This window comes from Maniola hyperantus, chromosome 10, assembly GCF_902806685.2.
Source record: "Maniola hyperantus chromosome 10, iAphHyp1.2, whole genome shotgun sequence".
Taxonomy (NCBI): Eukaryota; Metazoa; Arthropoda; class Insecta; order Lepidoptera; family Nymphalidae; genus Maniola; species Maniola hyperantus.
In genome coordinates, this window is record NC_048545.1 from 8,502,518 (window position 1) to 8,574,606 (window position 72,089).

Consider the following 72,089-nt stretch of genomic DNA (forward strand, 5'->3'; position numbering starts at 1 on the left):
GTCTGTCTGTCTGCTAGCTTTTCACGGCCCAACGGTTTAACCGATTTTGATGAAATTTGTTACAGAGGTAGCTCCCGGGGAAGGACATAGGCTACTTTTTATCCCGGAAAGTCAAAGAGTTCCCATGGGATTTTTAATTCCACGCAGACGAAGTCGCGGGCATCAGCTAGTTTTAAATAATTAAGCATCATGAGTTAATCGGCTTACCTGAGAGTTTTTCATAGAGTTCTAAAACATATGTAGTCTGCCAAATCGCACTTGGCCGGCGTGGTGGACATATTCTTAAAGGAAACTCGTACTCAATAGTGGGTCGGCACGGACTATGGGTTGAGATGAGGTGATACGTAACACACCCACACTATATTAATTATTAAGATCTATAACCCTTTGTTCGCCTATCCGGGAACCGTCTTAATGATTCACATGCAATGAGAGTCGGTGTGTAGATAAGTGTAATAAATTTCAACCTAATTACTGCCAAGTGTCGGAAACCATATCGCGTGAACAACTTTGAGTCATAAGTCAAGTTACGTTCTAGATATTCTAATTACATCCCGCTGAATATTAGAGAGTATTACCACAGTTAACTATAAAAGTATTAAATATAGTTTGATGAACTATATTATAATTATTATTATTAGCATGCGGTTTATTTTTTTACTCTAATGGTTTTTATTTATATTATTTATTTGGTGAAAATATAAAGGTGAAATTTGAGCGTACCTACACCATAAGTAGGTACCTACCTATTTTAAGACTATTATGTAACCCGCAATAAAATTATTGTTTGAGAGTACCTATGTCTATCACCATGATTTTTTATATATTAAATGAACCGAATATTTTTTTCAAAGTTTTGCTGTGAAGTAATAGCCATACCTAACCATTTTGATTTATTTGAACGAACATTTTCATAATAATATTATGGTCGAAATAAAAGATTTTTATTTAGGTATTTATAACCGAAATTATTGAACAAGTCTGGATTTCTTCTACTGATTACGATCCTGTGTTGTTATTAGTAGATGGTACCACGTGAGGCACAATAGTGGGAGATCTATGCTGCTGCGCAATTGGTTCTTCTATCAATCTTTCGTTTCCCGCGCCAGTATAGAAGAGAACTGACTATCATATCATCCAGAGTTCTTTTAACCTACACTAACTGTACTTACATGTAGAGAACACAACAGCTGCAATATAGTTTAGTATAAAGAATTATCATAATAAAATTATAGATGTATAAATACCTGTGATAGCCTGGTGGTTAGGACGTCCGCCTTCTAATCGGAGGTCGGGGGTTCGATCCCGGGCACGCACCTCTAACTTTTCGGAGTTATGTGCGTTTTAATTAATTAAATATCATTTGCTTTAACGGTGAAGGAAAACATCGTGAGGAAACCTGCATGCCTGAGAGTTCTCCATAATGTTCTCAAAGGTATGTGATGTCTACCAATTCGCACATGGCCAGCGTGGTAGACTATGGCCAAAAACCCTTCTCACTCTGAGAGGAGACCCGCGCTCTGTAGTGAGCCGGTGATGGGTTGATCATGATGATGATAAATACCTTAGACAATAGTTTGTAACCTTTTGGCAACGGATCTGAATAGTAAAGCAATCTAACCGCAAATTTTCAGTTGGATTTCAGTTCAATTGAGGAGTAAAACAACAATTTTGTAAGTTGAGTTGCAAACTGTTATTTTAGAAACGCATAGTTTTCCCACAAGTAGTTAGTTAACAAACTGATCGAACAGTTTGATGTTGCATTGTCTGTTACATTTGATAGACAATTTCTAGCCATGAATTCGCCGGTATTTACAGTGGACTGAATAAATTCAAATAAGTAATTAATTTATCTTAATTTTCAACTAGCTAACGCCCCGAATTTTTCTGCGTGGATGTAGGCCTGTTTGATTTTGACGTTTGAGGAACATCCAAAGAAACGTTCCTCTTGCATCAGAGCCTATGTCAGGCAGAATATTCTGCTACACGCTTTGTGACGCTTTGTCTTGCCATACGTGGTGATGTATCGATGCTGTCATTGTGTGCTATGTATAGTTTTATCACTGCATGCAAGGCAGCTAGCACAACGGTAAGACTGTAATTTCCCATCCCGCGAAAACGCCACGGGGCGGGAAATTGTTCATGCTAGGGGTGCTGTGTCATGAAGTCAGAGGCGGATTATCCCTAAGGTAAACTAGGCACATGCCTTGGGGCGCGAGGTTACGATGGGGCGCGATCATGTAGAGTTCCATTCCACCCTGGCCTACCTAATTATCCCTACTAAGTACTATTATCTTGGAGTGACCAAAACTGCCTCTTCTTTTGCCTACCAGCTTAGCAATGAGACGATTCCTCGTTCTTTCGAAGTTAGTTAGTAATATTAGTAATATGGCTGTTAGAGGGGCGCCTATGCTTGCCTAGGGCGTTCTTGACATTTAATCGACGAATTTTTTTTCATTTTCTTCACAACATATCTACCTGAAAATTTATTATTATCTTATATGATTTCAGTCTAAAGTTTAAACTTTTATCGCGAGAGAATTCTCTCTCTCTCTGCAAATATATTTCAAAATCAAAGAATTCCCATTCATGTAGCGCTCGGTATCTTTATCAAGTGATAGTAAATTCTTTCAGAATGGCCAAAGTTATCCAGCTGAGTTGCAGTTCTGCGGAAGTCACGTACCCATTCAGCTTATGGATTGGCAAGTCGTGGAGGTGAAGTTATCATAATACCATTCTAGTTTCTTTTAAATTAAAAAATTTAACCTTTTTATCCAAATACTTGAGCATTGTTAAGTTCGTGTCTCATAATATGAGATGCTTTATTATTTAGTTCGTAACGATAGACGTTGGGGTCCCAAGGTGTTGGAATGGCGACCTCGCACCGGAAGACGCAGCGTTGGAAGACCCCCACTAGGTGGACGGATGACATCAGACGAATTGCATGGAGCCGCTGGATTCAGGCGGCGCAAGACCGTGGCGTGTGGAAGTCCCTACAAGAGACCTATGTCCAGCAGTGGACGTCTATCGGTTGATGATGATGATTATTATTTAGTTTAGTATTAAATGAAAAGTTATTATTAGACTAGAATTGTAGATTTCAAAAATATAAAATCACTCAATTAACTCTACCCTTCTTTCGTAGATCCGTTGATTCGTTGGTATTTTTAAGAGAAATAGCCGGGGTTCAAATTTTGAAGATTAGCTTTTTCAGTTGTACTTAGACTTAATTAATGAATAGAAAAAATAATAATGTCGAATATTTTGAGATTAATATTGGGGCCGATTCTCTAGTTACTAGAGAATCGGCCTAGAGTCTAGTACATAATCTCTAAACTAAACTAAATTAACAGGTTTAAATCTAGTGCTTTCCTTTTCCGCAAGCAACACTATGAAAGGGATAGCAATAGATTTAGACGTGATATTTTACTTTAGTTTAGAGATAGTGTACAAAGGAATTAGCCACATTGTGCATTTAAATCTTAAAAAGATTTTTTTGCAAATTTTTTTTTTTGAAAATGGTTACAAACTTAAAGCTAGCCATATCTAATAACTGTAGTTAATTAAAAGTTGGTTTGGAGGATTATTCAATGCACTACATGAATTCGGAGATGACAGTCTGTTTTGAATGTATGCCTACGAGATTCTAATATATTATGATAACATTCGGAAACACACCCGTGATACTATGTAACCCGTTCGCCCCTCTCGCATAGTACGCAACAGGTCGAGATGGCAATCGGGGTGAGGAGGCCCCGCACACCCGCACAGCCCCCGCGCTAACCCGGTGCAAAATAGCGCAGATGACGTGCGGGTTTACGAGGCGTCCTCCCGCCTCATACCCCGTTTGCCATCTTGACCTGTCGCGTACTATACATATCGCGTTGCCCAAACAAAGAGCTGCCATCCACAAACAAAAACACATGATTTAAGACTTTTGAAAACGAAGGTGAATTACCTGTACAAACCTACCTTTGAATGAGATTGCGTGGAAACCGTGGAATATTTTGTTTAAATTAATTTCTAGGTACAGGAGTTATAAAACCGAGGCAACATATCTTTCGATTGCCCCTTGCTCCACAGCTAGCGTTCTCCAAACAAAAAACACCTATCAACAAACAAAAACCTAATGTAAAGGCTTAGAAAGATAAAACGGATATGGAAAGATAAAACGTCCTACGACGAGCAATAGCAATGGGCCCATCGCGGCTCCTAAAATTTGTAATACTTTCAGTACCCGGTAGGAAATATTGTACATCGACCTTTAGAAAGAGATAGGGGTTTCGTAGAGCGTTATCTCTATATTTTTAATATTGTTTCTAAAGCGTTTCTTATAATGAGCACAAGTATATCATGTATATAGTACGCGACAGGTCGAGATGGCAATCGTAGTAGGGATGCCCCGCACACCCGCACAGCCCTCGCGCTAACCCGGTGCAGGATAGCCTGGGTGACGTGCGGGTGTGCGGGGCGTCCCCCGCCTCATACCCAGATAGCCATCTCCACCTGTCGTGTACTAGCGTACTCGGTATACCTACGTAGGCGTTCACACGTTTATATATCGTAGCAGAGTTCTTCGCGTGCCGTCACTCTCTACCAAAGTAGACTTGGATAAAGTTCGTGTGCTAAGTCATGAGTCATGACATGAAAGATGCAGGTATATTTATAAAAAACTTAAGTCCATTGCATCAACTGTAGACGACCTGTACCTAGGTGGGTACACGAAACTTCAACTGAACTAAAACGAAAAAGAAAACAAAGATTTTTTATACACGAACAAGGGAAAAGTACAGTGAACTAGGGAAATACCCTGTAGGAAGTGGTCGATAAGATTATCGTTTGTTCAATGAAGATTTTCTTGTGTCGTTTTTCTTTTACGAGTAGGTATGTACGAGGAGCTATTCTTTTCGACCCTTTGTAAAAGGGTTCCAGGAGAAATAGAAGGTTTTTGTTAAAACGTTCGTTGCAAAGAAAATTAAAAGAAAAATAGGATTGTGTGTTTCTAACAAACTAACTCAGAATAATGAGCGTGTTTCTATATTATTACAGGTTGAGATAGAAAAGTAGGTCTATGAGGTAAAAAGGACAAAGTTATGAAAATAACATTAAAAAGTGAAAAAATGGTGGATAGATAATTTTTATTTTAACTTAAAAAAGCAGAACTCAAAAACAATAATCAAAAGCATAGCCTCTTCCATGTTTGCTGAATCTACTGAAACTAGAATCATTTTTTTGAAAATAATAAATAGTATGTTTAAGGAAATTTATAAATCACTTAAAGCACTTCGCTACTAGTTCGTCCTAGTTCGTACACGTAGTACGCGCTAGTTCGTACAACCGATAGACGTTGGGGTCCCAAGGTGCTGGAATGGCGACCTCGCACCGGAAGACGCAGCGTTGGAAGACCCCCCACTAGGTGGACGGACGACATCAGACGAGTCGCTGGATCCAGGCGGCACAAGACCGTGGCGTGTGGAAGTCCCTACAAGAGACCTATGTCCAGCAGTGGACGTCTATTGGTTGATGATGATGATGATGATGACTTCGCTACTGTTATTTAAGAAATATCATATTTCTAGAAAAAGAAGGAGAAAGTTTTTTGTAATAAAGTTGGGCAAATGCTTAAGACTTTTCCCATTAGATTTCAGGACAGTGTATTCTGCAGTCTAAAACCCGAAAGATTTTTTACAGTACTTAGAAATATTGTGATAGTTCTAATAAGTTTCAATAATTTTGTAAAGTGGTGATAATAAAAAGAATACCCGGCTGAGTTTGTTGTGGGCTCTTCTCAGACCTGGGCGCGTTTGGAACCCTCGTAGCTTTAGTTTTAAGTTTGCGTTATAATTATCACCACTATATTATCTTACAAATCTAACACTATACCAGACAATCAATAAGAGTAATTTATTACCTATTTTGAATAAATCATTTGACTTTTGACTTGACTTTTATTTATAATTTTATCTTTCACTCATAGTAGGTATGTTGTGTCACAACTATTTCAGTGTTAGTTATATCTATAGTGGTACCCTACGCGTTTTTGGAACATATTTTTGCTAAGATAAATCATACGTTATATTCCTGAAATATCCAATAAAAAAATACGAATATTATACTTGGTTTTCAAAATAACGGGCCTCTACCAATGAACAAACAAAGCAGTGATTTAAGAGCATAAGAAATTAACTGAATGGGTTACCTGTTATCGCTGTGATTATAGCTTTGAAACGCGACGAAAATAATGCATTGTTTCCTTTGTGTTTAGCCCTTCCCTTTATTTTAATGTTTTGCAGGAGTGTTTACTTTTGCCTATCATTTTGTACCAAGCCTTTGTTTTATAAAACAAAAATTTAACAATCTAGAATCTAGATATTATTTCATGCCAGCACTTGACTGCGATCACACCTGATGCATTTCTACAGAAACAGGCTAAGGTGAAAGATCTCATCTCAATCATCATCATCATCATCATCATCACTGGCGCACTACTGATTACGGGTTTCCTCTCAGAAAAAGGTTTAGGCCATAATCAACCACGCTAACCCAGTGCGAATTGGCAGACTTGGACGACCTCCCTGGCGCAGTGGTAAATGAAAATGAAAATGAAAATCTTTTTTATTCGTATAAACTTTTACAAGTGCTTACGAATAGTCGGATGCATCTACCACTGGTTCGTAAGCGCTGTAGTCTTATTAGTGGGTAATCCCGGTCTCGATTCCCGGCAGGGGTCTGAATTTCATAATTTCTAAATCTCTGGTCTGGTCTGGTAGGAGGCTTCGGCCGTAGCTGATTGCCACCCTACCGGCAAAGCCAAGCGATTTAGCGTTCCGGTACGATGCCGTGTAGAAACCAAAGGGATAGGTATAGGTTTAATATAAAATTGCCATACCCCTTCCAGTTTAGCGCGCTTCCATCTTAGACTGCATCATCACTTACCACCAGGTGAGATTGCAGTCAAAGGCTAACTTGAATCTAAATTAAAAAAAAATTGTTACACCTTTGTGAATATCACGAAGAATTCTCAGACATGCAGGTTTCCTCTCAATGTTTTCCTTCACCGTCAAAGAGGTAGTTAATAGCTGTTACCAAAAATCAAACCTCTAAACTCTTTCCAAAGTAAAGTACTAGAACGCTAAATCCCTTGTCATTACGTCTTTGTTGGTAGAGTCAAAGAGGTCGTCCAAATGTAACCGAAATATTTTATAGGTATAGGTAAACAGAAATTCTAATATTATTTTCATCAAGTACGCTGTTTGCTTTTGACACATCAAAACCCTAGCAAATCATTAAATATGGACAATCATCAGGATTCTAGAGTAAATTATATTTATGTCACAGCAGAGGTACAATTAAATTAGGATTTTTATCAAAGCTCCAGGTTTAGGATTGTGAGAAAAGAAAAAATACATTTTCAGTCTGTAAATGTACCTATCTGTAGATTCCATAGTAGCCACAATAATTGCCTGCAATCTATACACACATGTATTGACCATTAGACCTGAAACAATTGTTTACATAAAAATTAAATGCTAAAAATAATAATTATAATATAGGTATCAATGGCGTTTCTTAGAAGGTAGTTGCCATTTTATTATACTTAACTAAATAAAGAATAGTAGTGTCTAACATTTCACCGGTATTTTTATCAAGACAACACTAGGAAGACATTTTTAGGTTTTTGATCAAAATCCCGATGTTTCCCTGCAACATTTTACATCGTTAGCAGTAGGTACAACCACAAGTTTGAGCGAGCTATTTATTTGCCCCCATTGAGGCTTTTCTAAATTAGGCCTTTCATTGTGAATTAAGCCTCCTTTTGCCATCCTAAAGCCATCAATAAGGACGTCGACTCCTCCATTTTAGTACTTTAAGTAAATTCATTTTCGGTAAAGCTTTCATCACGTAGGTTGGTAGGTAATATTTTACATTTTTAACTTTCATACAGCGTTTTTAGACAGGTCATATTTTTTTCTGTCTCCATTTATAAATCTGTTCTCTTCTCGAAAGTTGTAAACTGTCTTTGTATGTGTACTTATTTGCTTATAACTTCTAAGGTTTTGAATTTCGAATTCACAAGTTATTAGTCTAAACTAAAGGATAGGTAACACGGGGAAAGTTTCTTTCTTTTAGGTATTTTAAAAGAAAACTTTAAGATAAGATTACTTTAACAAGAGTCCAATGAATGTGACTGGAAAGGATTTTCTCTAGAGACAGCATTAAACTACGTTGGGTACCTATTCAAAAGTTTGTCACAAACCAATAAGTAGAATATAAAGTACTCGTTTATTACATACTTGTACTAATACTATTGCAATGCTTTTTCCGGTTACGCTCCTTCGTTCCTTCCGCATACCTACGAGTAAAATATGGAAACAACTTCCTTCTGTAGTGTTCCACAAAGTTATTATATTACCTATAGGGTTATATCATATAGTATATAGTACATAACCTGGGACCTAATAAATAGTATCCTTTTCTACATGTAAAAATTTTATCCTTCCTTTTAACTTTCTTCTTTTTTAATCTCCTTAACATAGTAGAAGTCTACTATGTATGCAAACATGCAAACAAAATTAACACTTCTGAAATGAAAAATCTGGCTCTTTTTTAATTACTTTTATTAATTATTGATTATTATAAGTATTAATATGTCGTTAGTTACAGTCGCCACAACCTTGTCTCTAAATTTCATAATATATTTTTAATGACTTAAATATAACAATTTAGCTTGATCGCACGCAGAAAACGAAAGAAAAGTAAAATAATAATCAAACGTATTTAATTCATAATTGCATACACTAAAGAATAAAAGACACCGGAGTTAAATAAGCTTGTGAAAAAAAGTCATTCATACAAAACATAACAAAAAAAGTGACTCCATTAGGTTAATGAAAACTAGTGGGCTCTCGCGTTGCTATATTTTTTGTTTCAGTTTTGCACTGATGCTCTGTAAATAGAAAAATGCATATTTCGAAGCCCACATTTATTTGCATTTATTTTTGTTATTTGTAGTAGATTCACTGAAATAGCAACCGTTAAATAAATCAATATTGACAATTACAATTTGTTTGTTTGTTTATTTTTATTTAATATATTTATAATTAAATGTGGAAATGAAAGTAAGACAAAAGCTAATACTTAACAAAAATCAAGTTTTTGAAATAACACGTTATAATCGCAAACACGCGGATATATTTTATGTAGTTCCAAAAAAGGGACTGTCACAATTTTGAGAAAATAGTTTTATCGCACTCAGTGGACGAGTCTGACTCAGATTTGATCAGTTTCTTTAACATTTCATTTTGTCAACAATTCTTTGCACTATGTACTTATGTAGACACCTACCTGTTTCACTGTACGCATGGAATATTTTAAAAACGTCGCTTTGAAAAACTACAGTTATAAATTTTCCCACACTAGTTGTAGGTAATAGAAAAGTTGCTCCATTACTGTAATGAAAAACAGTACCTACTCGTATTGCTAGATTTTTTCTTTCATCTTCTTTCAATGCTGCATTGCAGTTACAAATACTGTGTACTAAAGCTGGCTTTCATGAGAATATGCTCAGAAATACAAGAACTACCCAAAAGTACATTAATTAGTAGCTGTACCTACGTCCCATACTGAAAATAATCCTCAAGAGTCGCGTGGAACGCTTTTCATCAATACGGAAAATGCGTTTACATCAGTAACAAAATTCAGCCGCATTGGCTGCATTGAAGAAATACTGAAGACATGAACATAAGATGATGCTCCATTATTGACTTACATTTTTATGGTGCACCTGATACTGCTGACACAGTTCACGACAGTTAGACAACTTGTAACAAAACATCGAGGCTTCAACGTCATTGGCAGGCGTCAAATGTTACCTACATTTGACGCTAGGTAGCCTTGGAAACGACTATTATTCTTTGACTTCACGTCACCCATAGCCTAATATTTGACATAATATATCGTGGATTTAGGATCAGACCGAGAGTTCCCTCACTCTAGTTCACTCTGCTGCTGACGTTACTTGATTTCAAGTACCTACTGAAAAATTTATGGCCGTAGCGCCTTTTGCGGCCTTTTGCGATCTCCAATGACGTCTACTTATTTTCGTAAAAATATGAAAATTAATCCAGAAACCATGCGAGGCCAATCTATGCCAGAAACATTATTTTTAGGCAAAAACTTGCAGTAGGTACTCGTATACGTACTTACATATTGAAACGAGATAGTTCTTAGTTCCCACATCCCAGATATTCTTAGAAGTTCTTTCGACTTCAGAAATACACTTCAAATATTATACATTCAACAAATTCTTAAACATTTCATGTAGGTGTTGGTAAAGTAATCAAACAACAAAGTAAATTAAACTTTGGCAAACTTTCCTTAAGAGAACATTTTAATTAATGGCTAAATTACGCTGAAATGCGTCTTTTTGTTGGTTTTATTTTGATACAAGGCGATCGCTTTTCATTCATCAATCAATAGATATTTCGGGTAAGTTTATAATTGAACGAGAAATTCAATATTTTTCATTACTAATGATTTTATTTGGGTATCAATTAAAGCTATATTAAATCAAATTAATTGAATTGACATATTAATAACATATATTTGACATAATATTAATAACATAGACTGTAAGAGTGGTTTATTCGTAGTGCGCTCCAAACAAACGGAATTTGGCTCTCATTTTTTTTTAAAGAGCAGGCGGGTTCACCTGATTTTAAGTGATTACCGCCGCCTATGAGCACTTGCAATACCAGAGGGTTTGTGTACCTACTAATCAATCAAACTCAATGAAATTTTGTAGATACGTTCTGGGAACTAATATCTATGTTCAAAGTTTTCAAGTTTCAAAGTTACATGGTCTCAAGTATTTACACACAAATCTTCATACCTATGTAGCTTTAAAACTAGTTATTTTTTACGGAAATCTGGAAAACATATATAATACATAGATAATACTAGCTTATTCCCGCTATTTCATCCAAATGGAGTATACAAATTTCAAACCCCTATTTTACCCTCTTAGGGATTGAATTTTCAAAAATCCTTTCTTAGCGGATGTCTACGTCATAATAGCTAAATTTCAGCTCACCATGCATGCCAATTTCACCCCGATCCGTCCTGTAGTTTATAAATCTGTGCGTTGATAAATCAGTCAGTCAGGTTTTCCTTTTATATAATACTAGCTGATCCCCGCGGCTTCGCCCGCGTGTACCTATATAATATAGCCCTTGTCACTCAGGAATAATGTAGCTTTCTATTGGTGAAAGAATTTTCAAAATCGGTTCAGTAGTTCCAGAGATTACCCCCTACAAACAAACTTAACGACATTACCTCTTTATAATATTAGTATAGATAGATTAGTTTCTAGAATTTTATTTTATAAAAACCAAGACCTTGTCTATAACCACCGCACGATTTAGGCAAATAAATTTAAACCCATCCAGCCATTACAATTTACAATTCTTCGAGGGTATAAGGAATCCTACATAATTACATTTTTATAACCGTGAAAAATATAACCCTATCTTTGCTATCGCGCAGTCAGGTAATAATGAAGAATACTGGTGCTAATCATACCTTTCCAGAATCACCCAATATTAAAATAATATGCGGTAGAATACCGGTTCAGAGAGAAACGGTATGACATCGATTTATTTAACCGTTCCGAAAGGCTTCGCACCATTAACTTTTTCAATCTCAAGGGTGAGCATAAAGTGCCGCTGATAACGAGGGAGTAATAGAGTTTAAACGTTCCAGCAATTAAATTACGATTTTATTAAAATATATTGCAAATATATTATTTCGCGAGTATCTCATGGGTACCTTTTTGTGACCAGAATTAATATGTTCGTAATTTCCGTTGTTGGAGCTGGTGGATACTTAAATCAATTGTACCAATTGACACAATATACAACGTTAGTTATAGTATACGCAAAACCTGAAAGTAGTTTGTTCAGAATCAGTAACAGAATCGATTGCAATCATTTTTACTACGGGTTATATTTTGAAAAAAAAAACTTTCAAATTCATGAGTACATGCACCAGCTGATTCGAGCTGCGGTAGTGAGAGCGTGCACGCCAGCCGTCCCAGCAGCCGCTTGGTGACCATGTTTTTCGTGGACAACGATTCAACACAACGAAATTTTCAATATATATTTTTGAAATTTCGTATATCTTTCTTTATGTAAAACTAGCTTAATGCTTGCGACTTCGTCCGCGTGGACTACACAAATTTCAAACCCCTATTACACCCCCTTAGGGGTTGAATTCTCAAAAATCCTTTCTTAGCGGATGCCTACGTCATACAGCCCCATCCGTCCAGTAGTTTGAGCTGTGCGTTGATAGATCAGTCAGTCAGTCAGTCAGTCACCTTTTGCTTTTATTATGTAAAAAAATATTCGACACGTGTTTTGGTTTTTGCGTATACTAAAACTAACGTTGTATTTAAAGCATATTTTCACTATGCAATTTATATGTACTTATGTAAAGAAAAGGGTCTGATTTTTGTAGTTGTAAGAATTGTAAATAAATAAACTTTCTGTTGGTATCAATGATTTTAAAATATCTAGTCTAGAGTCTATGATTTCAAAATAACGTCCTTATTTCTTTGTTTCTAATAGGGTATGTCCGTTTGATCTAAGGAATGAATCCTTTTTAGTTAACTTTCACTGACTGGCAGGTTTCTTTAGATTGTTAGTATTAAAATTATACCTATTTTCATAATTACTATCTGGTATATTATACTGTATTAAATACTCCGAAGATGATTATAACTTACCAAAACTAACTTAAACTTGAAATTTTGGAATCACGTAGATAGTTGTACGTGCTTGGGTTACAGATAAGCTACTTTTGAACTAGATAATAAGATAAAGGAGTTTTCAGTTAGGTAGATACTTATGCGAGTAAGAGTGTAATATCCATATTGTCACGGAATGGTTGAAATTTAAGGGAATTTTAAGACATCGGCTTCTTATTCGGGAGGAGGGGGTTCGATCCCGGGCACCAACATCTTTTCGGAGTTGTGTGTTTTAGCAATTATATTATATGGTGAAGGAAAACATCATAAGGAAACCTGCATGCCTGAAAGTACTCCATAATGTTCTCAAAGGTGTGTGAAGTCTGTCTATCCACACTGGACCAACGTGGTGGACTACTAAACTTTTCTCATTCTGAGAAGAGACTTGTTCTTGGTAGTGGGTCGATTATGATGATGATAAGTAGTGATTTAATAATGTAGCACACCTTTTAAACGACCTGATTTTACTGCGTTTTGTTTGCCGGCATGAGGCAATATATCACAGCGAAAGCCCCTACAATAAACAGAACACTTAGTGCAGCTCAATGAAATAGCCATGGCTGCAGGCGTTAATAAAGTAGGCACAGAGCCTACGTGCCTCGCCACCAGTACGTGATATCTTCCTTATTTGTACGAGTACGTCCCAGCACCAGTTAAAGCATTAAAAGAAAGAATTTACATTGCCATTCTCGAATCTTAGATTAAAAATTCTACTCCTGTAATAAAGAGTGAATTGTAAATGTTCTCATATATGTACCTACCTTGTAAGTTGTAATTACATTTTACAATTCGGATCTACACAGACTTATAATTATAATAACTAGCTGACGCCCGTGACTTCATCCGCATGGATTTAGGTTTTGAAAATCCCCAGCCAGCGTGGTAGACTATAGCCAACACCCTTCTCACTTCTCACACAGAGAGAAGACCCGTGCTCTGTAGTGAGCCGGCGAGGATAATGATCCGGCGGCAATGGGTGGGTGGGCGGTGGTGGGTTGATCATGACAAGCTTTGTAAACTGTAAACATAATGTCTTTAGTATAGCCTCGTAACCCTTCATGGTGTGCAATAAATATATTCACTTGGAAACCTCAACATATCCAATAAGACGTCGAAGCAATAAACTGCGTAGCACGTACGATGGTGTTCCCTGTAACATAAACTACTAGCACCCATGTACAGTCCGCGACAGGTTGAGATAGCAATCGGGGTATGAGGCAGGGGCACGCCCCGTATACCCACACGTCATCCGCGCTCGCCCGCACCGGGTTAGCGCGGAGGCTATGCGAGTGTGCGGGGTGTTCCCTCCCCGATTGCCATCTCGACCTGTCGAGTACTTATACCATACTGATCATAGAGATGGTAGTCATTCATCCAAGATACTGATTAACTAAACAGCACGATACTCGTACTATGCATGTCAATATTATTTTAACTTCTTGTGAACTTCATCGCGTCAAAAAATGACTTGCCTTTACACGAGTTTCAAAATCTATTAAAAGTATGCTCCTGAAAAATAATACTACACAATCGAAGATTATGTAAATGAAAAAAGAGCGTGGATTTGACCTGCAGCTCGTTGCAGCAATGCGCCCGCATTTAATTTTTAGTATATAGGTATAGCATAATAGTGTACCAAATCTTTGAAAAGAGCAACCGCCGAGTTTCTTGCAGGTTCTTCTCGGTAGGAAAGGCATTCCGAACCAGTTGTAGATGCATTTGACGATTTAAAACTACTAGTAAAAGTTTAATTGAATAAAAAATATTTTTATTTATTTATTTATTGAATCCTTGGTTTACTAGAGTTTTCGTTAGATGAAGCTAGTTCACGAGTAATTTGTTGTTAGACGTACTATCCGGGAAGTGGTTAGGGGCAGAAGGGTTGTGGAAGCTGATCGTGATTGCAGACATTTATCTTGTGGCTGGTTAATTAGCTTCTCGAGGCGTTAACTTGATTTTACCAGACATTAAGTTTTGTAGAGGAGTTCCTTATTCTTTCACATTATATTATAATTATAATCTAAAAATATAAAAGGAAAAGGTGACTGACTGACAGATCTATCAACGCACAGCTCAAACTACTGGACGGATCGGGCTGAAATTTGGCATGCAGATAGCTATTATGACGTAGGCATCCGCTAAGAAAGGATTTTTGAAAATTCAACCCCTGAGGGGGTGAAATAGGGGTTTGAAATTTGTGTAGTCCACGCGGACGAAGTCGCGAGCATAAGCTAGTTATAATCTAAAAATATAAAAGGAAAAGGTGACTGACTGACAGATCTATCAACGCACAGCTCAAACTACTGGACGGATCAGGCTGAAATTTGGCATGCAGATAGCTATTATGACGTAGACATCCGCTAAGAAAGGATTTCTGAAAATTCAACCCCTAAGGGGGTGAAATAGGGGTTACAAATTTGTGTAGTCCACGCGGACGAAGTCGCGAGCATAGGCTAGTAAGAATATAACTAGCGGACTTGCCCCTGTTCCTATAAGTAAGGCGTTCACATTAGGTATATTATGACGACTCCTTAAGTATAAGCCTGCCTCGTGGAACGTCTCAAATTCTAAAAAGTTTGGAATTTGTAAGAAGCCAACCACTCTGACCGCATGAATTTAAGTTTCTGAAAATCCTGTGGGACTACTGTGCAGGTAACTTTCAAAGGCAACAGACAAACAGATAGAGAGAAAGACAGATACACGTATGCATTTATAATATTAATATGGATTACACAGACAAGTTTGTTTTACAATATGTAGAGATAAAATACTTTGAATCAGTGCCCTTATTATAAATGCGAAATTGTATTTGTTTGTTGGTTTATTGGTTTGATGGTTTGTTGGTTTGATGGTTTGTTGGTTTGTCCTTCAATCACGTCGCAACGGCGCAAGGGATTAACGTGATTTCTGGCATGCCGCATTAGTATAGTTAAAGATCTGGAGAGTGACATAGGCTACTTTTTATCCCGGAAAATGAATGATATATATTTAAATCCGCAAAAAAAATGTCTTTATATTTTTATCCGAATAAAAATATAAAGACATTTTTTTTTGCGGATTTCTTTCACATACTTTACGTATTCCAAGAATGCTCGAAAAGATTTTCACGCTACTCTTATCACGTGTGTTTGAATGTGATTGTGTGAAAATAGAACAAGACATAGCCCTTCGCGCTCTGTTAAATAACTTGTAACGGACCATAACAAAACAATTCCTCTTTCATACATTGTATTTGTTACTTCTTATACAGGAATATTATATTTAACTAGCTTATGCTCGCGACTTCGTTCGCGTGGACTACACTAACTTCAAACCCCTATTTCACCCCCTTAGGGGTTGAATTTTCAAAAATCCTTTCTTAGCGGAAGCCTACGTCATAATAGCTATTTGCATACCAAATTTCAGCCCAATCCGTTCAGTAGTTTGAGCTGCACTTTGATAGATTAATGAGTCAGTCAGTCAGTCAGTCACCTTTTCCTTTTATATATTTAGATAAACATTTTGTAATGTACCTATGTAATATAAGACATACCTAGCTAATAAATTAAAATAAGTATAAGCGAACTAGCTTTTTGCTTGTTCTTCCGTCGCAACTTCAAACGCGTGGATTTCGGTTTTTTAAAATATATCCCGTTCGGATTTTTCAAGATCCTCTAGACAGAACTATACCTACCATTTGATTACTAAATAGGTAAGTACTTGAAGGGTCTTCCTTGTATTTAGTATATCCTTCCAGTAGTTCCAGCAATTAGGTAAAATAAAACGCAATCGAATTGTGCAAGGCGCGGGTAAAATGAGGCGTGCATTCGCCGTGATAACACAAGTGCACTGTCGCCCGCCGGCGGGGGGCCGGGCGGCGCGGCGGTTAGCTGTACACTCCTGCGCATCTAGCGTACGCAGGTCCACACAAGTTTGAATTCGCGCGCTATGCTCGAGCTCACGGAATTGCATGCGCCATTTGTACCGCTTATTTATTTTATTGAAAATAACACATTACATTAACTAATGTACATAATTATCTATAATAGTATAATCCCCTCATACTTATTTTCCTTTTGAGCTTGCTATTGCCTCCGTACCGATTTGATACGAAGCATATAGGTACCTACTTAGGTATAGATACGAATTACAAAATGTTGCAATAAACTATAGAAACTGTTTTTAAGGAAATAACATAAAATTTCACATAATGCAGTTCCAACATCTCAATTTCTAACTAATTTATGGCGAGAAGTTGTTCACGCGATACGGCTTTGCTTTTGACACTTAGCAGTAATTAGCTTAAAATTTATAGCACACTAGCCGTTTAAACCGGAGCTCGTTCGCGTAAATTTTGGAATTTCAAAAATATGCTCTTTATTTTTAAGAACATTTTAAAAGTCAAATTAGAAATTTGTTTAATACCTACTTACCCCAAACTTCTTAAAGTGATGTCGCACATGAACATAATAATCTCTCTCCCACACACAAACACACACCCACACACACACAGACACACATACACTCACACATACACACACACATACATATGTTGTGAATCACCTACTAGGTATTTTTACTAGTTAATTGACTTTTATATTTTCATATTATTATTATATTATTGTAAAGCTTGTTTAAATTATCAAACGTACCTACTGTTATAAATTTATAATTAATATCTATTTAAGTAATCCGTAAAAAATTGTAATCCTATTTGGCCTTATTTGCAGTCTGTTATTATTTAAAACTATATTGTATATATCGCTGTTGATTGCAAAAAAACGAATAAAATAAAAATAAAAATAAAATAATAACTGGGTTTGCTTATGGTGTCAAACACAGATTATAGAGAAGGTAATCTGTGGTGTCAAGGTATTTAACACTAAACGTGTTAATTAAAATCCGTGTTTGTCCGACTAATTGCTCATGACTTCAGCACTTCTAAGTGAATGTGGTTTTTAGTATCATTAGAATATATCAGGAGGAAGTACATAAGCATTTCTTCTTGTATGTTACAATCCCACAGTCAAACACTAGCAGGTATTCATTATAGTTTCTACTCTCTTTGCGAGTTCGGGGCGTACATGCTAGCAGATACATACTACATAGAAAATCGTAACAAAATATAACGAAGTTACACATGAACATGGTTCAATAGTTACAAACAAAGGCTTATGGAAACTATAAGAGTACTATAAGAGACAATCAATAAGAGTAATTTATTACCTATTTTGAATAAATCATTTGACTTTGACTTTGACTATATTAAATCTGTAGTCTATAAGATATAGTTCCTAAGGATATATCAGCATGGTAGAGAAAGATACTCGCTGCATTGGGTCGTTAGATACCTACGTAGCTATAGCAAAAAAAAATGGTATAGTTCCTTGGTAAATTTTCCAAATATCCTTACTTCCTTACTAATATTATAAATGCGAAAGTCTGTCTATCTGTCTGCTAGCTTTTCACGGCACAACAGTTTACCCGATTTTAATGAAATTTGATAAAGAGTTAGCTTACATCCCGAGGACGGACATAGGTTACTTTTTATCCCGGAAAATAAATGAGTTTCCACGGCAATCTTTAAGTCCCATCGGTACAGAGGTAGCTTACGTCCCGGAAATTGATATAGGTAGGTAACTTCTTATCCCGGAAAATCAAAGAGTTCATTTTTCATTTTTAAAAACCTAAATCCGCGCGGACGAAGTCGCGGGCATTACCAAGTAGGTATCCCATAAAATCCGATAAGCACGCTACTCTACTTAGCTCCGTTACTCAAAAGTTTAAAGTTGCCCCAGAATTAGTTACGATTCATCGCCCATTTAATCCAATTTATACAGCCTTTCAGCCGTTTCTAAATTGATTTCAGGGGGTCAATAGCCTCGGTAATTATAGGTTTAGTAACCTTGTTAATGTTAATGCTGTCGAGCATTTTACAGTTTATATCTAAACTGTAGTAGTTGCCCGCGACTTCGTCCGCATACCATTTCTACTTTCCTATGCAATTAAGAAATTTTCCCTCTGTGAAAGCCCTTAATTTAATCTCACCATAAAAGTTCCTTTATTTTATTATTAATTTTTTTAATGCTAATGTAGTATTTATATTTTTTTAATCATGTAAAATTTTATTTAACAAAAATGGTACGGAACCCTAAGAGTACCACTATGGCCGAACTTCATACAGTTTTCATAGGGAGGTAAGTACGATTTCATACAATCTTTCAACGCCCATGTAACCCTCGTATAGGGATGGAATTCTGTAACAATATTTTCTTAGCTGATGCATAAGCCCTAGAAGGTTTGAATTTTGTAGATAATGATAACTGAACAATATTCCTACTTTAGGTATCTGATTGGATTTCGTATCTACCTACCATCGAATTCGTATTCCACTTAGATTTAGGTTTTTATAAAACCCCATGGAAACAATTTAAATTTTCGGGTCGTCCCTGGGGCGAATTTCACTAAAATCGTTTAAACGGATATAATGCAAGCAGACAGACAGACACAGTTTTACAAATTGGTATGAATTTGAAAATTCGATATTTCAATTAAAACTAAGTCAGTGCGTCTAGCAGCATGTTGTAACCGAAATAAATTTTGTCATCAAAGCAAGACCATTAAAGTTTAAAATCGTCACGCAATTTTGATATACCTACTCAATAATTCAACAGTGGGCATTAAAGCAAATCTCTAAAGCATTTTCACGGTCCGAGGTACATTATGATGGATTTCTCTATTATTAACAGTTACGTCCACTCTATTGCCCAGCCCACGCTTAATCATCGTTTTCTTGTTTTGTGTTTATCCTAGCGCGAGCGGGTCGAGCGTTTAATCATCTAGAAATTTCTAAGCACAACATCTATTTATTATTGTTAACAAAAATAACTACAGTAGCCGGCAGGAAATATTGTACATCGAACCTTAGAAAAAGGTTTCGGCGTCGTAGAGCGTTGTCTCTGTCGTTGAGACTGACAAAACGCTCTACGTAGCCGAAACGATTACGATACGATTTAATAGTCGATGTACAATATTTTCTGCCGGGTAGTGTACTTGCTCCAGCTTAGCTCAGGTCATAATCCTATAAAAAGGGGTTTTTTCTATGTCAAATAAAAACCTATGACTCAAATCGCTGGGTTCTAGAAATTCAGCAGTTAGCTGTATTTTGATATATTATGTCTAACGTCAGTAATTCAAGGAACTACAGGCTTAATTACTAAAATCCACCAAAATAGACAAATCGGTATGGCACACTGTGTTGTAGTATGCAATATGCATACTACAACACAGCACCCCGCAGGAAATATTCTACATACATCCTATGGAATTAATTTACCAGCTAGATTTCGTTTAGGTAGGTACCGGTTACGTGATATTGTTGTAAAAATAATACTGACGTTACAGCTATTTTAGTTAATTTAGAATTTCACCTGTTTTGGACCTAAGACCAATTAACGTAAGCCCAGATAACGAGGGGTAAAAGGTAAAACAAAAGGATTTTATGACGGACGTGTAATCGTTCATGGAACTAACTACACTACAAACGAAGACTTAATTTTCTTGAGCTTGAAATAAAACTAGATGTAATATCTACGAGGTCGAGATGGCAATCGGGGTATGAGGTGGGCGACGCCTCGCACACCCGCACGTCACTCGCGCTATCCCGCACCCGATTGCCATCTCGACCTGTCGCGTACTATATATAATAATGATGATGATGATGATGGTGATGATGACTCCTCTTTGAACTACAATTTTTTTTAAAGCAATTAGTTGGCTATTCGTACACAAATAGAGGGGCAGACAATGTCATTTGTTTATATACAAAAGGCGGCTTTAATCACACTGTCGGATTTAATTAAATTTGCAATAGGAGCCTTGACGGCTTCTATGTAGGCAAACAAATAGTCCGCTCCAGCTTGTAACGGACTAACGATGTGAAAATAATTCTGATTACGACCTTCAAACATCATAGAGGAAAAGCTGACTGACTGGCTGATTGACTGACTGACTGATCTATCAACGCACAGCTCAAACTATATGACTGATCAGGCTGAAATTTGACATGCAGATAAATATTCAGCTGACGTTGATGATAATAACCGGTACCGGCAGTACTGTACGTACCTACATAATTGGTAAAACTTGTAATTAATTTACATGTGCTATCGACCTATTACTATAATGCTTCTGCAGCGATGTAGTTACGCGGCAAAGAACTAATTCTTAGCGTTGATTTATACCCCATTTTGGTCCCTAGGTTGACGGAGACGGACGACATCAGACGAGTCGCAAGTAGCCGCTGGATTCAGGCGGCGCAAGAGCGTGGCGAGTGGACGTCTCTACAAGAGACCTATGTCCAGCAATGGACGTCTATCGGTTGATGATGATGATGATGATGATGGTGATTTTGGTCGGAAAAATACAGTAAGTAAAGTGCGAATGAGTAAACAATAGACAAAAAGTCACAGCGGTCAATGATAACACGAGAAATTGTCCCCTTTGTACAATATCCCTCTTTCACTTTCCACCTTTAAATGATGTCGTCACGCCGAGTGTGTCGCGAAAAAAATATAGTTAAACAAAGTCTTTGATTAAATAGCCAAAAATTTAGAAGCTTTTTCTTGTTGTTTTAACCGAAAACAACAGCAAAATGCCTCGGTGAGGCATTTTGCTGCATATTTAAACAACGAGGAAAAGTGTACTCCTTGTTTTTCTTTTTGTTTTCTACGTCAGAATACCGAAAAAAATTTTATTAAATTTTTATTTTTATAAACCGGATTTTAGAAGCATTCTTATTTTAAAGTATGAGCATTAAATTATATTATCTAGCATCCTAAACAAGCTAAAGAAAAGCTAACCGTTCCGCACTTAATCTACCCGTGGGCCACGGCATAGTATATACTAGCGATAGTGTATAGTAAGTCATGATTTGCGACATTCGGTACTTACTGGGTGTAAAGGCTGATTTACGTCAAAGCTACAACATGCAATAATACGGCATGCTACAGGAAGTCATTTTACGTCGAAGAAACATCGAATTGAAATGTTACGGCAGGATACACTGGCCTCTACTCTGATGACGCTAGGTGTTTCTATGTCACACGATCTTTGCTGCAATGTGTGATCAGATCCGCCATTTGTACCATGCTGCATGCTGCCATGTGGCATACCGCAATGACACACTATGTTGCTGTAACGTAAATGAAGCTATTGCATTCAACAAAAAAAAAAGTCATACAAGTTAAAAGTTATTCTACAATCTACATATAGTTCGCGACAGGGCGAGATGGCAATCGGGAAGGGAACGCCCCGCACACCCGCACAGCGCCGCGCTAACTACCGGTGCAGGCGAGCGCGGGCGACGTGCGGATGTGTGGGGGTGTCCCCCCACCCGATTATTATCTTGACCTGTCGTGTACTGTAGATATAGTGCTATTTATAATATTGTATTGGCAATTACCCATTAAGTTCTCTCTTTCTCCACGGCCTTGTAACATGGGGACGCCTTGTGCAATTAAAAACCTTGGAAAATAAAGTGCATTTTACTAGTTGCTGCTGCCTTCTCATAGCATCCAACCATAATATCCAAAGCCCTACTCTGCTGCTAATTGAAAACAAAAGGTTTCGGAGCTACTAACCGTTTTTGCATCTTTTCCTTCGTTACTTTTCGTGGCCCTCGGGTAAAGTTCTTTGTTCCGGTGCTTATTTCAGTCCATAACGTCGTTCTCCCTCATTTAACGTACCGCTGTTTAGGTAGGACTAACTAAATGTAAAAAGTGTTTAATATTTATATTACAACTAGCTTATACTCGCGACTTCGTCCGCGTCGACTACACAAATTTTAACCCCCTATTTCACCCCCTTAGGGATTGAGTTTTCAAAAATCCTTTCTTAGCGGATGCCTACGTTATAATAGCTATCTGCATGTTAAATTTCAGCCCGATCCGTCCAGTAGTTTGAGCTGTGCATTGATAATAATCAATCATTCAGGCACCATTTCCTTTTATATATTTAGACAAGTACTTACCTATAATAGATGATGCCTGCGACTTCATCCGTGTAAGTTTAATTTTTTATTGAAACGCCGTGGAAAGTCTTTAATTTTCCGGGATAAAAAGTATGCAAATCATCTCTGTACTAAATCTCTGTACTAAATAAATTATGTCCGCGACTTTTTCGGTGTGGTTTAAAAACTCGTAGGAACTCTTTGATTTTCCTGATCTTTCTGAAAAAGAGAGGTGAGAAAAAAGTAGAGGAAAAAAGAAGGAGAGTAAATAAAATACGAATTATTCCGCCTGGCCATGGACAAAGAGAAGTTTATAAAACTGACTGCTAAGTTCAGTAATGGAGTGGCACAGAAGAAGATGTTCCTGAACCGATTTGTTGATTCTGTATGATGTGTGTATTCTAGTTAAAACCAAAGCAAAAATATAGACTATATAGTTGAAATAATAGGTATGTACGTATAAGGTTGCATGATTAAATTAAATCGTCTAGTAGGTAGGTACAATATTTTCTTTGTTCAAGATTAATCGCGACAGATTTTTCGCCCGCTTTGTTCCCTAGCCGACGACGTCGAATCAATTAATTTCCGTTGTTTTGTATTTTTACCATTGGAGCGTAAAAAGTCATTCATCTAGAAAGTTTTTTCATTTGGTCTCTATTCATATTTTTATTTTTCTAGTTTACAGAATTTTATTACTCGAACTGAGAAACAAAGAATTTTTTCAACTCCAATAATATTCCAGGAAATCTGCATACCTGAAAGTTTTGTATAATGTTCTCAAAAGTGTGTAAATGTGAAGTCGCACTTGGTCAGCATGGTCGACTATGACCTTAACCGTCTCTTTCTGAGAGGAGACATGTACCAATAGGCTTAATAGTTTGCATGGCGATGGGTTAAACATGCTAATGATGATGATGATAATTTTAAAAAATCTTACGAGACTTCCACCACGCCTTGTCCGATTGTAGAAGGGCTAACTCATTTTGTGCGCACAGGATCAGCCTGGCTGTTCAACGGGGAATTGCAGCCAGCATTCTTGTCAGCAGTCCAAGCTGATATGATTTTACAGTACTTATAGTAAGGCTTCAATGTTTAACAGATTTGCTTTAGAAGATTTATTACAACATTTTCTGTTTTATCTTCTTACCATTCATGAGTCATGACAAATTATATTTTTTGATTGTTCTAACTAGGTCTACCAGCCTTAAACGACATTAAACTGGGAAAGTGCCAACGATGCGTTCGTCGTCCAGTTTTAGAAAAAAGTACCACACCGAGTCAGTGAATCAGAATTGACTACACACGATGATATCCGGTCCAAAAGCTCAACAATATTTTGAAGGAAAATCTGTTTCCCATCTCCATGAATTATCTTTATAGAAGTCTTAAAAATGAATATTTATTTAACATAACAGCCTATTGCCCATTAAATAAAAACGACTCAAAAGATCTTCATTAAAAAATATCGTTGGACTGATGCTACTGAAAGAATCTCTAACCCAATATTTCGTCCATACTATCCATATCCATACTTTCATACTAATGTTATAAATGCAAAAGTGTGACTGTTCTGTCGGCCCATCCGTTCAACCGATTTTGCCGAAAATTGATACATAGATAGATAGATAGATGATAGATACATATATTATTTCTTCGATTTATAAAAAATGTACCTAATATGAAAAAACCTCCATATAAGTTACTAAGGCTGCTTCCATCCTCGTTATTTAATCGTGCAATTTGCCAGTAGGATTACTGGTCTCTGAATAGTACACATACTAGCAGTATATTTAGTTCATCCATGAAAACAATCGTTCAAATAAATCACGGCGATTAACCGCGTGACAGGTACAGATGTGTTTATGTATATGCATCCATCATTTAGGCTAGTCAATAGCCATACATAGCCATTTCAATAGTAGTTTTATACAAAACTACTTATGCTATTTCAACCCCCTGTTTTACCCCCTCAGAGTTTGAATTTTCAAAAATCCTTTTTAACGGATGTCTACGTCATAATAGCCACTACGTGCATCGCAAATTTCAGCCCGGTCCATCCAGTAGTTTGAGCTGTGCGTTAGTAGGTTAATAGATCAGTCAGTCTGTCAACTTTCCTTTATTTATATTATTTGAGCGTTCATGCCGTTAAAGTTTAAATTCAATTTTTGAACAGCACTCTAATTATTATAATTCAAATTTGCATAAAAAACAAAAGGAAAATGTAGCATTTAAAAAGTGGTTATATACAAATACAACGAGAAAATATTAAAAGTAACTCCATTAGTGTAATGGAAAATAGTGGGCTTTCACAAGCTAGATTTTTATTTTGGTTTAGAACTGATGCCTCGCTGTTTCAGAAATACACGTATGCAAGGCTTCTTTCATTTCGGTATTTTCGTATAGACACCTAACTGAAAATATCGATGATGCCCTTACGAATTAAAATAGTATTAAGTAAAATGTACGGTCTATATATTTTTATAAAAGTATAAGAGGTTTAAAATAGCTTTCATTATTTCGATCACACAAGGTTTTTGTACCTACCAAGTTTAAGTGCTCCAGTAATAATTTTATTAAAAACCGTAACCTTCAGCTGTAGCTAGGTCTCCAATTTAAAGCTAAAATTGAGTCCATACAGATAACTGTTTTTCTATGGCTCATTCATATTGCTGTTTTCAGACATTTATCTACATAAACGGAATCCTATTTGGCTGCTTTTTGTTGAATTAACGCAACAATGTGAAAAACAAACTAATATTATAAATTCATGTGTCTGTCTGCTAGCTTTCACGGCCCAAAAGTTTAATCAAGTTTGATGAAATTTGGTACAGAGTTAGCTTACATCCTGGGGAAGGATATAGATTACTTTCTATCCCGGGAAATCAAAGAGTTCCCATGGGATTTTTAAAAACCTAAAGCCACGCGGAGGTAGTTAGCTGTATTCTTGCCAAAACTAAAAACATCTGTTTTCGTACATTGTATTTTCGTAACATATCATGTACGAACACCTTGCTAAATAGTTTCAATGGTTCTTTATGGTTTTACTAGCTGATGCCTGCGACTTCGTCCGCGTGGAATTAGGTTTTTAAAAATCCCGCGGGAACTCTTTGATTTTCCGGGATAAAAAGTAGCCTATGTCTTAATCCAGGGTATAATCTATGTCCATTCCAAATTTCATCCAAATCCGTTCATCCGTTTTTGCGTGATTGAGTAACAAACATCCAAACATCTAAACATCCAAACATTCAAACATCCAAACAGCCACACTTTCACATTTATAATATTAAGTAGGATTACCAAGCACCAGAAAATAAAGTTTTCAGTTCGAATAGAATGCTTATACAGGTCTGTCATAATATTATACGCGTGTTATTTTTGTACTATTAAGTATCTTCATCTGAAGCAGTGATAGCGAACTGGTTCAAATGTTCGCCACCTATTCCAGGCGTGGGGGGATTCGGTTCCAGATAAACACTTCTGACTTTTCCGAGTTACGTGAGTTTTAAGCAATTAAATATCATGTAGTGTGTAGTGTGTTAGCCCTAATATAAGGAACGTTTAACTGTATTTTAAAGGAGTAATATACGGACCTTCGTCAAGTTAAGACGTGTGTTTTAATAACCTACCACGCTCACCACAATCACTTTTTTAACGCTAAACATCGTGAGGATACCTGCATGCCGAGATTTCTCCATAATGTTCTCAAAGTTGTGTGAAGTCTGCCAATCCGCACTTGACCAGGCAGCGTGGTAGACTATGGCCATACCCTTCTCATTCTGAGAGGAGTGAGCCGGCGCACGGCGATGGGTTAATCATGATGATGATACGTATAATGATGATTGACAGTGGCGTGCACTGGGTTTGAAGCCAGAGTATGCATTAGTTAGGTAGGAACCTGTTTACTGGCAGGTCATAATGAAAAATATGCATTGAGCTATTAAAACTGGGGTAAGCAGTGCATTTATGCATTTATGACCTGCAAGCCACTGATGATTGACTACTCGAAATAGCAGTCCAATTTATTTACTTATTGTGGCATACAAAATCTGTTATTTTATTTGTAAGGTAATATTTTACTTGAAAAATCCTTGTTTCTACACTAGTTACGCTTCGCATCCCTGTTTTACTCGTACATCACTTACCACACGGCACTGTGTAAAGCTGAAGAATAGTTAATGTGCAATTAGGCATAAGAAATGTGGCAAATATATAAATTAATTAATTCATTCAAATCGAAGCAATAATCACAGGGCCCGTTAGGGCGTCCCTATGGGGGTTCGTAAAATGATTTAGGGGTTTATTTATGAGAAGGTACAAAGTAATAAATCTCAGTGATATAACGGTAGGTATACCGACGATTATCAAGTTAGATATTTATAATGCGATATTTATATTAAAACTCTGTAAGAGTTTTAATATAAATATCGCACCTTTAGGTCCGCAAATTATAATTACAATATAATTATATTCGGTAACGATTAGATGCAAAAATACCGACAAAAAGCTGAAGCGAATGCCTAACATACGGTACCGCCTGCCGAGATGTATCGCAGGCACGGTGTCCGTGCGGTAATTCGGAAGTGCGCTTCGTACTTATCCGTGAAATTTCGACTACGTACGCGTGCAGACGTAGGCGATGCCTTGCGGTACGATAGTAGAAAGGTGAAGGAGAGTAGAAAAGTTATCCTATACACTTGCCTCAACCTGAAGCATGTGAGATCATTGAGATATTATATTTTGTGAAATCAGAAAGGAAGAGATCCGTAGTAGAATCAGGGGTTCGAAGATGAAGTGACAATGGGCGGGGCATATAGTTTGGTAAAACGCGATAAACGTTGGGGCCCCAAGGTGTTAGAATTTAGAATACGACCTCGCATCGGAAATCACTTCGTTGACAGACGAAGTGATTCAAAGTCTGTCTGATTGAAGTCTGTGAGTGACTCCCAGAATCGAGTCACGAGTTCGCAGTGACTCGGTTCACTGCGAACGTGAAACGAGTCGCAGGGAACCGTCGGATTCAGGCGACGCAAGACCGTAACGTGTAGAAGTCCATACAAGAGACTTATGTTTATCAATTGACGACGATGATGATGATGATATTTCGAGGTTCATTAGAAGAATCTTAGTTTGTCTCATGTCATGGTTGATCGACCTAAGGCTGCTCATAATATTGTAGTTTAAATTCTTTGAGTTACTTAGGTATATTAAAACCTCGCCTACAGGAAAGCAGGCACAAATAAAAATGAACGAAACTGTTTCCAATAAGTGAGTCTGTTTACATTTAAATCTACAGACAAACTATCAGCTCTCTAGTAGATATACATGAAACTGAACACTACAGCTGGCAAAATGCCAGAGTCAATGATGCGCGTGTCAACTAACAACAGGGTTTAGGGAAAAATCCGGTCAACGGGAAATATTTTTCCCGTTAGGCCACTTTTAGGCCACTTTGGTCTCCTAGACAGTGAATGGACTCAGAGAACTGATAGTCGAAAAAATTAAATACATAGGTATTAAATTCTAAAAAAATAGGTAAATTAGGTACTACTTTTAGAATTTAGTTGTGATATTTTTTGTATTCATAAATTGGCAACTGTAGACTTTCCATAATAATTTTTTTTCGCATTACAATAAAATAGAATGAAAATATTTTATAAAAACAGGCGTACTTTGCGAAAGTGCGTGATGTTCAAGTTACAACGTGCAGCATGCGATATGCGACGCCTGCCCTCCTACTACTAAAAAGGCAGGAAAAGCAAGCCATTAAACACTATCAACATACAACACCACACAGATCTTCTAGAACACACTCAACGTACCGACACCAGAGTGTCCTTAGGAGATTTAGGTAACTACTCCACAAAGCACAATGGCAAAGATTTTTAACAGTGCGTTCACCACACTTATAGCAAACGTCAGCCATGAGCCAATATCTTCTTTTATTGATCGGTAGTCGGCAAGCGCATATGCCTAAGTGCAGAAAGGCGCTAAGTGCATTTATTTATTCACACTCACTGTATTTGCCGACATTAGGCGCCCTTGGTCATGAGTTACGTACTGTGGTCCTATAAAACCTATAGCTACAAATGCACCATAAAATATTAGATACACTTACCTACATGAAAAGAAAAGAAATACCTAGTATCGTGTTACAAGAAAATTCTAGCTATAGGTTGTAAAATCGCGCCAAAAAATCCATTACGTTGATGAAAATCTCTTGTATTGCTAGATTTTTTCATCTCATTTCCAATACCGCATTGCAGTTAGAAAAATATATGTAGCCAAATAGGAAGTCTATTTTGAATGAATTTAGGTAGGTATAATATGAAAGTAAGTACTTATAAAATTGACTAGTAGATAATACTTATTTGGCTTCTATACTCCCGATAAAACCCAATGATATTAAACCTAGACATGCTTACGCTCATTACGACAAAGCTAGTGAAATTCGTGCTTGGTAATGAGTAAGACAGAAGATACAAAACGCATGAGAGTAGAAGAGAGCAAGTGTAGGAGTTTTAAGTCTTAATTTTAGATACGCATGTTTTATTTAGTGTAAAAAAACACCTAACCCCACCTCTTATTATTTTTATTTCAAAAATTGATTCATCTAATTGCTTGAAGCAAATTTAACACCACTTGTTGCAAAGTTTCTTTGTCTTAATTACCAAATAATTGAGCAAAAAATTATGAAATCTTTCAAAACTTTGTTTCATTGTTTGTTGTTTAACAGTTATTGGGACGTTTTAATCGATCTTCAGTCGCTTTCCTTTGTCGCCGTTAATTATATTCTTTTCCTTTGTTTTTAATGAAGTACTAACTAACTATTCAAGCGTAATTATTTAACTTTTGGACTCGAAAGAGAAAAAGCTTGTATGGATGCAAAATAAAATTAACTGAAGAAGAGATTGAATAATGTAAACATAACAACTCACAATCAGACAACTTGCTGAGGGTTGAAAAGTTAACAAGGTAATAACAGTTAATTAATGAGTTAATAAATCATAACGTGTTATGGCTTGCGAAGACATGTGATTAAGCTCCTGATAACGTTTCGGTTGTAAATGTCTGTTTCACTAAATAAACGCCTGTTTTAGAGTGTATAATATTTTGTAATAAATTACAGCAGCACTCCACAAAGTTTTGAGCGTGAGGTTTTATGTCCACATAAATCGTGTTATATATTTTAGAGTTTGCCATCAACCTAAAAAATAAACCGGCATACACCGAATGGACCCCTTTTAAAAGTGATATTGTTCTGTCACTGGTCATAAATTTGAATGAATTGCCTTCTGTAAAGTTTCCAACCCACACAAAGTGGCGCGCGATGGTAACTGAGTATACAACATGCTATGCTACATTATCTAAGTAAGTCCTTACTGCCGATCGCTACAGGCGTCCGGTTGAAACATAGTGGCTGCTACGCGCGCTACGCAAGGTGCACTTCTGCCGTTTCTAATATTCGGTTAGTTGCAAAAAGTAGTTTTAGAGTCTTCGCATGTTTTAGAGTTTTCGCAAAAAGTAGTTTTAAAGGTTTCGCATTCGCAAACATGTGAGAATTTATAAACTGATGTTTAAAAAAAATGCTGCGTAGGATTAAGGTATTTAAATTTTTTTTTAAATTGGTCCCACATGACATTATTTTTAAAAACGTGAGTTTTTGAAAATTAACAACACAAATTACCTTTGCAGTTTACCATTTCTTAGAAATAGGACGGTAGACGTACATAGGTACCTACAGTTTCTTGTATTACAACTTTCAAGTTGCAAGTCTTTTTTAATACGGGTACCACGAGTTTTGTAGGATAAAATTGGTTTATATTAAATATCAATACCTAATAAGTACAATATTTATTCAGCTTTCAAGCAATGTTTTACCGCCAAGCAACTAACATTGTTTAATATTCAAAGCACTAAAAAAGAAAATTACAAATGGAAATCTTACAAATGGAATCAGTTTCCATGAGACTGGTTGAATACTCGGTAATGATACCATTATGAAATATTCAAAACGGATCTGCGGGAAAGCGTTTCTTCAGAAGGAAATGGTATGACATCGATTTATTTAAACCACTCCCAATGGTTCCAAGCCATTAAGTTTTTCAATCTCCAGAGTGAGCATTCTGCGCTACTGATAGCAAAGGTATAATGGGGGTTGAAATGAACATGGCACGTACCTAGCTTCTTATATTAGTAAAAAATTGGTCAAGTGTGAATCGAACTTGCACAGGAAAGGTTCCGTACCATTGTATAAGAAGTAACACTTTTTTTCATGGCGGTAATTTTGAAATGTTTAGTAGGTATTTGTTGTTATAGCAGCAATAGAAATACACATTCTATGAAAATTTCAGGTCTCTACCTATTATGATTCATGAGATACAGGCCGCTGATAGGCAGACGGACGGACGGACAGTGGAGTCTTAGTAATAGGGTCCCGTTGGCACCCTTCGGGTACGGAACTCTAACAAGTACATATTATATAAATATAACTTCCTCATTGGTCTGGTGGTCAGCAGAATCAACTGCGGATGACAAAGTTTGATTCACTTACCGGCCCAAGAATAGTTAGTGGGTGTTTTGTCAAGAATTTCTTAATACTAGCTTGGAGTTAAGAAGTATATTAAGTTGTTCCACCCTTGCCTTTAACGCACTTAAAGCCATCGGTCCTTTGCCTGATCTCTCTCCGATCTTGTTGGTTTATTGCCGTCCTGATGTGGTAAAGATATTTAATTATCTCCCATGCAGATGGCTAATATCTGTGGAGATTAGTCGCCTAGAAAATTCGGTGTGGAGGACATTATAGCATTGCTTCGAAATATTTAACTTCTTTTTTATTCAAGGATTATTAGGAAGGAACTCATGCAACAAGGTTCCAAAATATAACCAATCTAATCGTGCACCTAAAACCACGTACGGCTTGCCCTAAATAGTCAAATAGCCTAGCAAAATCCTGGAAATAGCATCGACCGGTGCATTTCGTAATTGCTTTGTTGTGTACCGTACGATCTCAGTTTTACAGCGCCTCGAACTCTGTTTGTTAGGAAAACGTTAAGGCGTAAAAGTTTAAGCTTTGTTATAAAATCTTTATAAATCAAATATTCTGCTTTTATTTCGTGTCTGTAAAAGTTACGGGGTAGCTCTCAAAGTGCGTGGATTCCAAATTCAGCAAATTGGTTTGATAGATATACCTACATCTACCTATATACGAATGTTATACTAATGCTATGAATATGTGTCTATATGTCTCCTGACTTTCTACGGCCCGTCCGTGACCGTTGAACTGATCTTGACGAAATTTGGTACAGAGATAGCTTGCATCCCGGAGACGAAAGTAACTTTTTTGTTCCGGAAATCAAGGAGTTCCCAGGGGATTTGTAACGGGCCATCCGTTTAACTGGTTTTGACGAAAGGTTTAAAATAGCTTGTATTCCGGAAATGGACATAGGCTACTTTAGTCCCGGAAAATCAAAGAGTTCCCACGGGATTTTTAGAAAACCTAAATCCACGCGGGCGAAGCCGCGGGCATCATCTAGTATTAAATAAGCAATGCAACTTTTAAAAGCTTTTGTATTTTATTTCCATTTTATAGCCGAATTGAATTGTTCACATTTAGTTCATGTTTTCTAAATTAGATTTTAAAATTTTTAACGTAACACCCATTAAATAACTTGTGTTCGTTGCCTTTATGGGCATTTAGAAAAAAAAAAACAATAAAAGCGAGGGGACAATTTTTGAGGACGCGGAATCTAAGCGCGGAATGCATGATGGTTATGTTTTGGTTTGCTGAATATAAATCTGTAAAAAGAGTAGGTAAGTAGGTATAACTCCCGCCAATTGCTAATGCGCGTGGCCGCTATTTTAGTGACGTCAGCAGTAGACTGAAGTTTCGAGCTGATGGTATATTTTTATTTCGGCTTACGTCAAGATGACTTCATTTCGATGTTAATGAGACATAGTTCCAGCGCAATAGCAATTTGCGGGACTTATAAGAGTAGTACCTAGGTACTCTTTCCTACTTACTTTTTTACACTATAATTCTTTCACAATATAAAATTATAAGAAAGTGTTGTATTCGGAATTTGCTTTTATTTAAAAATAAAATCACATTAAGATCTCATTAATGTACCTACTTGGAGAGTTACGGTCCATTACACTTTGAACAGCGTACCTACCGCCTAACAACCCATATTTATCGTAAACCTCCAACTTATAATGTCATTAAACAGCCTTTTGTATTTTAGATTCGATAAAAAGCTCCCAAGTGGCACCTCTGGTACGCTAATTGTTATCTTTCAATGTTCCGCGAACAAAAGTAAGTACTTGGATACTTTTAAACAAAGACAACTTTCTTGTTGCGGTTCTGTATTAAAGGAGGTTTATCGGGCTTTACTTCGTCCGCTTACTTTCCAACGACTTTCCATTTTTTTTTTGAATTAGTGATTCTTCGCACTTAGATAGGTAGGTATAATACGCTTGAAAAAAATCTTTAACAAGGAATAACAAGTTTAATTCGCTGTAATCGGCCAAAACAGACATCTTATCTCTATCTGTATGATACTACAACATACCACATTTCTTCTTTGCAATTAAGTATTATAGTATGTACATATTCTGAGGATGCTTCGTTGATGGAGTAAAATATACGTTCAATGTGTTTTAGAAGATTTGTGTGTAGTTGTGGTGCGTATTGCTTCCTTTGTTGTTTGCTTTCCTCTATGTTTAGTAGTGGGGGGAGGGGGGGGGGGGGGGAGGGGGGGGGGTTCATATCACATACTGCACGTTGTACAATATAGATTTGTGTGTTGCAAAGTAACGCCTGCTTCTATCCAAGTTCCAACATTAAATGGCTAATTCTGTTGTATGCAATCTCAAAACCAAATTGTTGTAAACCTAGTGCACTCTGCGGGATTTACATTTAGGTCAGTCATTTTCACATCAGAATTTTAATTTTGTACCCACAACAGAAATAAGCGACAGTCCTAATTAATATAAATAAAAAAATCTCAGAAGATAAATAATATAGGTATTTCTCATTAGATAAAACGAAAGAAACAAGTAAATTTAAAATACAACAGAGTGGCGAGTGCAGGCAGATAAATAAGATCTCTTGTTGACCAGAGCTAATGAAATGCAAACAATCCCCCGGCAAACGCCGCGCTGCGATGCAAATTCACTATAACTTACTTATTTCTTTGCCGGACAGATCTTTTTCTACTCGACCTCGTTTTACGCTTCTGAATCTGCGAGTCAGTGAGACTGTTACTTGACAATTTTGAACGAATTTTAAAGTGTATCTCAATAATGTGTTTTGATATTCTGATTTATTAAACACCACTGCCGCCAGAAGGCGCAGTGATGGAAGAGCCCGCGACTAGGTGGACTGACGGCATTTATAATATTACTTACTATGGATTAATGGACTAAAAGCAGTTACTAAGCTTAAAAGAATATTCTGATAGCAAAGCATTCCATGTTTTAGATACCTACTAGATAATATGCATGATTAAATTTTTTTATTGGTGTCAATCATGCCTCGAAGAAAGCAATGATAAGGCTCATACTGAAACGTGCTTGTTTTGAAGATACCTTTTACTTTTGCCTTAAAGTTTGTTGAATAATGTAGTATTTTATGATACGGGGAAAACGGGCAAACGTAGGTTTACCCATTCTTTTAACATTACCCGTGACATAAACGTTAGGTACATTTATTATTTCAGCTAGAGTGCTTCAAATTAAACTATTAAATATCATTTGATCATAACAATATTTTTTTTAATTCAGCAATTTTATAATTATCTAACGAATAACAAATATTTAGCGCAAATTCTGCTGCACGTTCAGAAAATTAGATTATTTTATGGGAGCTTATTACATTATAGTGAGGAAGAAAACACGGATAAACGACGCCTCAGCCAGCGAGAACTCGTCAATAAATCAACTGCTGAGTGACTACATTTTATCTGTCACTTGTCGCCCCGACTCTCACGAATAGACGATAACAAGTTTCTTGTGACACTTGAGCCAGTAGCGCTTTCCTATTTCTTTGTCTGACGGCACTTTAGTAGAAAACGAGTACCAGTCCACTAATGCCCAATTGCTGGACAAAAATCTCTATCCTCAGAATTGCATAAAATACTTCATCATCTTCAACTGATAGATGTCCACTGCTAGACATAGGTATCTTGTGGTGGACTTCCACACGCCACGATCTTGCGACTCCCTGCGAATTTTTTGATGTCGACCTAGTGGGGGTCTTCCAACGCTGTGCTTTCAAGGTGCAAGGTTCGGGACGGGCTGACTTCATCGAATACCTATAGTAAAAATATGAATATTACATTAGATATAAGCAATTATGGCCATCATTTCTATGGCAAACCCACAAAATACGAAAAGAAAAAATGTAAGTATGTATTTATATTTTTTCTCAGCCGAATATTCACATATAAGTAGCCATCAATAATGCCTGGTGAATGAAGGATTCTATTACGTAAATGACATTCCCATGTACCCACATCACACAAATTGCTTGACAGACCGAAAATGAATATCGAATTCATTCATGACACCTCTAACTTTGATATACTATTTTTTTTTAATCGTTTCTTTATCTACTGAGCAGTGGCGGAGTGAACCAGCTGTGGGTTCACCCAACAAGGAAGTAACACCGAGTATTGAAAACCGGTCAAGTGCGAGTCGGACTCGCACACGAAGGGTTCCGCACCATTGTTCAAGAAATCTCAAATCAATATAATAAAAATTTGCAAGTTAATGATGGACAGCGCCATCTTGATGTGATTCGGTAAACTAATTATTTAGGGAACATAAAATCTTTTTTTTTTTGATGGAACCACAAATTAACCGATTTCATAAAAGAAGATGCTTCTCCATTTGACCCGCATATGCTTTGCTAATGTTCATGCATGAGATCAATTTGAAATGAATCTTTGTTTGATAGATTGTGCCTTTAGGTCTCATAATAATACTATGGTGAATATCATGATGATCTTCGGAAATGAAGGAAGGAACTACGTAACGGGCGATGACGGAACTACGTAAAAGACAATGAATAGACATAATATACATAGTTGGTAAACTAAACTAGCACGAATGGATTATCTTGTCTATAAATAAAATGTGTTGAAAGGAAAACAATGTAAATTAAAAATAAAACTTAACAAAGAAAATGTCGTAAAAATGGAAACTATATTAATGGAAAAGTCATTTACAAGTAATTACGTTTCGTTTCCATTACGCCTACGATTTTATTCATGCCCAGGATGCTTGTTCGATTTGCTTTCGATCAGCAAGCAACCTACAGTAAATTCGAGCAACTTGATATTTTTTGCTATTGAAGTTTAAACGTAAGATTACCTTTTTTCTAGAATACCTTTTATTATATACAAAATGAAACTAATGTACCTAAACATTTTTGACTATCCAGACTTTAATATAAATGGGAAAGTGTGTCTGTCTGTCTGCTGCGACCCATCTGCTTAACACATTTTGATGAGTAGGGTACAGAGGTAGCTTGCATCTCAGAGACTGAAATTTAAGTTACTTTTTGTCCTGGAATATTAAAGGGTTTCCAAAAGCCTAAATCCACGTCAATGACATCATCTATTTCGTAGACAGTTGCATCCTAGAGACGAACAAGGTGCTATTTTTGTGCCGAAAAATTAATAGCCCTCACGGGATTTAAAAAACCTGAATCTAGTCGGTAATAAATAGACTGTATAATTATTATGATAATTTTTAAATTAAACTTACCATTGTATTTCTTACATAAACAAAAGCTGTTATTTCTAAGTTCTTTCGCACGACTGATACTATCTTGCATGATGTAGCCGCCTATAATTTGAATTATAGAATAACTTGGCACCTAGAATTTGAACAATGTAATTTTTTGTATGATTCTGTTGGTGGTTCAATAAAATAAAATTAAAAATATACAAAGCGATCAATATACTTACTACTGTCTACAAACTCTTACACCGTTTCCGTTTCGTTGTTGCGTGAATAAAATTTAAAAGCTGCTTCTAAAATAAGAAGCACAGCACTTTCATCCGCAAAATGAAACGAGCAAAACACCAAAATGCCTCGGAGTACGACATTTAAGCAAACAATACTCGACACTGTGGACGCGACCTCGTTCCACCACAAATCAGAGGTAAATCTGATTTTGAACGCCCACTTGTATTGCGTTGTTCCACCAATGCAATGTCAGCGAACAATGAAAACGTTTGTAGAAAGCTTTATAAATCACTTGACATCCTGATTTTGCCCGTACAATATATACAATTTCTATTTGTATAAATCTTATCGGGTGATAGAAAGGCTGACACATTTTTTTGCACAAAGGATCTGGCTGCCCAGCGTGGAAATGCAGCCAGTATTCCACGCGGGTATGATTTGTACAGTAATAAGATAAAGCTGCTGCGCGATTGCGGGAGACTGACAGCTACAATGTCTCGATCGCAATCACCTCTAATTGGTTGACGCTCGCTCACTATTGGCTACAATACATTGTTGCAACGAGAATAGCACAAATTCAGCCAATCAGAACAATTGAGATTGTAATAATGATTGATGCAGGTTTTACGACATCGACCAACTGGTTTTAAGTTTTTCAATTTTAAAAAAATATTTTTAGCTTGAGAGTTTCTGAAGCTGAAGCTAAATTATTTTTATTTAGTAATGCCCATAAAAAATCTGTTTATTAGTTTGTGAACCCATCACGCAACTACCATTTTTCAATTCGAAATCTAAAGTATTCGAAATAGTTACTGAGTAGATACCTAAGTAAGATCAAAACCGATCTAGTAGGACCCGTGATACAGCTGCACCCGAATTTCACGTGATTAAAGCCGATGGCATAAACTTTACTATATACAACACACTCACACCACACACAAACACACATACATACACGCAAACACACACACATACACACACACTAACATATACAGTACAGGGAACGGTAGTGCGAAGCCCATAATGTATTTTATACTAAACACTAAAAGAGGAAAGAGTTTAATCTAAATCTGATTCGGTTGCCTACTTTTAGCAAAAATAAAAGAGGACTGCACCACAAAGAAGTGCGACTGCTCGTAGCTAACAACGAAGCACATTTCACTAGACGGCTCGTTTGCATTTAATTAGCTGCAGACCTACGGTCAACAGGCGATTTAAATTTTATCTGCCTGCATTCGCCAGTTTGTTGTACTTTATTTTTAAAAATAAATATCTTAAAATAAATTAAAATCGCGACCACCTTACAGAGGATATTATAATTAATAACTGATAATCGCTGTAGCATACAGGCAAATAATACATACAAACTTACATACATACCAACACATATAATACATTCAAGACACTATTGTCGTCTCGAGTCTCACCCCATGCAGTGTGCGTGGGAAGGTAATCGTATCAGTACGATTACCTGCAGTCGCGTCAGCGGGCAGTCGGGTTTGGACCGCCGCACAGTGTAGACGTGGATAGTGAGATTGTTGAGCCGATATTTATACACTACAATTAAATACATATACATGAGTCACCACAATCGCAATTGCCTGTGATTTTTAATAATTAAGACTTTTTCACTATTGGCTAAGTTGCACATTTATAGCAAGAATACCATAATCAATCAATTAGGTACAATAACACGATAACTCTCAATTTTACATTATAAAAGCATTAATTTTTTGTAACAAATACACACAATAAGAGCAAATTAAGATAAGTACAGCAAAGTCCCCAAGTAGCTTAAGGGTTGGAAGCAAAATACTGGAGATCATTTGCATTTCATTAGGTCCGAACAACAAGCAATATTATTTATTTACCCTTTTGTTGTATATTTACCACAATAAAATGTTGGGTTAAGAATACAATAAGCTTTGCTGTTTTATCTGTCACTAGCTTATTTCCACGACTTCGTTCGCGTGGATTACACATATTATTTCAAACCCCTATTTACCCCCGAGGTCGAATTTTCAAAAATCCTTTCTTAGCGGATGTCCACGTCATAATAGCTATCTGCAAGCCAAATTTCAGCCCGATCCGTCCTGTAGTTTGAGCTGTGCGTTGATAGATCAGTCAGTCAGTCAGCTTTTCATTTTATATATTTAGACTAGCTTATTCCCGCGACTTTGTCCGCGTGGACTACACAAATTTCAAACCTCTATTTTACCACTTTAGGAGTTGAATTTTTAAAAATTCTTTTTTAGCTGATGCCTACGTCATAATATCTATCTGCATACCACAGCCCGATGCGTCCAGTAGTTCGAGCTGTGCGTTGATAGATCAGTCAGTCAGTCACCTTTTTCCTTTATATATGGGTAGTGATAAGCCCAGAGGTTTTCTAATGTTTTTATTCACAACTCAAAAGCCAATTGCGGCTTTTTAGTATAGAGGTGCTTAGAGATAAAAAAACATAGTAGGACTGTCTGGCAAAGAAGAGCAAGTAGTTTTAAACTAAACATCGGAGTAAGGTATTCACTGGGGACCGTCTGCATTTCATTAGCATTAGGTCAACAAGTGATCCAATTTATTTGCTTCTCGTTGTATTTTACTTCGTAACTTTCATTTACAACCTGGTACCGGACGTACGCGACGGTTGAATTTATTTAATCTATGGTATTGATTATAATAATATTAATTAATTATGGAATCTCTGTCGTTAGTTATAGTTAAATTAATAACAACTGACTAGTTTTTGGGAGGCCCATTCATTAGGTCATCTAGTATAATCACCGTCGGATATATTTTTGGGTTATTCCCGTTGAGTCACACCCCCGTGTGTAACACTGTGACACAAGGTACCCAAAATTTCAAAACATTCCCGTTGAGTAACACTGTTACACAACGGGAATGTTTTGAACTTGTTGGCACCTTGTGTCACACCTACATAAATACATATTATTGCGCGTGTATCAAGTATTAACTGATTGTGCACTTTTCCGGGATGTTATTTATTTATAAATCCAAGATGGCGGACATGATTTTTTTTTCAAAAAATTGACATGGGTGTCGTTTTCAGGGTTTTCGAGGTGCTGAATTTGATGATGACATTTATTCTGAAATCCAAGATGGCGGACATGGTTTTTTTTTTCAAAAAATTGACATGGGTGTCGTTTTCAGGGTTTTCGAGGGTGCTGAATTTGATGATGACATTTATTCTGGAATCCAAGATGGCGGACATGATGTTTTTTTCAAAAAATTGACATGGGTATCGTTTTCAGGGTTTTCGAGGGTGCTGAATTTGATGATGACATTTATTCTGAAATCCAAGATGGCGGACATGAATTTTTTTTACAAAAAATTGACATGGGTGTCGTTTTCAGGGTTTTCGAGGGTGCTGAATTTGATGATGACATTTATTCTGAAATCCAAGATGGCGGACATGATTTTTTTTTCAAAAAATTGACATGGGTGTCGTTTTCAGGGTTTTCGAGGGTGCTGAATTTGATGATGACATTTATTCTGAAATCCAAGATGGCGGACATGATTTTTTTTTTTTTCAAAAAATTGACATGGGTGTCGTTTTCAGGGTTTTCGAGGGTGCTGAATTTGATGATGACATTTATTCTGAAATCCAAGATGGCGGACATGAATTTTTTTTCAAAAAATTGACATGGGTGTCGTTTTCAGGGTTTTCGAGGGTGCTGAATTTGATGATGACATTTATTCTGAAATTTATACTGAAATCTGACTATTATGATAATCGTCTTCAAAAATATAACGTAGCTCGTAGCTTTAGTTTTAAGTTTGCGTAATAATTATCATCACTATATCTTAGAAATCCAACATCTGACCATCAAAAAGAGTTATTTATTACCTATTTTGAATAAATCATTTGACTTTGAGTTTAACATTTGCATAACAGAACGCATTAAAAATGTTTTATTTTTGAACGCATCCATAATTATTTACATTCCTAGAGAAGTCCATGCTTTTTCTAAACTTTTAATCGATTTTATTTCATAATCGAAATAGATCCAATCGCATGTTAACCGTATAAACTGATGTTAAATATTAAACTAAGACAAGCTACTAACATAACCTGGTGTTACAAAACCCTGAAAACGACACCCATGTCAATTTAAAAAAAAAAAAAATCATGTCCGCCATCTTGGATTTCAGAATAAATGTCATCATCAAATTCAGCACCCTCGAAAACCCTGAAAACGACACCCATGTCAATTTTTTGAAAAAAAATTCATGTCCGCCATCTTGGATTTCAGAATAAATGTCATCATCAAATTCAGCACCCTCGAAAACCCTGAAAACGACACCCATGTCAATTTTTTGAAAAAAAATTCATGTCCGCCATCTTGGATTTCAGAATAAATGTCATCATCAAATTCAGCACCTTCGAAAACCCTGAAAACGACACCCATGTCAATTTTTTGAAAAAAAATCATGTCCGCCATCTTGGATTTCAGAATAAATGTCATCATCAAATTCAGCACCCTCGAAAACCCTGAAAACGACACCTATATCAACTTTTTGAAAAAAAAATCATGTCCGCCATCTTGGATTTCAGAATAAATGTCATCATCAAATTCAGCACCCTCGAAAACCCTGAAAACGACACCCATGTCAATTTTTTGAAAAAAAAATCATGTCCGCCATCTTGGATTTCAGAATAAATGTCATCATCAAATTCAGCACTCTCGAAAACCCTGCAAACGACACCCATGTCAATTTTTTTAAAAAAAATTCATGTCCGCCATCTTGGATTTCAGAATAAATGTCATCATCAAATTCAGCACCCTCGAAAACCCTGAAAACGACACCCATGTCAACTTTTTGAAAAAAAAAATCATGTCCGCCATCTTGGATTTCAGAATAAATGTCATCATCAAATTCAGCACCCTCGAAAACCCTGAAAACGACACCCATGTCAATTTTTTGAAAAAAAATTATGTCCGCCATCTTGGATTTCAGAATAAATGTCATCATCAAATTCAGCACCCTCGAAAACCCTGAAAACGACACCCATGTCAAATTTTTGAAAAAAAAATCATGTCCGCCATCTTGGATTTCAGAATAAATGTCATCATCAAATTCAGCACCCTCGAAAACCCTGAAAACGACACCCATGTCAATTTTTTGAAAAAAAATTCATGTCCGCCATCTTGGATTTCAGAATAAATGTCATCATCAAATTCAGCACCCTCGAAAACCCTGAAAATTACACCCATGTCAACTTTTTGAAAAAAAAAAATCATGTCCGCCATCTTGGATTGCAGAATAAATGTCATCATCAAATTCAGCACCCTCGAAAACCCTGAAAACGACACCCATGTCAATTTTTTGAAAAAAAAAATCATGTCCGCCATCTTGGATTTATAAATAAATAACATCCCGGAAAAGTGTGAATCAGTTAATACTTGATACACGCGCAATAATATGTATTTATGTAGGTGTGACACAAGGTGCCAACAAGTTCAAAACATTCCCGTTGTGTAACAGTGTTACTCAACGGGAATGTTTTGAAATTTTGGGTACCTTGTGTCACAGTGTTACACACGGGGGTGTGACTCAACGGGAATAACCCATATTTTTGCATTTGCGAGGTATTGTAATGGCAGATGTCCATTATCTCACTCCATAAGTCAGATATCAAGTCCACAGCACCCTATAAATAAAGGAATCCCCTTCCATTCCTTGCACCCACCAAGGAGTGTCATTCAATGCTTATTACAATTGATGTAGGTATAGGAAAATATCCGAATAAGATTGTCATATTACAATTTGGTTTATTTCCGAGTACAAAAACTATATTTATTAATGTTCTTTTTTTCATTCATATTTTAACTATTTCTTCCAAGAGAGTATAGGTACGACGTCCCCACTTGATGGACAGACGTTTCACATGAATTCACATGAGTGTATTAACACTCTCCACATGAGAGACCAGCACTGGAGTTACATGAATGTATATCATAATATATGTGTAGTGGAGTTGTATGTGGACTTACATTAAAGATAGCAATATGATTCTGGTTACGGTTGAAATATTCTTGAAGCCTTGTAGTTTACCGGCTGAAGCAAACAACTGTCTGCTAAGAGGATTAACTTAATATTTGTGTAGCCAAGTAACTAGCTGTAAACTTGTTGTTTGTTGCGCTGAAAGCGAAGCGCCTATCATACGGTTTAAGATATCCAGAAGTTCTACTTCTGACTGCTGGCAGTATAGCTAAACATTTCTAAACGTATATTGCGAATGAGTGTGTATCAATAGCCAAGTCGAATCGTTAGTAACTACTTACAAGTTAAATTAAAATATGACACTCCCTCCAAATTGACTACTTCCATCTTAGACTGTATAGTCATTTTAGTTACTATTCATTTACCAACAGATGTGATCGCAGTCAAAATCTAAATCGTAATCAAATCAAAATAAGATATATTATGTATACTTAAATCTGATTTATAAAATAGATAGCTTATTAGGTACGAAGTCATATTATATTCTGTAGTTTAGTATAAGCGCTCTGTAGTTATATAGTTTTGAGCTTTTTCTATTTAGCAGACTGTTACTTTTATAAAGATATAAGTAATTTCATGTCGCTCAAACTATAAACAAGTACTGAGTGAGCAATGAAGTGCTCCTGCGCGATTCTTATACTCTCTTCTTCTTCATGTAAATTAACATTGGAAGTCAGTTATTGGACTTCTCCTTGTCCATAGTTCTGGGACTGACTTAATGCTAGTCGACAATGCTTTATGTTTCATAGTTATAACTTCTTTTGGCTTTAAATCCCTCTTTGTTCTGCAATTTGCCATCATGATAATCGTTTGTAGCAGGCACGAAGCCGCATTGAAATCCAACAAGAAGTCTAAAAGTAATAATTAAGTAGATTAAATACGCGAATTGCTACTTCTTTTGATACTATTTACCTATAACCTTTCCGAACTCTCGCATCCGTTGTAATGATCTTTCGTTTATGTTTAAAGGATATTTTCGGGCAGCATGAATGGACAGGCAGTCGCTATGATGATATTCACACGATCTTCAGTAAATAGCTGAGTGGGTGTCGACTGTCGGATTCGATTCAGACCTTAGTGCTTGACCCTTCTACCTAAGTAACAAACACGAAAAACTTTTAATCTTTTACAATCGAAAAAAATGAAATATATAAAACTAATATTTTGCTAAATTAATAATTAACAAAGTCATAAATAACAGTTACCTACTTATTCAGTGAAAATTTCGATAGTAAATTATTACTTAATTTATTCAATGGAAATCACATTTTCAACGGTTAAATTTATTCATTACTTTAATAATATGTGATGGTAGATAGACACCCATATTATGTATTTTGATTTATTAAAAACCAAGCTGCTGGTTAGGTTAGTTTGATGGTAACTATATATATATATATATATATATATATAACTATAACTATATATATATATTATTAGCTATTATATATATAGCTCAACCGGTATAGGAGTGGACTGAAAACCGAAAGGTCGACGGTTCAAATCCCGACCGTTGCACTATTGTCGTACCTACTCCTAGCACAAGCCTGACGCTTAATTGGAGAGGAAAGGGGAATATTAGTCATTTAATATGGCTAATATTCGTTTAAAAAAAAAACTATATTTCGAAGATTTTGAACTTACAATAATATTTTTTTTTTACAGGTAATAGAAGCCTATGTAGTTGTTTCAAAGAATCGTAGGTTTCAAGTGTAGCGTCCATTAAGTTGTATTAAATTGAAATTCAAGAACAATATTATAAAGAAAACGAGAAAGAACAAAAGACGAACTTTAAATTATTTTGAGATATAAACCATAAATACGAAATTCACAAAAAGAAAATCGATAGAATCTTGGTAGGTTTTTATTATAGTAAGCGACCGGTCCAACTTTTCTTATATAATTACGAGAGACGATTATTATTATCGGTTATTGGACAGAATTCTAGTAGCTCAAGTCATAACAAGTTTATGTAGTTCGTGAAGTTACCGGTTTTTGACGACTTCAGTTGAGAAATACCTACGAACCGTTCACTATTCAGTTCAGGGAAACTGTATTACTTACTGTGAAGCAAAATATTTTCGTTTGTTTTTGAAATTTTGCTGTTTCTAAAAGTCAAGTAATTGGTTGAGCATACAGCTAGATTTTTGTAATAAATCTGAGATTCGTACATATTAGTCTAACGAAGAAGAAAAGCTAAGGGAAAATTCAGGTTTATCCTTTGCAAAGCCGATTTAACGTTCCGATTTGATGCCGTGTAGAAACCAATGAAGAAAAATTTAACACGTATGTACCCTTGCTACTACGTACCCTTGCTCCGTATGTACCCGTGCTACGTATGTACTATTGCTGTACCCTTTCTAAATTTAAATTTGAATAAATTAATGAGAAGTGAGCTAAAGTGAAACATTATTTTCAATCACTCGCAAAATTCTTCCAAGAACTAAACCAAATCTGTGAGGCATGAAAACTTACACTGCTAGACTAATAAAATTATTTGAGTACTCAAATATCAATTCTATCATTGGTCTACTGCCCTCGCTATTCGACTCCGGATCAAGAAGTCCCAGGTTCGAATCATAATTACAGCAAAATTTCAATAGCTTCCGTTCAGTTTTTGCTCCTCCTGTAAAATTTAATTTTGTACAATTACACAGTTCTATTCGGAAGCTCCTCAATCATAATCTCATAGCTATATCTCGTGTTAGTTTTTGCTGTCGTGGGCCAAGCTTCGATCGGAAAGCATTGAACCAACTAAGTATTACTTCCAGATATTTCTGCAGTCAGGCTTATATATAAAACCTCCACTCAAGAGAGTGGTCCATTATTTTAAAATCAAGTTTACCTTTGTTCGAAGCACAGTGAGAGATAAAAATTAGAAGCCCCCGAGGTGCCACTCGAGGTTTTTATCAAAGCTGAAAAACAAAGGGTTGTTTAATGACAGTATTAGTGCAGAGTCAAGGATAAATTTCGATCGTTAGCGAGTTCTTTGTTGAGACTATATTGGGCCGTGACTTGCCAGTTCATTTTCGGACATTTTAACAATGAGCCCCCTTATAGCCGCGACATTTTCGAAATTAAGTGTTTGATAAATTGAATTTTGTCCTTTGCAAATGCTTGCAATCCAAAATAAATATAGTAATTACTTTCCGCCATATTAGTACGTCTTATTTGTCTTTTGATTCAATAGATTTTCAAATGATACTAGTTAAATCATATTAAAAAAGAAACGTAATGTACCTATGCTAAATGTTTTCCTTGCAAACCGTATAGTTTTCATATCACAGTTGACAAAACTTGGGCTAAATCGTAGATTAAGGAAGGTCTAACACCAGAATTCATAGTCCCGATAAGGACTTCTTTAGAGGACGAATCAGACTACAATGTGTCATATACAACCTTAATACATTGCATAAAGGTTGAATATGACACATGTCGTTTGAATAATCCTCTAATGAAGCCCCTATTTTGACTATGAATTCCAGTCGTTGACGTCTGTTACCCTTCGATGAAAAAATGTTGTTACCTGTTACCTGAAATTAAAAATAAAAATATAAAATACTCTAAAATTTAAATTTAAATAAAATCAAGAAAAAATTATAATCAGCAAGTATATTTAGTTTATCTTTCATGGCATGTATAAAAGGTGTCGTTAATAAGGAAAATCATGTATAGAGTGATTTTTAGAATACCTATAGGTATATGCCTACTTGTAATATAAAATAACTCGTAAATTGAATAACGTTATTAAATTATTTTTATTCGGAAACTTACCGCTATCCAAAATAGTAATTGAAAATCAACTGTACCTACGTGTATTTCATTAATTTATCTACTTAGCAGGATATTGCAACATTGCCGTTCATGAATTGTTTCAATGAAAATTGTTATATTGTTATGTTAATATTATATTAATTAACTATTGTTATTGCTGTAGCTGAGTTTACAATAAAATTAAACAAGCAATTTAACAATAACAATAATATGCAGAATAAGATTCGGATAATCATGTTCTTAATTTAATCAAGTGTTTCTATTCACATAATGTATTCAAAAAAAATTCGAGGTGGTTATTCCCTAAAAAGAATTTTTAAAACTGTAAAATAATTCGACACAAAAAGAGACTGAGTGTAAATAGAAGTAGTGGTTGTCAATAGTTTTAAAGAAACTTGTAACTTGTATCTCTGGGGAAAGCTGAAGAAAACCAATAAATTACCGACTTTGTATACAATGGTAAAGAATATTACAATCACGAACTTTTATCGTTTTATCGTTGTGAAAAAAAATTACTTATTTAAGGAAATGCGAAAAAACGCGTGGACGCAGAGGGTGATTGATGAACTCGGAGCAGCTAGATACCGCAAGCTGTCCATCAATTCAGGAGTACCTACCTGAAAAAGCAAAGTTTAAGCCGATTTTAGAGCTAGTTAAGTTTTATTCAAAATAGAAATACATAGAAAGATTTTCATTGAAATAAACTTTAACAGTTCCCAACAGAAAAAAATTTATACATCGACCTTAAGAGATAGCGGTTTCGTACTATTTAATGAATATGCGGCATCTAGCTGTACCAAGTCCATGGTGATAGTAAATGCCATAATATTAGCATGAAAACGATATATTCTATACCTACCTTTACTTGACGCAACCATTTCGGATCGTTAGGAATTAATTACCACTGCAATGCTTCTTTTTTATTTAGCTCCATCGAGTATCGAAACAATGACTGAACCTGAATTGTACCTACAGCTATAATTTGCTCCGCTTGTTCTGTTTAAACAAAGGAGAAGGAAAACTTGTCTTAACTTAGTTCGTTACCTACAAATAAAAGATAAAAAGAGCAAAGTACAGCTACACAACAAATTATAGCTAAGTTCAAAACGTACCAAATTAAGCCAACAAGTTAAAAACACTCAGACGTAGATAAAAAACTTCCGCTGTAATGCTCTTTCCAAATCAACTATTTATTAGATTTTTTAATTGAAAATATAACTTAAAGCTAGCCTTATAAATTTATTACGTAAAACGCCTACCCCCCCCTACCACACAATAAATAAAACACAAAAACTTTTCACATACTAGCTAAACTAAAGTTATAATAGGATTACTAAAATGAGTTAAGAGCTCTAGAAAGTCAAAGTATTTGGGCTGAAGCAAACAAGTTATTAAGTAAGAAACTCTGCCAGAACAAACATCTTCGCTCGCGTGTTCCGATCAAGTTTCCGAATTAATTTGCCAAATATCGTCGAAACACGAAATTAAAGCTCACTCCCAAACTTCGTTTGTTAAAAGGTAATTGTTTTAAAACGGAATCTTCGCTTAACTCTTATTAATAGTTAGTGTACCTTCATTATTTCTGTAGAGTAATTTACTTCTCTTATGAGACACAACCTGGTAGATTAAATACTGGCAAAGTGGAGAAAAAGGGACGGTCCGTAGTCCGATGCGTTTGATCGGATCAGATCAATACCTACCACCCTGCATGTCACAAATAACCGAGCCACATGACGCGACATCGTTCACAAAAGAATCCTTGGTAGGAGAGGTACCCTCAGTAATGGGGAATGTGAAACAGAGAAAGATGCCTCTGCTGTGATAGGTATATTTATACACCGTTAAAGCAAGTGATATTTAATTACTTAAAATGCACATAACTCCAGGTTATGTGCATAACTCCGAAAAGTTAGAGGTGTGCCTGGGTTTGAACCCCCGACCTCCGATTAGAAGGCGTACGTCCTGACGATGAAATGACACTTCGTTACTGACAAACAAAGTACTAGCTGGTCAGTCTGTGGTGAAAATTTCTAATTAAACAATAATATTTCTTAAAAGCTCCCTTTGTAAAGTCGTCTCATTGTTTATATTAGTAAATATAATATTTGCACTGGTCTTTGTAGTCGTTAAATGTTTTCTTTAACTTCGCACAATAGACCGCTGGGAAAATTGGTAGCTAGGTAAATGAAACTATTCAACTGTATTAAAAATCTTTATTTAACTCAGCGTTTCTTCGCATTTATTTTTTTACCAAGAATAATATTTTTCGCTATTTTCTTTAATGCAGCTTTAGTTCGCACAATTTCTGTCAAATGCTTTGTGCGAATTCCACGTGGCAAACAACTTTCCTTCAGAGATTTTTCTTTGCTAAATATTGAGTAAGCATACCTAGTGTAATCAAATGTGTATAGTCCGTACAAAATAAGTTTGCACGCACTATTTTAACTCTATTTGTCAACTTTCATGTCAAAAGTACGATTTACCTTTAAAATAAAGTAACTATAATTGGGTATTGCTTTTATAGAAAAATGTAAGTTCATCTTGTTCGATGTCTACCAGTCTATTTACTAATTCAAAAAGAGCCGAAATCAAATAAATTTCTATATTAGTTCCTATTTCATACGACTCGAAAGTGGTTATAGGTATATGACAGCTATTGTTTTGTTGAAATATTTTTCCCTATAAATGAAATATTCTTCTCACATTTCAAATACATAATTTGTTACATGCCGTTTCACATACGTTCATATTCAATACCTTAAAATATTATGATACTCTGAGAGCTTCAACTAAACATATTGTTCTGCTCTTTTGTATTTCAAACAATGGATTTAACCATTCAGATACTTTCTGAAAAACGCGTTTCAAAAACACCCGAGCATATGTTTTCTTTGTCATTTTAAGATACATATTCGTATCAGGCTTTGTTACTGCTTTTCACGAAATACATTTACAATTCAGGTGGAATTATAAAGATGTAAATAATGTAAAGAAAAACATCAAATTTAGAATACACCTAGCTATATGTATAAGCTGTGATAGCCTAGTAGTTAGGACGTCCGCCTTCTAATCGGGGATCGGGGGCTTGATCCCGGGCACGCACCCTTATTTTTCGGAGTTATGTGTGTTTTAACTAATTAAATACATATCCCTTGCTTTAACGGTGAAGGAAAACAACGTGAGGTAACCTGCAAGCCTGAGAGTTCTCCATAATGTTCTCAAAGGTGTGTGAAGTCTACCAATCCACACATGGCCAGCGTGGTAGACTATGGCCAAAACCCTTCTTACTCTGAGATGAGACCCGTATTGATAATGTACCGTGATGAGACTCGATCACTCTGTAGTGAGCCGGCGATGATGATAGATAAACAGTAACCCTCTAACAAATAAACCTGGAATAGCGGTGGAATAGTTATACTCTGTTTTGTCTTTCTCTGTCATCAGTAATTTGACATTTGAAAGAAAAAGACAAAACAGAGTATAACTATTCCACCGCTATTCCAGGTTTATTTGTTAGAGGGTTAGAATCACAAACAGGCAGTAGGTACCGATTGAGAATGTCATTAAATCATAAAAAATCGTCACGACTTTTGAACTTAGGTCCTACTAGTTCAAAACTTAAAGCGCTGTTGTCCTATCTCAAAGTTTTAATAGTTTAAAAGGTCCGAACAAAGACTTCAAGTTGTCGAGCGTGAAGTGTATTCGCAAAGAGACCGTCCTTCAGCCATCGTTTCAGTCTCGCAACTATGAAATTCCCCAAAGATTGACTCGTGCCAAAACCGATACAGATTCACCTCTGTAACTACCAAGGTAACCGAAAATTGATCTTGAGCATTTCCAACTCATATTTGAATTTATGTTTTTTTTTAATCCCGTGGGAACCATTTGATGTCCCAGTATAAAAAGTAGCATCTTAATATAACCGTCTCAAGAATGCAAGCTTTCTGAATTGGTTAAATGGCTGGGCTGTGAAAACCTAGCAAACAGACAGACACTCTGTAGCATAATATAAGTATGGATTTGTCATCGATTGGGATTTGTGGATTTGTGGTACTCATTACTACTTATTACATGTTTTAACTTTTTCAATATTATTTTTTACTGAAATTGTTGTTACAACAAAAATTATAAAGTTAGCCTTGTCTTATTACTGTACAAAATAGTGCCAATAATACCTACTGGCTGCAATTCTGTAGCTAAACAGTAGGGCTGATCCGTTGCGCAAAAAATGAGCTAGCACTTTTATCACCCGATAAAACAATTATTGTACACAGTGAAATGTTTCGTAAGAAATTTTATTTATTCATAAAATATAAGCACTTAGCCCCAGGGTTTCCACGACAAATGGAATAAAAATGTAACTCTGGATGTGAAAGGCATGTTTTAACTTTATTTTGAATATGTATTAAGGCTGTGCAACAAGAAGGCGATAATCTAACTCTAACTGTTCCTGATCCTGAAGATATAAGTACATAGACATATAGAGGCCATGCCAAGAACAATCTGTAGAACTAGTAACTACAGATCTGACACCGAAAGTGAAACTGGATCGGGTATACATAGCCTATGAATCCATAATACACCGTTTAATGGTTACACTCATTTTTAGACTGTTACATAAAATACTAGTATAAGGCCTAGAAGCAATATATTATTGTTAGATACTAAGACATCATATCGTTAAGTTTAATATATTTCGGAAAACCCACCATATAGACAGAATGAGAATTAATGGATAAGCCAGGTGTTAGGGAGGTTAATATACGACCAGTGTAAATCCTGTGCTAAATTATCCTGTTAAATTTACGGAGAGCCGCTTCTAGTATAGGTACATGACATAATGCTACCTATTACGCAGATTGCACATTACGGACTAGCCGCAAGCATTGAAGGGAATGTACTTTTCAATAAAGCCCATCAGTTGCTCGATTTCCTAAAATTTGCATCAATCATCATTACAATCGCAATCTTTGCGATTGGCTGAATTGATGGTATTCTTGTTGCAGCAATGCATTGTAGCCAATAGTTAGCGAGCATCAACCAATCAAAGGTGATTGCGATCGAGACTTTGTAGCTGTCATTCTACCGCAATCGAGCTACTGGTTTCCTATGCTAGTGCTTAACAATGCCGTCATAATATGGCTGTTGAGTGACGGTCCAGCTACGGTTTCCTAGGAAAGTGGTGTCACCACATAGCAGCGGTAATGTAGCTTCGAATGCTGTCACTGGAACTGTCTTAGCCCAAGTACCCATACTAGCATAATATAATACTTCCGCAACTTTCTGCAGAACTCAGAAGTCACCTTTTTGCAATGTAAAGACTCGTAGCAAGCGCGTTCTGATGTAGACCTTATCCTTGCTTTTTATTACTTAAGCATGATAGTCACTAAGCGCAATCCTATCTCGCAATAATAAGGGTGACAAATCAACATCTGTACAGATCTGTACTGCGCTGTGCTATATTTGTTCAACTCGCTCGTCTAATATTTTAATGAGGATACAAACAAACTATGCTGTGCTGCGCTGTGTGAGGCTACGCTCTGTTTAAACGCTTTACGCTCTGAGCTTAAGAAACACAGCACAGCACAGCGCAGTACAGCGCAGCATAGCTCGATGTTGATTTGTCACCCTTACGCCTACTTCTGATAAAATTAAAAAGCCGTCAATGTCAAGCTTCGCTAGCGATGATTTTAGAACTTTTCACGTATCACTACCGTTATGACGGTCATCTTTTACGTCCGCCCTTTCACTGTCATAATATGGTGGCTAAGTGGACGCACCGTTTTCCTAGTCAACCGTATTTTTATGTGACCGAAGAATATGGAAGAATTCACATTATTATCCAAAAACTCCTACCAATATTGGAAGGATTCCTAACTCCTAGCAAAGAGCAGAGAGAGTCATTTGGTAAACCGTAAGTAAATGTTGAATGAAACCTACCTAATTGAAATAACTATGAGCTCTGATATTGTACTTAACTCTACGCACCTTGTTTTCATAACTTACTAAAACTTTCTCGTCTTCACTGGAATATCCTACTAAAATAGAATTCACAACTTGAGAACAACAAACAACCGACCTATTAAATTCTCAAGAAAATAACAATTTGAAGTCACTTCTAATATAAGTGTATATTCAGACGAACCAGATCTCAGTGGCAAAATTATAGTAAGCAGTGGTGTATGAATGATTTCGTTGTAGTTGCCAGAAGTTGGGTTATCACAGCGAAAAAATAATGCAAGTTCTGCGAGTGGTTAAGCTTCTATTACTGCAATGTCGTAGATCGTAGGTAAATACCTTCGATCTACGACATTGCAGTAATAGTCGCGACAACTTTTGAACGCAACTGCATTATTATTGTTTCACGTGCGAATCAGTTGCGGACTAAATGTGGGACGGAGAAGGTGGTCCGCCTCAGACTTCTGGTCTATGGGGTTCCCGGGCCTGGAGAAGTTATTTAGTAAAATGCCAAATAGGTATGTTCAATAAGTTAGAGCAAGTTGGAGACCCTCATAAAAATCAACAGTGACAAAGATATGAATAAGATAGTTTCGATAAAATTAAGGAAATATTTTCGAGTTCGGTTTGTTTGTATTATTTCTTTATTGATTAATTATTTCCTTCATGGAACCTCTGGGAATCAAATCCGCAAAACATAAATAGCAGAGAATGAGGCATCGTCTAAAGATGCTGCCTCGGGCCTCCGACGAACTAAATCCGCTGGTGTGACTGGTCCGTCTGAATAGACACTTGAAGATTCAATGTGTGTATTGGAGGTAACGTCGCGTGTGGATGAGTAACTTTCAGTTCGATCCAAACTTGGAAAATAAGATTGTGCCGAGCATCCACTGGTAATGGCTTTGTTGTGTTCCGACTGCAGTCTGTCGGCACGCGAGCTTCCTTCGCAGATATTTTGGTAGAAGTTTTCAATACACTCAACACGTATACACGGCGAAGTTAGCTCTAAAGTTTCAGAAACATAAAATCAGGATATAGAGTAAGATTACAGTATGTTAATTTTAATCAAAGGCTTGGAGTTAAGTCACTACGGAGAAACTGTGCTTTATTTAAATTTTATTTTAATTATGTAAGTTGCGCAATAATACTTAGGTACTTGCTTTAGACTTTGGCTGTGAAGTTATTACTGAATTTGACAAACTTTCCCTGTTCCTTTTTTTAAGCACCTTCCGTTAGCACGTAATCATTTATCTACTGTATTTTTTTGACAATTTTTTTTATTTAAAACAAAACTATTATGGGAGTCGGCAGTCTGAAGCTGAAACACTAGCCAGGGTGGGCTAGTATTTCAGCTTAGCTTCAGAAGCTAGTCTTACGTATAAGGAAGAAAAGTACGTAAAATTAGAATGTCTACTTGGAATGATGATACTATTGTATGAATTATTATTGGCCAAACTACTAATTACGTTAAACTTAACTACATACTTAATTTATACTTAATTATGTTTAATAAGTTTTTGTGATAAAAAAACCATTCAAAATTGTTTGTTAATTTTTAATTACCTTAAAAATCTGCTTAATCTTGATTTATCAGAGTTTGAAAAATCCGGCCTTATTCTTGTCTATATTATAAAGGGTACGTATCTCTGTTCAGAATTTCAGCATTCTAGGTCCAAGGGTTTGGGCTGGATGTTAATGAGTCAGTCAGTGAGTCAGTACTTTTCTTTTATATTGATATGACTCGACATTTTATCTGCTAATACCGTAAAAAGGCTCCGAAAATAGTAGAGCATTTAAAAAATAAAGGTGTACGGTTCATTATACGCTATCCAATAGAGCATCTTGTTTCGTTCACACACTTTTACCTTTTACTTAACAAGTTCGGTGAAGCATGAGCACCTTTTTTCTAAACCCTTTTGAAAAGAAATGGTAGAGAATTACTACATAAAAGAAATCCTAAAACGAGATGATCACTTAAGCAAACTATGCATATTCCGGGTTCGATTCCCAATGGAATTTTATAATTTCTAAATTAAATGAAACCCTACCGGCAAAGCCATGCCGCCAAGCGATTTAGCGTTCCGGTACGATGCCGTGTAGAAATCAAGTGTAATAAAAACTGCCATACATCTTCCAGGTTAGGCCGCTTCCATCTTAGATTGCATCATCACTTACCACCAGGTGAGATTGCAGTCAAGGGCTAACTTGTATCTGAATAAAAATAAAAATAAACCATCTCAATTGTGAGAAAATTCGCTTATTTTACGAGAAAATAAGTAAAAGCTCGTAATGTTCCCATTCCTTCCTATAATACTATGCTACTCATTGTTATAAATGAGGGGCTGAATAGACGGCCAGTCACCCAATTGAAAGAGAAAATGCTTATCACCCCATCGCCGGTAAACAGTCAAGTGAGTTCAGAATTCTTTACACGTGTTTGGAAAACACATATCCTTTCCACTTGAGCTATTTCCACGATTCTTTCAATATGCTACAACTCTTTTCAGAGATTTTTGAGAGCTACCTCCGTAATAAATAAAGGTTTATAATATATGTACCTACACTACATTGAATATTTTAAAATTGCTTATTAAACGTATAGCTATTTACGTAAAAGTATCTATACGTAAATAGCTATACGTGTTAACTATCGTTAGTTAATACGTATAGCTCTACAATTTTATAATAGGTATACATACAGATGTAACATTTTTCTAATTTTACTGTCGTGGTCATTTTTATTTGTTTTTCTTTTAAATTTATTTTTATTGTAAGTACCACATATTTTGCACGCCATACATAAATGGCAAAATGTGAAAAGGACTATCTATGTATGTACGATCATTCACTACTCACATTTAGCAAAATTAAATGATTTAATTTTATTTCATTTCATATATTATACTCAAACTGCATACTATAAAATTCTAGATGTAGTTTGTCTGCTTATATGTCGTACATTTTTGTTCACGCATCACTCAAAAATCATATACTTAGATTGGTGGAAAAGAAACTATTGCTGATCGAAAGTCAAACAACATACGTAAGGTTAACAAACAATTCGATTCGGCGCACTGTATCGCGCTTTTTGATGCAGTTCTATAACTGTAAACATATAGGTAGGTGGCGAATTATTGCGATTTGAATCTACTCGGCCTCGCAAGCCTGGTGGACGCCAGCCTTTATGTGGACACTACAGAAGTAGCCACACTACTAGCACTAGTAGCACACTAGCTAAGCACGTAAGTTGCAAAATAAACACGACATTCCCTCACATTTCAATTAACCTGATAACACATTTTTCATAAAATATTCACAGCGTTCGCCCCACTTTGATTACAATCACGAATGCTACGGTCAACGCGACCGACGTCAGCCCAAATCAAATTTACTGCTGATTGGTGGCCTCTGGACAACAAACATGCCGCAATCGTGATAATATGCGGCTACAGGGCAACAGCCAACAACAGGTGAACACAACAGTAGGTAAACAATGTGAACGGTTTTGGCAACATACATTTTAGTAGGTTTTTTTTTCTCAATTTGATAATGAATCAATGAACGAAATATGCTTCATTGCACACCAAAAGAGAAATGCAAACAAACAAAGTTGATTAAAGTGTAGAAAAAAATGAGCCAGCCCTTCTGTCACCAGAATATTTCTTTTAACAAAATCTGAATTAACTCAAAAAAAATCAAATTCACGCAAAATTGTTCGAAAATCGATTACGCAATCGGAATGACCAACAAATAAATAAAATAAAATTGAAAAGGTTAATTATCGTTTTAAAGCGATCGCCACCAGTCAACCAGGTTGCAGAGGATTTAATAATGACTACTAGGAAAGTTCTACAAGTTATGATATAAGATACCTAAGTCTAGATTTTATACAAATAATTAGGTAGGTATATAAAACGACTCAGGATCCTACGTAATGGGCAGATTACACCTACCGAGTAGTGGCGAGCGGTGGTGGCGAGTCAGTGTCCTCGGCCGAGTACAATTTCTCAGCCACAGCACTGTCTCGGCCGAGTGACATTTTACTGTCTCGCTTCACTACTCGGTAGGTGTAATCTGCCCATATGTTCTTTAAAATTGAATCACTACCTAGTAAGTAGTAGGTATTTGTATATTTTATATTTATGTTTCAAACTCTCCGAATTAATTCCCGCAGGGTCAGTCGTTTGTATTTCTTTTGTTTCGCAGGTGTTGGTTGGCGGTGAAAGATATTATTTGAATTGTTTGGTGTTAGCTCGTTGTGACAAGTTTTAAGCGGGCTATTTGTTTGCTGGTCTTACTGAAATGGACAAACACAAGTAGGTACGCTGGAACAGGTGTATTATACAAAATCACAGTTATTTTTATGCCAACTGGAATCGCATCATCGAGCGAACCGGGAATTGAAATTGATACTTTTGTGTCAAATGGCGTTTTGACACTATGACGAACGATATCTCATCACTGACATTCAGTTCCGCTTACGCTCACATAATGCTCACTGCTAATATCACCACCAAAAAGGGGAAAATCAAGTTGCTTCAAAAGTAGGTCGGCAATCGCCGGTCCAGCGTACTAGTATTAGTATAGAGGTCAGTTGCTTGTCTCTATAGACGCCGCAGCTCGTATTTTAGAGTTAATCAAGTCTGACAGCGTGATTAACGCCACCTTTTGTAATCGTAGAACGACATTTAATTAATCAGCAACACTGTAAATGAATACCATTAGGAAATGTTCATTTATATTGGAACCTTCTGGTTACTTATACTTACGTAAACGAGTAAATGTAGAAATAGAAATTTGCTTTTGGATCGTCAAATGGACTACCCTACTTATGTACATATCACAGGGTATGCCCTTCCTAGAGATTGGCTAACACAGATGCTTTCTCTATTCGCTCACTCTCAAAGCATGATGGGACTGAAATCCGACACAACCCGAACCCAGGACCTCGTCATCTACAGTCGGACATGCTAATCACTAGATCAAAGAGGCAGTTTATACGTGTTAGGTACATAAACGTATTATTTTTAAATACAAGTAGGTAGGTACTACAGTAGTTCCGTTAATTTTATTTTGAAGTAATCCATACTAATCTTCATAGAAACGAAATGTAAGATTGTTTAAATGTTTATTATTTGTAACGTATTAGAATAAAGGCTTTTTTATTTTTTATTTTTATTTATTTATTTATTAATCCATACTAATATTATAAATGCGAAAGTGTGTCTGTCTGTCTGTCTGCTAGCCTTTCACGGCCTAACCGTTCAACCGATTTTGACAAAATTTGGTACATAGATAGCTTGCATCCCGGGGAAGGGCATAATAGGCTAATCAAAGAGTTTCCACGGGATTTTTAAAAACCGAAATCCACGCGGACGAAGTCGCGGGCATTATCTAGTAGTACATAGATAGATAAACACACATTTAAAAAAAACCAACGTAGGTAATTTTAAATGAAATGGAGACTTTCAAAAGACAATGTTACAAAACTTAAAACGTAGATCTTACTAATCTTCCGCTAGTAAAGTTAAAGAATAATTGTGAAAGTTATTAAAACTTTAAAATGAAATTTAAGTCTTTCTACAATTTGCATTCAAATATCAGAACTTTTAAAATATATCATACAATAGCGTTTTGAAGGGCATGAGCCCTTTCTACTAATCACGTAATGGTAGCAGACCTCTTGAGATAATAATGTAGTGGGTTCCCAGATCCTTTCACATACAACTCGACGAAAAAAAAACGAGATTTCGGCTCTTACGGCGCGTTCCCACTATGTCGTCACCGTAATTTGTCGTTGTTAGAAAAGAGTCGTAGATGACTTTTAATCGTGCCGTCCTATTTATGTGAATACCTCCATTCAAATATACAAGCCATGACGCTGTAAAATGCACGATTATTTATCTTTACGAAAGAGTAGGAACGCACCCTTACATTTTACCATCCAGTTATCGGCTTGGGTCAACGTTACTTCACAATCGCAATCGATTGATAATATGCATTGTCGCAACTAGACCAAACGTCCCTCTTCGAGTCACGGGGGTGTAAACCACCAACCACAACCACCAACACCACAACTGCGTGCTGCTACTGAAAATTTCTTAACAGAAACCCCTTAGTCACTTTGTGGGTACGATCTAGAATACGGAACCTCATGATCCGCAGCTATAAACTAAAGTTAGTTAGTTATGCAGACTACCAGATGAATCAAATGGAAATGGATTACTTAAGTAAAAAAGTACAACAAGTTTGTTTTTTCTTAAAATATTCCTCACACCAAGCGGTGTAAACAGGTGCGTCCAATCTGTGGTGTTTTGCATCACAAATATATTTACCAAGACACGTACCTCGCTTGAGATAATCAAGTGACATCTTTAAAAAACGGGCCAAGTGCGATTCAGACTCGCGCGCCGAGGGTTCCGTATTTTGTCGACATTTTGCACGATAAATCAAAAACTATTATGCAAAAAAATAAGTAAAAATCGGTTTTAGAATGCCCCAGAAGGTAAGGTCCTTTCATATGATACACTGGTAGTAAACTTGGTAGTACCACGGGCAATAAACGGTCTACAGGTATTCTGTACCATAATATACAGAACATAAAAATGGTTACAAGTTCAAAGCCAACGTTTCGTTAACTGCCTTTATAATAGTTGGAAAGCTCTCTTGAGAGTAGAACTTCTACGTTGGCAACAAAGGCTGTCCTTTAGAAATTGCTTCACTTGTCACAATTGTAGTTCTCTGGAGTTTCCACACATATCACGCAGGTTTGCACTTTCTGCACATGAAGGAGTTATGGGCTACGGTCAACAAACGAGTTTATTTTAATATATACCAGCTGATGCCCGAGACTTCGTACGCGTGGATTTAGGTTTTTAAATATCCCGTGGGAACTCTTCGATTTTTCGGGATGAAAATTAGCCTATGTCTATCCCCGGGATTCAAGCTATCTCTGTACCGAATTATAATTTCGAATAAATTTCGTCAAAATCGGTTAAATGGATGGACCGTGAAAAGTTAACAGACAGACAGACAGCTGGACAGACAGACAGACACACTTTCGCAGTTATAATATTATATAGTATAGTATATAATATTTCAAAAGGTATAAAATTATGCTGCAAACGGAAAAGAAAACTCCTTTGGAATTATAGAATAAACTCGAATGAACAAAACAAATTGGAACTTAAAAATTACTCTAAACGCTTAAAATTAATAATTTCTTTGACACAAAAATCTCAAAATACCTATTTAATTAACACTTCTAAAAATAAGTTGAAAGCAATGTGGAATATAATCAAACAGCCACAAAATAGCTACCCTAAAGAAAGTATTATACAAGTAAAAGTTAATAATAAGATACTAAGAAATCCTACTGATATTGCGGAAGCATTTAATAATTACTTTGTAAGCCAGTCCACCATAAATCACTATAGTCAACCGTATGTAAAATCCTTACAATCTAATATATCCCACTCATTATTCATGTTCCCGATAACTGCTGAAGATGTTATTTCGGTCATAAAAAATTTAAAAAATACGAATAGTACTGGCTATGACAACATCTGTACCAAAGTTATAAAATACGTTTCACATATCATTTCTCCTATTCTATGTTACTTGATTAATCTATGTTTAGAACAAGGAACGTTTCCGCAAAAACTAAAAACATCTATTATCAAGTCGTTATTTAAAAAACAGAACAAAGAAGATGTGTCATGCTATAGACCCGTAGCATTAATTCCTGTATTCTCCAAAATTATTGAAAAAATTATCTACAACAATTTTTACAATTTTTTTGAGAAATACAACATTTTTACTGATAAGCAAATGGGCTTCAGAAAAACAAAAACAATAAACACGGCCATATATGACTTTATTCATAAGGTAATGACTAATATTGACAACAAACAAATTGTATCAGCTTTGTTTATGGACCTAACTAAAGCGTTTGATAATGTTGACCATAATATACTTTTAACAAAATTGAATACCTATGGAGTTAGAGGAAACTCGTTAAACCTAATAAAATCTTATCTAGAAAATCGGACCCAAATAACACAAATAGATAAGATTGATGAAAAAACACAAACAGAAACAAAATACTTCTCAAAAGCTCAAATGGTTACTTGTGGAGTGCCCCAAGGAAGTGTGTTAGGGCCACTTCTTTTTCTTATATATATAAATGATCTGCCACAAGCAACAAGCTATCCTATGGTGCTTTTCGCAGATGATTGTACTGTGATTTATACAAGCAGTGATATGAAAGAACAAGAGAATGCAATAAATAATAGTCTAACAGACATAGTGAAATGGTTAGTTGAGAATACTCTCACGCTAAACTTTAATAAAACAAAGATTATGAATTTTCAGAACATACGAAGCAAAATCAGCTATGATATAAACGTTAACTATTTAGGCAAAAGAATTGACGAAACACATGAGACAAAATTTTTAGGCTTGTTTATTGACGAAAACTTTACATGGAAAAACCACGCTGATCATGTTTGCTCAAAATTAAATCAATTATCTTATGCATTGTACATGTTGTCGAAGAAAGCTGATGAAAAAACATTATTGGTGGCATACCATGCACAGGTAGCTTCAATTCTTCGCTATGGCATAATCTTCTGGGGAAACACAAGTGAGATCAATCACGTATTTATTGCCCAAAAAAGGTGCATAAGAGCGATATGTAAGATAAAAAAAAGGGATAGTTGCAAGCCTTACTTTAAAAAACTCAATGTTCTCACTGTATCATCGCTATATATATTCGAACTAGCTCTATTTTTAAGAAATAACGAAAATTTGTTTGTTCGAATTAACCGAGAACGCTGTAAAGACAGATTTCGGTTTCCCACTCACAAAACCTCATTCCTTAACAAAAGTGTTTGTGTCATGGCGGTAAAGATATATAATAAGATACCAGGGGAGATAAGGAAATGTAATAATATAAATAAATTTAAGAATAAATTGCATGATTTTTTAATAGACAAGACATTATATAACATTAACGAATTTTTTTCAACTTAGACATTTTTAAATTTTGAATTTTAACATAGACAAAGACAACGTGTGTCAAATTACTTATAGTTATTGTTTTACTAGGTTTACTAATTGTTTTGCATGCCTAATATTTAAGGCGAAACATTTCTACTGGACAATTTTATGTAATAACATCTCGTTGTAAAATGTTTCCGCAAATAAAGAATCTTTGAATCTTTGAAAAAAAAAAAAAAAAAAAAAAAAAAAAAAATACAGTATGGATATACTACTCCATCCCAAATCCTAACGAAATATTATAACTAAATACAAAAGCATTTTGCTAAGAAAAGTGTTTTGTTCGCTGTTCCTCAATCAATAATTTACAAAACTTTCCACGCTTTTCAACAGAAAATAAAACATTACCTATCAGAACTTGATTCGCAGTAAATTACATTTCGATTCGATTACGAATGGAATTTTTAATATCTTTTTTTAACTTCATTTCCACGTTAAATATTGCAATGAACTCGACTAAAAGGACACTTGTTAATGTGAATTGTTTAATCATTTTGATCTTCCCCTAGATTACGTAGCTTTTGATTGATGCATTGCGATTGTTGCAATTATTCTTATTGCATTTCGAATACCTACTGTGGAATGCTGCCTTGCGAGTTGTGATCTTTTTGTATGATTTCAGCCCATTTTCCATCTTCAGAACTATTGGACCAGTTTTGACGAGACTTCACGGGCAAATGATCTAACTTTTAAACTTTAAGGACGTCTGGCAGGGGGTTGCCACGACACTAAGTGTCTGGCAATCTATGACGTGATTTCTAATACTATTCCGAAGAAAATATTAAAAAATCAGACTTTGTACTTAGACGTGAAAAAAAAATCACCTTTATTACCTGTTATCTCCCAAAGCCGCCATGATCCAAACTACATAGTCGCTGATCGTTCCTTCCTACGTTGAGGATAACACGCAGAGAAACTTTCAGCTTTTATAAAATAACGAAGGTCTGGCACGCGCTGGCTCTCTCTCTCTCTCTATTGATAGAGAAAAGGCTTTCCAAACCAGTGGTATTAGTTTGATTACATAATATTTTAAAGCACTTGTAAAAGTTCACTTAAAAACGTCTATTCTTTAGTCTCCACGTTGATAGACTATTTGACGAAATAGGCGTTAAGTATGTAGCGTGACCATAAAAAATCGGGCAAGAGTTAGTTCACAAAAAAATTAAAACAAAAAAATAACGACTAATCTTATTATGATGTGTGAGAGTTGTTGGAAACCTACCACGTAGGTACGAGTATAAGCGTCTTGAGAAGAAATCGACGCGGCTTGGATATTTACAAGCGAAGTGCGATAAGTAGTTTCTCCTTAGATTTTCTCTTTCAACGTCGTCAAAGGGCTGTTCGCCTATTCAGGAGTTCTCGTTCATACAAAACACTTCCAAGGAACTACATGGAAGTATTTTTCTATTATTCTAATACTCAACACTTACCTACTGGTATAGGTGATGTAAATAATTTCTTTGAAGCGATGGTAGCCTAGTAGTTAAGACGTCCGCCTTCTTTTCGATCGTCTTAATAAACTAAAATTAAAATTATTTTTCTGTCGCTTGGTATATTTTAATGTTGTACTATATTATATTTATATAAACTCTGAATTTTCTCCTTTTTAGGGTTCCGTACCTCAAAAGGAAAAACGGAACCCTTATAGGATCACTTTGTTGTCTGTATGTCTGTCTGTCAAGAAACCTACAGGGTACTTCCCGTTGACCTAGAATCATGAAATTTGGCAGGTAGGTAGATCTTATAGCTGACATTTGGGGAAAAATCTGAAAACCGTGAATTTAGGGTTAGATCACACAAAAAAAATTAAATAGTGGTCATGAACTAATAATTAGTATTTTCAACTTTCGAAGTGAGTGACTATATCAAGTGGGGTATCATATGAAAGGTCTTCACTTGTACATTCTAAAACAGATTTTTATTTATTTTTATGCATCATCGTTTTTGAATTATCGTGCAAAATGTCGAAAAAATACGACTGTAGTACGGAACCCTCGTTGCGCGAGCCTGACTTGCACTTGGCCGGTTTTTTATTTGAAATCCCACTCGATCCAATAGTAGATTTTTTTGGGTGTAACATCCGTCCGATCGATTTAAAAATCGTAAAAAATGTAGCCTATGTCACCCGGACTATAAGAACGAATCAATTAATCAACGAATCTTCAAAATCGGCCTAGTAGCTTGGGCGCTACGGTGGAACAAACATAGATACAAACATTTATATTACATAGACTGCTAAAATCATAACCCTTCCTTTTGACTTGCCGTAGTCGGGTAAAAAGGTTTATAATTAGATCTTTAATACACAAGAAAATCAAAAGGCAGCCACTTTCAGAAGTTTACCACTATACTAAGATCGTCCCAAAAGAAATTTCATACGAAAGCTCTCAATTTCTCATGAAGCCTGTGAAATCATTCGTCGGCATAGCAACGCTCAACTCCGACCGTTATTCCGGTCCGTTTACTAAAACAAAAGTGTTCTTATTTCTTGATCTGGGATTATGAGTGATCGTTACTTTTCATGGCATCGCTTGACGAGCACGACAGTCGACTACTTATAGTACGCGGCAGAAAGTAATGTACATCGATCTTTAGAAGGAGATAGCAGATTTGTAGAGCATTGTCTCTGTCGCTGAGACCGTCAAAACGTCATATAGGGATGAGTGACAGAGACAACGCTCTACAAAGCCGAAATGTCATTCTAAAGGCCGACGTACATTACTTTCTGACGCGTACCTACTGTACTTTCTTTTTCTACATTAGTATAGTTTAAATATTATGAAGCGCTTTTGCGCGAAGCTTTGTCCGACAATGGCCGAGTTTAGACGGTCAAGAGGTGCCTCATTTTACCTGATTCAACTATAGAGCCTATTTCAATCTACGGAATATAAATTATATTATAGTCCAGTCAATATTAGTATACTGGTACCAATTTTTAGAGTAAATAAAAATGTTTTTGAAATAAGCTTTAAGCTTATTTCAAACTACGGGATATAAATTACACTATAGTCTGGTCAATATTGGCGTTCGAGACATTCGTACAAAATTTTAGAGAAAAAATTATAACACTAATATTGATCGGACTATAATATTATAATTTATATCCCGTAGTTTGAAATAAGCTTTAACATAGTATTAATATATTATGAACTCTGTCATCTGCTGTAGCTCTGCTATACCACGTATGTTCGACACAGGTATGTTCTATCCTTCTCCCCATCAAAAAATTGGGTTGAGTCGGAGAAAGGTCATAGTCCCTACAATACTTTCATTTTTGTAGGACCGCTTTTGTACCCAACGTCTACGTTAAAATAGGCACGACTGGCCGCCGGGTCGAACCTGTACTATTATCTTCTGCGATAACGTTTAGATCTTACGATTAATGGTATTACAATAAAATTATAATACTCAAAAGTCGTAACGTCGGAATGAAAAGTAAAGCGTTGTTTTTTGCTTATAAATTTAGAGGAGAGGGTCTTTTGCACTTTTGTGCCTCTCGCTGATTAAATTCTGACACCATTAACGGTAACTTATACAGACTAATACTTTATTCAATCATCACTGAAAACATAATGCTACACGAACACAGAAAAACCGTATTTCGTAGGAATTTAGTACGTAGGATTATCATCACCAACCGATAGACGTCCACTACTGGACATAGGTCTCTTGTAGGGACTTCCACACGCCACGGTCTTGCGCCGCCTGAACCAAGCGGCTCCCTGCAACTCGTCTGATGTCGTCCGTCCACCTAGTGGAGGCGCTTCCAACACTGCGTCTTCCGGTGCGAGGTCGCTATTCCAGCATCTTGGGATCTCAACGTCTATCGGTTTTAGGAACTATGTGCCCTGCAGCTTCGCAACCCGTTGAGCTGTCGGTTACTCTAGTTCTCCTACGTAGGATAGGTTATTCAAAATAGCTACTGAAAGACTTTTTAATAATACTTATTATTCGATGTGTATTTAGATTTAGAACCAGTGCGGCGTCGCATGTGGGCGAGTAACTTTCGGTTCGATCTAAAGTTCGAAAATAAGATTGTGCCGAGCATCCACTGATAATAGCTTTGTTGTGTTCCAGCTGCAGTCTATCGGCACGCGAGCTTCCTGCGCAGATATTTTGGTACGATTTTCAATGCACTCTACACGTCATGTTTGGGTTAGGTTGGCAGGGGGTGGAATGTGAATAAATACTTGAGGACAATGGGTAAATACACAAACTGATGAGGGACCACGATAAATGGAAGAAAACTATGGAGGAGATCAAAACCCACAAAGGATTGTAGTGCCGCAGAATGATGATGATGATAATAGGTTAGTATGAAATACAATAGAATAAGTAGAATATATTTTTATTCAAGTAAACTTTTACAAGTGCTTTTGAATCGTCAAATAATTAAATGTTTAGTTTAGAGACAGAAATATTTTATTCAAAACTAGCTTATGCTCGCGACTTCGTCCGCGTGGACTACAAAAATTTCCTACCCCTATTTCACTCCCTTAGGGGTTGAATTTTCAAAAATCCTTTCTTAGGGGATGCCTACGTCATAATAGCTATCTGCATGCCAAATGTCAGCCTGATCCGTCCAGTAGTTTGAGCTGTGCGTTGATAGATCAGTCAGTCAGTCAGTCACCTTTTCCTTTTATTTATTCAAAATTTCGAAAAAAGCTTTTAGAAATGCTTTTGAACCGTCAAATGAATCTACCACTGTTTGAAAATAAATAACTAGCCTTACCAAATCAGTATTTACTTTTTAGTACCTATAGAGGTTCATGTATAGCAAATGAGATTTTTAGTTTTGTTTTTTCGACGTTGATTGCACTTAATTAACTAGTTTTTTTAACTTTCATGATAACGGACAATTCCGAGAATACTCTGGAGCTAATTAAATGCTTGCGCTTCAGAATTTTATTCTATTGCTTTTATTATTTCTTTAGAAAATAGAGATAATAGAGTTAACGATATGAAAGCTGACCAAGCAAAAACAATTTATTATTTTATTTATTAGTAAGTTCATGCTACACACACTGTTCAAAAATTCGAAGTGAAGTAGCCATTCAAAAGAATTTGAAATAGAACTTTTTAAACCTATAAAATCGAGTCCATCATAGAAATAACGACAACAAAGTGAAACTTTTTCCAGTAAAGCATATTGGATAAAAAACCGTAGCGGATGCTTTTTTATTTGCTTCTAGATTGTATGATACTTGATATTAATTTATATTATTTATAGTATACCTACCATTTCACAGGATATATTCATTTTGCTCCATCGCATTGGAGTGGAGTACTGACTACTGAAGAGCACTCTCGACTTTTTCGTTTTAGAAAGCCCCGCACGAGTGTTGTCGGTAGTGAAATTGGCTGCTACTAGCCTATTCTATTAGTATCGAATGAGGCCTTTCATACAGACCTCCAGGCCTTATAATTATAGATATGTGTTGTAGAACTTTTCAGGCCAACAGCATATTTTTCTACCGCATCGTATTTTCGAAATAATCTATCGAGTAACTTGTTACACTACACACTATATTTTAACCATTTAAAAAAAGAAGGCACGTATTTTCTCTTTCTAATGTTACTTCATAACTCCGTTCAATCAAAATCCATTTCAATAACCACGTGACCAAGTGAGTGACGCTGCCGTATGCACAAGGAAGTGGGCTAACTTTGAAGTCTATATTATGTAAATGTTTGTGTAATTGGATCACTATATTATACTGTAGGCGATGGTCTGTGTTGATCTCTCTTCAGCCACGTGTAAAGCCGTAAGACAAATCACTTAACAACTTAGTAAGCAACTTTAGCCAACTTGAAGCTTCAGTAAAATCAATACTTCGTTAAACTCGCCGCGATAAACCGATTTCAAAAGGAATTTATCTTAACACCGCATAAATGAAACTTGAGCAGAATGTTTGTGAACTATTAATAAATCAATATAAGCGTAAACAGAATTTCAGGGGAAATAATAATAATGGGGGTCAGTATTGTTTCCATAATAGTGTCGTCTAAAATGTCAATCGCTGAACTTTGAAAGGTCTACTGAGGAAGCTCATTAATGAACCGTGTCGTTGTAAATCGATACATAATATTCTGTCAACAAAATTACTGAGTCCTAAGGTGCTACGCACAGCTTAAGGGTGCGTTTGCACTGATGCGGAGCTGGGCAGAGTGGAGCGGAGAAGAACAGTGAGAAGTGGCGCAATTTCCATTGAAGTGAGCCGAGCAGAGTGGAGATGAGCTGAACAGCCGAATTGACCCATGTTCCGATCAATAAAATTTGTCTGCCCTACCCGCCGCGCCGCACCTTCGCTTCGTGCCCTCCGCTCGCTCGGCATCACAGCCTGCTTGACTCCATTCTGTCCAGCTCGGGCCCGCACGGTCATATATTTTATTTGTAAGCCCACTCCGTTCCACTTACACAGTTTCCACTCATGCTGAATGGAGATTTCGAGAACTATGATAGGCCAGTTCACGGTCCGCTCCGCCCAGTGGGGAAACGCACCCTAAGGGATGATTTATGCCAACGCGCTCACCACGTATCGGCATAAATCATTCCTTAGAATGGAGTGGAGCCGAAATGCAGCATCTATTATTTATTTATCATTTTTATGACACCGTGTGTGGTAGTTTGCTTTTAGGTTTAGCTAGATAAGAGTAAGAACAACGATTGTTGCTTTCAGTTTACGGTTGATAAAATAAACGTCTGCTTTAAATGGTTCAAAATCCAGTAGTATTCCATAAAATCTCGTCAACGGCACCGGATAATTGCAAACCTTTTGGTGTACCTATTTTGAAACCGCAGTTATATGGCACAAAGTGAAAACTGTCGCATTTATTGAAATCCGATAAGCCGCTGTTCTGAAACGAACGTAAATTTCAATTTATTTTTGTATGCAGGGTGTAAAATTTTGTAGGTGGTTATGTAAAATAAAATTATTTGTTTACATATCCGCATGCAAATATGGGTTAATAATATGAGCATGAAAGCGGTTAATAATGAAGATTACCCGCAATTAACATTAAATAATAACACTATAAAGACTTGGAAAGACACAACGCGCGGCAGCGACGCGATATCATAGCGTGTCCAGCTCTTACTAAAGCAGATTCTACGCTAGAACCAGCAAAAAAACTCAGCATTTACTCTTTTTATATCATACCTACATAGCGACTACATTATCTAGTGGGTAACTGAAAGCTAAGCCGATTCATTAATTATTTTATAATAGCCTCAACTTAATAAGTGCGTCTTCACCAAATCTAAAAATTCTTTCAAACTCATATTATAAAAGCAAATTAATCGTAAAAAAGCCCCACAAAGGATTTCAGTATCACAAAGTAGGTATGTAATTTTTATGTGTTCTTTTATTTTACACTAATAACTTTGTTTGAAACTAATACAGCCGCTAATAAGCATTTAGAATCCTATTTATCTGGCTAGGTACTTTTGTAGGTAACCCTGCACAGTGCACAGTATCTTACAGACTCCTACAAATTTCCAGCCAAAGTAGTTTAAAGATAATAGGTAAGTTATCATCATCTTTATCAACCCATTGTCGGCTCACTACTGAGCACGAGTCTCCTATCTAAATGAGAAGGGTTTAGCCATAGTCCAGCATGCTGACCAAGTGTGGATTGGCAGACTTCACAATCGTATAGAATATAATCAAAAATTCATAATGAATAATATAATTACAAATAGTCACCTCCTTACCAACGTGTTGAGATAAGGAGTCATTTATGGATGTCATTTTCTCCTTCGCTAGATAAGCACGGCTTGCCTACTTTCAATCTCGAATAAAGAGACAATCTAAATTGCAATTTCTGTATGAGAGGTTGGGAGGACGTAATATAAAATTAACAGTAGAAGGAACATTAAGATTGCAGTTCAGAGCTCATAATGGAAAAGTTACTCGAGTCAAATGGCGGACAAAGTAATCAGCTCAAGTTATTTATAGGGGAGCGAGGATTTTTTATTACCTAGATATTTTTTCATTAGTATTTTACAATTCAAAACAAACCAGAACAAAAATATCATATCGTAAATAGGTAACTTCTATAATATACCTACCTGCAGATCAAACCGTAAACCGGTGGATCTAGAAACTTGTAATTCGACATTTGTAGATTTTAAATAATGATGATTCCGGCTATACTTACCTACTCGAGCGTTTAATTGATGTGAGCCCGACTCTAGAAGACTAGACATTGTCAGCCTGGCTAGTTTCACACCCATCCGGGGTCCTTTTCCACAGGGACACAACTCGCAACGCATCACGGTGTAGATTTTCTTTCTACCGTAGACACTCTTAGTACCAAGAAAGAATATTCAAAGATTCGACCGTGCGAAGCAGGAGGCGGGTCAGCTAGTTTATTATGTGCATTTGCATAATATAGACATGGCCATCCAATACATTCCTAAAGTAGGTAAAACGTTTATTAAAATATAGCCTTCCGTATAGCATTGCATTATAAACAGAGCTGATAAAAAATTAAACTTGACATGCAGAATGCTTATCGAGGGAGTCATGCTTAACACAGGCGTTGCGTGTTTTATTTATCACGGTAATGTATTAAAGTCTACTCTAATGTGCAAAGTTTATTTTGGTATCAAGTCCAAGAATTATGGCGTCCGCCGATTCACGACGATTAGGCTACGGTATTGGCGTAGAAGATCTACGAGAAATCGTACTCGTAGCAGTCGCTTTTCAAAGATAGTCTACGACAAGTTGAGATAACAATTGGGGTAAAAGGCGGGGGGACGCTCCACATACCCGCACGTCACCCGCACTCTCACGCACCAGGTCAGCGCGGGGGATGTGCGGCTGTGCGGGGCGTTCCATCCCCGATTGCCATCTCGACCTGTCGTGTACTTACATACGTATACGCTGGATTTAAGCACTCCTTTTAGGTTAGTTTAACTTTTCAAGTAAGTTTCAGTACTTTATTTTAAATCAGCCGAAGATAATAACCCCTAACTTGCAGTTTGTAAAGGCGCAAACAAACAGAACAGTTGATGAAAACGTGCTCCATGTATTGTGGCTTTTAAAATTTGTATTCCAACTGCGAAACATTACAATTTGATGTGCTTCATACAGTTCCTTACATCACAAAATATCGTACACCCTTTAAGCGCGCGTTCGTCCTGCTGTCTGCTGTAGTACAATTGCCGTTGAATAGTTTGAATGTTTCAGGCTTACAAATCTGTGTGCTTAGAGATTTTACATCTCAGCAATATTGATAGAATTTTCTAAATACATAAAAGGAAAAGGTGACTGACTGACTGACTGACTGATCTATCAACGCACAGCTGAAACTACTGGACTGGACATGAATATTCCTCTTTTTGCCCTCCAACTACGCGTAAAGCTTGTGCTAGTAGTGGGTACGATAGTGCAATGGATGGGGTCTGAACCGCTGACGTCAATTTGCTCTTTAACCGTTGAGCTATTGAGGCCATAAAAACTGGTTACAGAAGGTGTAAAATGAAACAAAGTTGTATATTTTCATGAACGCTAAAGAAGCGATGACACTCAGCGGCTCAGCGTAATTGCACAGATAATGATGTCAAGAAGCGGAAGAAGCAATTAGTAGCCCGAGCAGCTTGCGTCGCTCAGAACCGCTTGTGAGGAAACAGCAAAGTAGGTATTTACACAGACAATTTAAATTACGTTTTTAATTCCTTTGAATTGTGTTGCTGTAATGTAAAGCAGGCTATGAAATGAAGATTTTGAGAAATGTTAAACATACCTACCTAACTTTTTCTACTATAACAAAACTTATACCTAGCCTAATCTAATTCCTGTATAAGTCACATCCGCACGAAATGTTGCTATAGAATACGAAAATACTAGGAAACAATACTAGGAAACAATACTGTTAGGCAGGCTGATTCCTGAAAATATTAGGCTAACCTATTTTGTTATTATGCTTTATGCTTCTGCGCTAAGTTCTTATTTATTATTTATTGTACGAGTGAGGCGAATAAAACCATTTAACTAGCTAAACTCTTGGCATAGCAGAGGCAAATAAGTTACGGCCGCAGTCGCGCAGTTTATACAAAAGCGGCGAGTGCCGCGAGTGGTAGAATCGTGGCTCACACATAATATTATTATAACTTTTATGTATATAAATCGCGCTTTAGTGTTAGTAAATGTAAAATTTTAATTATGTTATTTAAGCATTTTACTCACAATACCAATTCGTAATAGACTGATGATAAGATTGCTGGGGACGGGACAATAATCCTAGCCTTATCAAGAGTTGGAACCCGGAGCCCAGAGTCCACAAATGGTCCACATACTGTTGCAATGAATTCAAGTATTAGAAACGAAATTTGTTTTCGAATTTCTTGCAAGGTTTTACAAGAAACGGTTCAGAAAAGTGAAAAATCCGTCGCAAGATATGAAACCAATATACGAAAGTGGAATTAAATGAAACTATGTTTCATTCAGTTCTAGATTTTTGCCAGTAGGTAGTCTACTATGCCACATGCCACATTTCAGAAGGCTT